Source organism: Mytilus californianus, unplaced genomic scaffold (genome assembly GCF_021869535.1).
Source record: "Mytilus californianus isolate M0D057914Y unplaced genomic scaffold, xbMytCali1.0.p SCAF_6, whole genome shotgun sequence".
Classification (NCBI taxonomy): Eukaryota; Metazoa; Mollusca; class Bivalvia; order Mytilida; family Mytilidae; genus Mytilus; species Mytilus californianus.
Window position 1 is genome coordinate 46,937,820 of NW_026262712.1, and position 72,089 is coordinate 47,009,908.

At 31.5% G+C, this 72,089-nt stretch overlaps 2 protein-coding genes across 4 annotated transcripts in view; both read right to left on the reverse strand.

The window, feature by feature from the left end:
- Window positions 1-14,964: 14,964 nt before the first annotated feature.
- On the reverse strand, window positions 14,965-51,217 carry LOC127705547 (metal cation symporter ZIP14-like). The gene is made up of 9 exons (XM_052209873.1): window positions 50,749-51,217; window positions 41,123-41,297; window positions 36,912-37,081; window positions 34,458-34,592; window positions 32,834-32,881; window positions 28,161-28,388; window positions 27,147-27,345; window positions 24,492-24,679; window positions 14,965-22,943 (listed from the first exon to the last, which is right to left on the reverse strand). Exons 1-9 carry the CDS (start codon window positions 51,022-51,024, stop codon window positions 22,788-22,790), a joined length of 1,575 nt encoding a protein of 524 aa, XP_052065833.1. The 5' UTR covers window positions 51,025-51,217; the 3' UTR covers window positions 14,965-22,787.
- Window positions 51,218-62,925: 11,708 nt separating this feature from the next.
- LOC127705548 (DNA damage-regulated autophagy modulator protein 1-like) overlaps window positions 62,926-72,089 on the reverse strand; it is a 23,922-nt gene continuing 14,758 nt past the window's right edge. For 2 of the 3 annotated variants that reach the window (XM_052209875.1, XM_052209876.1), the window contains exons 8-10: window positions 70,753-70,926; window positions 67,158-67,199; window positions 62,926-65,289 (exon numbers count right to left, since the gene is read on the reverse strand). In XM_052209875.1, coding sequence (XP_052065835.1) covers window positions 67,164-67,199; window positions 70,753-70,926 — 210 coding nt within the window. In that variant the 3' untranslated portion in view covers window positions 62,926-65,289; window positions 67,158-67,163. The remainder of the gene's footprint in view (window positions 65,290-67,157; window positions 67,200-70,752; window positions 70,927-72,089) is intronic. The other variant, XM_052209877.1, reaches the window with a different exon arrangement.

Sequence of the window (72,089 nt, forward strand, 5' to 3'; positions counted from 1 at the left end):
AAAGGAACTAAAAAAGCAGAAAAAATTAAGGTTCCGTGTGCTTGCTTTCGAAATATAAGCCATTGGAAATTTGGCGGGAAATGATTCTCTCTAGATTTTTCATACCTTTAACATTAGCACCTTTTGTCTTTCAAAAACTATGGAAAAAATAACAAGGATTTTATAAAATTTCAAAAATGGCTTTTCAAACTATATGTAATAGAATTATGAAAAGTAAAGTAGGGGTTAGCGGGCAAAATTTGTAATGTCACTACCATGGATAAAACTAGAGGATTCCGAATATCTGTGACAAAAAGTTAAAAAAAAACAAAAGTAGCGAACATCCTTAATTATTCATATGACATTAAAGTGTTTATATGGTCAAGGTGACAATATGACACAGACAGCACATACAGATTATCTAGTGTATTGAAGAATATAGACAAATCTTATATAGAACTTTCTTTCGATAGCTCGAATCAAATTTTAGAATTGCGTTTGAATACGAATATTCTCTTGTTGGGAAGTATATTGGTGCAAAAACTGGGTCGACGTAGTGCAGAGCAATGCTGAGAAGTTAATTAAAACAATGTGTTAATTTAATTTTTATACATTTCTAGCTTTATATTTTTAATCTGAACAGCAAAAAACAGAAAAATTATTTCCACTCTTAACCTGTACTATTAGTCCCAATGAAATGTTAAACTTTAGCGCAAATGAAATATGGTTTAAAGCAGCGCAATTGAAATGTTTTATGCTGATATGAGTACTTATTGGCGAATATGCAAAATGAGGCAGATGACTCTAATAGGACATAACATGTACATTTTCACTATTCGAGGACAATTGATAGCTATAGGACAAAAGAAAATACGATAAAAAGAAAAACAAGTTCACAAAACACTACGTAGAAAACTAAAAGCTGAGCAACACAAACTTAACCAAAACCGGGTTAAAATACGGAATGGGAGGGCAGTTCTTGCTCCACATGTGGCACCCGTATTGGGAATACAAGTACAAATCTGGTGATAAATCTCATCCGGTAACATCACAATTGAGAAAAAAAGATTGTGGTTACGACAATTGGATTATATCCGTGTAACACAGATTTTCCATAACGGTCAACCAATGTCTTGCGCTTTCTTGTAAGCAGCAATCCTCTATCAATACAATTATGGTAGGAAACGTAAACAGTCGTATATCGTATCAACTGAGATATTTCTCTATATGTAGTGGCTGCTGGAATGTTTATACATAGAAATGGAAAGTTCTCAAATGGGATGTAAATTCAACCCTTGTGTCTTAAAAGTTTGTTTTCAACCGACCCTCAATGTCAATTTCTAAATATAAGTGAATATATGACGCTGATTTAAATGTATCTGTGGTATTCTTATTTAAGGTTAATGTGATAGAGGCGTTCAACATGGTCACCAAACTTTGAGGTTTTCAGTGAGAAGACTTCATCTATACAGCAGAACGTTAAAAGTTAATGCTAGCTTGTTTGCATTCTTACTGGAAAGCTCCTGTATGAAATCTCCCGAATGTGAATAAAGGAACAAGTCAGTAAGAAGAGGAGCACAGTTGATTCCCATAGGATTCCAATTGTTTGTTAAAAACACATCATCCAAATGTAACAAATATGTTGTCTTACAAATATAAGGCCTTTTGATGATGTCACTTTCAGAGATTTTTTGGTTTAAATTACTGTGTTTTTTATTTTCTCTCACAAATATGATTTATCACTTCCTACAGATATTGTTTAACGTTATTATCTAAATATGATCTTTCTGTAAACTTGTCTTTTGTTTTCATATAACGACCACTATGGTGATACTACTACAAAAACAAACGTACAAGGTAAAACAATACTAAATGGGACTGTATCAAAAAATAATTAAAGTAACTGAAATCAAATGAAAAGTACACAGTTATGCTGATTAAGTAAATATTCCACCTTTAAACTGTTATTTTGTCATCGTACATCCAAGTAGTCTTATAAAGCCAATTTAAGGAAAATATAGCAAAGATTGTATAATGTTTTATGTAATTTCATCTACCGAATCTAAAATCATTCTGGTTTAAAACTGTAAACCAGAGAATTGCAGTCTAATAAACAACAATGATGAACAATCTTGAGTTCGTGTTGTTGCTTTCTTTTATGTTGTGTTTTGTCTCTTGGTCGCCTTTCTTTTGTTTTTGCCATTGCATTGTCAGTTTGTTTTCGACTTAAAACATCCCTTTGATATCTGTCTTTTAATGACTAAAAGGGTTAGTAGACTGTAATCAAGTTAAAAACCAATAACCCACCATTTTCTTTGCAATATGAGGTTACCAAGTCAGGAATATGACAGTTGTTTTCACTCGTTCAGTTGGTTGATAACGTTTAAATTTGTCAGTTTTTATGGACTTCCGCGTTTTGACTTTACTTTGGAGTTCGGTGTTTTTGTTATACGCTTTTATAATACAGTTCATGAAAGTAATAAAAACAACAGAAAAGACAAGAGGAGGTAAGCATTAGCACTTCAATAACAAAATGGTATATATGTCTTATGTCAAGACTTTGAATAACTAAGCCTAGACAAATTGAATAGATTAAATAAAGGCTAAAATCAATAACGAATTCTTTTAAGATAAAAAAAAAATGTTTGCTAACCATTTTTTTTTTTTTTTTTTAATCTTGAAATTGTGTCAAAACCAATACAACGAATCTCGAACTATTAAAGATGAAAGTAACATATTTGACCAGTGTATGATGCATGGGTCTATTTAAAATGCATGTTAGTAGTGTGTGAAGATGTTACATTAATTGAATTGTAATATTTCACTACGAAGATTTCTCATAACCAGGACCTTCGTGGACTAGACATTTTCAACCATCTTTAATAGATTCTTAAACAACCCCTTTAAAAAAAAAGAGTCAAAAGTTCATCAGTTCAGGAACATCAGAACAAAAGGTTTATTCCTCATAAATACGGCACGAAAATTACATGAGTAACAGAGCTAATGAATAAAAGGAAACATGATACAAAATCAAAACCTTCGTAACAAATAAAAAAGTCAAATAACAAAAAATACCGAACTCAAAGGAAAATTCGAAACGGAAAGTCCTTTTTCAAATGACAATATCAAAAGATCAAACACATCAAACGAATGGAAAAAAGTGTCATGTTCCTGGCTTGGTACAGGCATTTCCTTAGGTAGAAATATAGTCTTGTATATGCATTTTTAGGAAACACTTTGAAAGTATTTATGCATTGTTCAGATCTTGACATTGATGTTTTTCTCATGAATTTAACCGGGCATTATTTCAATTACTCAATTAAAAAGTGGAAGAAAAGGGATTAGCATGGTGTGTGGTTGTAATTTCCTTCTTAAAAAGGAAAAGCAGGTTCTACAATTGTTTTTTTTTTTGCACACAAAGTGGAAATCCGGGAAGTTAATTTTCATTTTAAATCACACTTGTCTCTAACAAAATGGAAAACTTACCCAAAGGGTAATATAGAATTTTAATAATAAAATAATTTTTTTTTTCAAGCAAAGGTAAACAATAAATAAAACAAAACACAAAAAGATACAACAATACGTAATATTCATAGTAATTGTTATTTACTATTTGCCTTACATTTTTGAATTCATTTAATTGTTCTTCGCCTTCAAATACTTTCCTAAGTCATAAAAAAAACATGTTATATTAACATAAAATCGTCGCAGAAAGTCACGTGTTTTAAGTTTTATAAAAGTATTTTTGTTTAGATAATTCAAAGACAATAACAATTTTGAATTATGTAGATCTTCTTACTTTGGTGCTTCCTTTTGTTGAAGATATGTTATATCAAAACTGTAAAGGAACAATGCATTTCCGACATATCACGGATTTTTCTTTCCGATGTCATTTATAAAATAAGTGGGAAGGATACTATTACTATTGAGGACTTGCAGAATGCATTCAAAATGGGTTTATCAGCCGAAACTGGGAAAACAGTTAACTTTACAGATTGTTATGGGTTGTTGAATAACACAGACAGAGAAAATTGTATTTTAGAACACGTATGTATTTTTTCTCCGTAATAATCCAAGTTCTGTGCGAATAACATACATTGTACCGTACTTCCTTTAATATTTTAAATTCTGATCAATAGAAAATGAGTGCTCCTTACTTTTAAAGAAAGTTTTCAAGATGGTAATATTTGGAACAAAATTTGAAATGAGAATTGCTATGTTATGCGTTGGATAATATTCTTATGGTTTTAATTGGTACATAGAAGTCATTAATTTAATAAAAAATGAACACAATCCTTCATGTACACATGTCACTTACACGTATAATATTCTCATGGGATGTACTACATGCTTTACAAATTCATAATAATAAAGAGATCGATCACTCATAATCCTTATTGCGCTTATTTAATAATATATATGAAACTGAACATGGAAAAGGTATATAGCTAACATGTACCAATTCTTTGCTACTCAGCTTCTTAAACCTTTTTGAAATGTTTCACGAAGTAATGAATAAGAATTTGATGATTTCTAAATGTGTTAACAATAGACATATGAAGTTAATCAACACTAGAAGATGCAATATATGACTTCATTTTTCATTTTTCATTTTAATGTTTTGTGCACTTTTGTGCAGTAATTATAGATATTTAGGGGAAATGTATAAATATTAAAGACAGGTGTTGTTTTTGCTGTCAAGTGGTAGTCGATTTACCAATCCAAATTAGAGTAATAGAATACGAGACATACTTACAAAACCTTATATTTTTTATAGAACATAATTTTATTAAGAAACAAATAGCATACATGAGAAGATTTTCCATATCATAACAGACTGTATAAAGTTGGCGAAATTTATATAAACAATTAAGTAAGACAAATAAATAAGTGAGGGCTATACATAACAAGAGTACACACACTGAAATGTCTCGCCTTCTTATTCTAATTTTTCTATACCATAATTGAATAATAATAATGAATTCAAGGTCAACTGAATATTGTCAGACAGACATGTACACCTTACAATTATTCCATACACCAAATAAGGTTGATCTATTGCTGATAGTATCTGATTAACTTACAAAACTTTAAAAACTTTAAATTAACCAATGGACCATGAAAATTGGGTCAAGGTCATATATGAAACCTGTCAGACAGACAGTACACCTTACAATCATTGATTACACCAAATATAGGGCGATGTTGCTTATAGATCCTGAGAAAAAGAACGAACTCAAAATTTTTTTATTATCCAATGAACTATGATATAAAGGTGAATGTAAGACGAAGCTTTTCAGTCTGAAATGTACACATTACAATCATTCTATACACCAAATATAGTTGACATTTTACTTATATTATCGGAGATATGGACTTGACCACGAAATACAAACCCTTGATCAGTGATCCATGAAATACGGTCGAGGTCATGTGAACCCTGTCTGACAGACATGTAGACGTAACCAGGATCCCATATACAAAAAATGATTGTATTACTTATAATAAGTGACTGTTTTATACAACAACAAAAAATACAAATTTTCAAACATAAAAATAAGGTCAAAGACAATGTACATATGACAGACGGAAAATTCGTTACATACGCCATATGCGTACAAGGTATGACTTACCCAGGTCTTCTTCCTTCTGAAATAAAACGCTTTGTACAAATAGTTTACGCCATCGTCGCCGCCACCGGATTGTAATCACTTTCTTTCGTAATTCTGCGAATTTCATCTTAGGCAAGACAAAAAACTAGACCTTGAAAATGTTTGATGATGGAAAACAAAACTTAAATCTTGATGCATATGAAAAATGTCAACAACAAACAAATCTGGTGCTTTATAATTTTTTATTACATTTAAGAATAAGGAAGACAATGGTCAATGTTAATTTATGTCATTTCACTAAATGCATGTATGAAATTTAATAATTGAACAAATTTACTGAAGGACTGAGTGAAGGATAATGATTCAAAAAGACAGAAATATTAATAGGAAATTCCGATAGTTCGTTTTAATAAACAGAGTAAACGTAAATCACGTAAGCTAACAACATGTTCATGTACATTATTATGACATTTCGAATATACATGGCCATAAGTATTCGTTGCCTACAATTTTTAGCTATATTTTTAAAAAAATTGTTTCTTTCAAAACATTATTTGGAAGGCATGTGTAGTTGTATTTTAACACACGTGTTGAAAGACGCGGAATTGTTTTAAGTATATCTGTTTATTTATTGGATCAAAATTTGTCTTCAGTTGTATTTGTTTTCTCTTGATGTGAACGTGTATAACACTTCTTTACCGTTATAATTTCGTTGAAATACAGCAAATATCCGCACGAATATGAAACTTTATATAATTGGAAAATACGATCGCTTAACAACAACTATATACCCCAAACAAATGAACTTTTGACAATTCTTTTCCTGTTGGTACGTATTATCGAATACCATCCAGAAATGAACCAACAATATTTTTTGAAAAAAATGTAGTTTTTGTATGAAATATATGTGACGAATACTTATAGCCATGCTCTGTACTAACCAACTTAGTTGTAAAAATAAACCCGAACACAAAAGACCCGTATACGAACACACACAAAAATGAAAAGGTTATGAAAGAAATCGGGAATACTTATCAAACACTCTACAAACCTGAGACGCACAGCTTTGTTCTTTGAAAATTATAAAAGATGAATATCGTACGCATTTTAGATAATACAAAAAGTAAGAGATCATTGACATTGACTGACACATGTATATCAAACGTTCATGAATTTCATATCATCAACATCTATCATTTTTGTTTTATTACAGTGCATATCCATAGAAGATATTCTAAAATTTCACACTCTACCAAAGAATAAACCACTTAGAGCACACGAAGTTTATAGTATCGCCCCGTCATTGCTGTTCAAGAACATCGGATGCCAAGCCGTTGAACAAAAAAGGGATGCAGAAGTTCAGAATTCAAGTCTATTGTCAGAAGAAGGTGACGATCTCTTGTTTTTTTTTATATATATAGATTCGTAAATACAAACACTTATTATAGATAATTCTTTGTTTGTCCTTCTTTTAATTAGTGTGCCCTTTTCCAGCATAACAGTTCTAGAGGTTTGCAATAAATGTACAGTTACTTGTTTTTAAAATGCTTTACCTTTCATTATGTAGTTAAACCGTTAATTGCAACTTTCTCCGCTTTTTTGTTCTAAATGCATCACCTGATATATTTTCAATGGTCCGATATTTCTGAAACGGTAAAAATGTCATTCGAATGTTACTCATATGCCAATTGAACTCTGTGTATTTTAAATAGTTGTTCAACATTACATTGCCTGCATTTTTAAGAAAATCAAACTCGTGAACTTTAGATTTTTGATACATGAATTCCATTAATGATCATTAATATCTTAACTTTCTTAATCTGTGTATTAATGTAATACTTTCATCATTTTAAAGTCGCCGACACAAATCGTATTTGAAGTTGATGTCTAAATGTATTTTCTGAATTTATCAAAACTCAAATATAAGTATATGTTACCAATACATATAAGACAAAACTATTCAGTGCATACAAATTCATATGCATATGATCGAGTCAATGTCTAGTTATATAGAGAACTCCAAAAATCAGTTGGATACAAAAATACAGTAGGAGGTACACAAAACACAAACGGTAACTAAAGAATCTACTAAGTACTATGTATTACCACTTCAGTAAGCGGAATAGTATATTGTGTAAGTTAAGGGTCACACCCCTGTTAATAAAGTCCGTATAGGTGTAACACCACTAATTCGGGACCGGTCAAAAAGCACATACAAGAAAGTAGTACATATTTAACACAAAATAGTTCCGATGCATTGGTGTAAAAAGCAACTCAATACTTACGAAATTACAGATGACAAAAACACAATATCAAAGCAAAACATATCCTGAGGTAATGTAATGACTTCATGATGTCAGTTAATTCTTGAGCTGTCATTGAACTCTTTTGACTGTTCTCTTTTAGTTCCCACATATTTAAATGTATTTTGATCTATTAAAAGTTTTATTATACTAGACACACAAGTTTTGTGATCATGTGTATTGGATCAAATGTTTTCATTTTTAGATTCGCCAAAATATTTGTATCTACTAAAAAATTTTTAACATGTAACCTCAAAATGGTGCAGTAAATTTGATTTGTTTATCCATTGTCTTTTCCCGTATAGCCTAAGTACAAAGACAGCAAAGCACTCGTTCATAAGATCAAAATCACTAGATCAAGTTCAATATGTGTCGATGCTGTTTCCATAGATGACGGATCTGTCGTTATGAATGATTTTGACATACTACATCAATTGAACCAAGACGAATGCATATATAATAATGGGGTAAGTGTAATGGCCTTATTTACAATAAAAATTGAAAAAAAAAGTTGTGCACATTTATTCATATGAGGACAATTTCATGCATGCTTTTTTTCTAACTCAACTTGTACAAATGATAACGATTTGTGTATGTGTAATAGACATATATACAAGGTTGGGCGGTATTTACCGCTCCTGGTATTTACCGACGGTATTTACCGGTATTTACCGCCCCGGACAATACTCCTCAATTGGTCAATACTGGCAAATACTGGTCGATTGAAATTTTCATGGTAGTTTTTACTATTTATTGAAGTAAACAAATTATAAAAGTAAGATATATTTAAACTTTTATCTTTTGGTATGTTTCAGCTGATATAAATGAATGAATTTGATATGTTTTATTCATTTTTAACACTCATACCTACTAATTTAGTCCTTATAAGTTATGATATTGCATATTTTAGATATATATAAAGAATTGACAAATTAATTATTACAACATTTTTCAATCAAGATAATTTTTATTGAAAATGCATAATTTTTACAGGTACATAAAACTACAGGTAAATGAACTTTACAGGTGTCTTATTACCTATCACCTGGCATTGCTAGGTGTGAAAGTTTAATTACTATAAAAACAACAGCCCCAAATAATTGATGACAAAACATGGTTAAAATAATAAAAGTGATATTTGAAGACTCACATAAATATAATATTTCCTGTCTATTAAATGTGAGACAAAAATCATCTTTATGCAGGAAATGGAAGGTATGAAGGACCTTTACTCTTATGGCTGAACTGTAATTTATGTTTTAAACTAGAAAATATATAATGTTGTATAAATTTTACCTTTACATAATCAATATTTACACGATTTACATACACATAGTACAACCACCTTGACCTTAAGCACCAAACTGAAACCTGAAGACCCTATTTGGAACTTCTATACAATATAAGACAACAACAAAACCAGTGCAAAATGTAATGATTGCAATGCTATAGTCAGTGCAAAAGCCACCTGATGAGTTTCCTTGCCAGGGACAAAACATTTTTATCTTATGTACTAATAAAACATTGTAAATCACTTTTTATTAAGAATTTACAATAAAAATAGAAATGAGAACATTTAAAATGACTTTAACACTTTCATTATTTCATTTTCTAAAAGTAATTGACCAATAGAGAGTGGTTTTTATAGTAATGTCCACTCAAAATTTCAATCGACCAGTATTTGCCAGTATTTGCCAGTATTTCCCGGTATTTTCCGGTATTTACCGCCGGCATGGTCAATACTACTATTGACCGCTTTTTTGCCAACCTTGCATATATATATATATATATATATACATTAAAGCCTAGGTGGTCGGGTGGTCTAGAACGTCGGATACAGTGCAGGCGATTTGGTGTCACGATATCTCAGTAGCATAAGTTCGAATCCCGGCGAGGGAAGAACAAAAAATTTGCGAAAGCAGATCTAACATTGTTGGGCTGATGTTTAGACGAGTTGTATATACAGAATGTACACAGCCATGTATCACCATCACTGCTGGTGATCCGATGGATAAATCTGTTGTAGAGTTGTCACTGGTTCAGACGTACTTATATATATATATAGATTCTTACATTGTTACCAGTGGATTATCGGATTTATCCAATCGAGAAATTATCAAATTTTAAAGTCCGACCCTCGGCGAGGACTTTTAAATTGATAATTTAACTATCGAGATTGGATAAATCCGATAATCAACCAGTAACTATATATGAATCTGTTTTTCTAATTATTATCAAATAAATTTTATTTTTCGATAAACGAAAATCCCTTTCGAGTACCTTCCACATTCCACAAAGTTGTCAATTTCATTAACACTTGTTAGCATATTTTGATTCATCCTGTGAGCTGATAAAGGTTATGACCCTTAAACTCATCCAATCATCTTCTGAGATCAATGGCAACCACACGTTGAGTAATTTTTTTATACAATGGGTCCTGAAACGGTTAAATTGGCACAGAACTAAAGAAATTGGTTACATTATTCTATATATAAATCGGCCATTAGAGATGAAGATAGAGTGAGTAAAATCTATTTCACAAAGATATAAAATACCCTTTTCAATTTGCTATACTAATAATAGTGATTATTTAAACAATAAAACATGTATCTTAAAGCTGGCATGTTGTATAAGAAGATATGATAGAAAATCTTGGTTTGTAGAAATAAAGTTAGGTCAGCTCACGAATGGGTATTTGCTATAGCCGGCGGAATTTCCTGTATTTATCGTTAGTGGACATGGTACGAAATAAAAAATTGTCAATCGAAGCTGTCTTTTTTATTTTTGTTCTTTGTGTAATTGAATGAAACCATTTGGTTCTCATGTTGACAAAATTTTTGAACTCCTACGCTGTGTATCGATTTTCGTTGAACATGTGAATTATGAAATGTATCTTAAAATTGAATTAAATGTAGCCATACTAGGATATATTGCAAGAGTGGTTTAAAGAGGTAAAAAAGATCACAAAGCCTTAAAAGCAGGCAAGACTATGCAAACATATAACACGGAAAACAAGAACTGCAACAAGTACCAATATAGGAAGCCTATATAACACTGGTATTCAGGTAGGATAAGATAACTATATGCTCTAAAGAGCCTGTGTCGCTCACCTTGGCCTAGTTCGAATTCATGACAACAATCTCTGTTTTGTTGATTTTGTAAAGCTGATTATTTAGTCTGTTTAGTTTCTATCTATCTCCTTTAGTTTTTGCTCAAAAAACATAAGAGGGTAAAAAATATCCCAACCAAAGGGCAATTACTCCTATTAAGAGTGACAGTCTGCTTACTGTATCGTCAAAATTTTACTTGTTAGTTGATAATTTTTGTGATTTAAAGTGTCTTTTTATCTATTATAATTTTTAACATATAAGGCAAAACGCAAAAAAAAAAATGGTAAAAATCGTCATTAAAAGGCAATAACTCCAATAACGAGTCATCGAATGAATTGTCTGAATTGTAGATCTTGTCTTCCTGATCATTTTTGCCAAATTAAGTTTCTATCTATCTATTATAATTTTTAAGATATAAGGCAAAAACGTAAAAACTTGTAAAAATCGACACCAAAGGGCTATAACTCCAACTGACAATTTCGACCACTGCAGTCTTATTTGTAGAACTTGTCATGCTGATCATTTTTGCAATTTAAAGTTTCTCTCTATCTGTTATAGTTTTCAAGATAGTATGCAAATATCTAAAAATGGTAAAATTTGTCATTTAAGGGTAATAACTCCTATAAGATGTCGTCTGACAGTTTTGACATAAATGACCAATTGATAGAGCTCATCATTGTGAACATTTCTGCCCTTGTCAGATTTCCCTATTTATAACGGTTTACAAAATAATAGACAAAACTTGCGTTTTACCCCTATGTTCTATTTTTAGTCGTGTCGGCTTGGTTGGCAGGCAGGGTAATCGGACACAATTTGTTAACTAGAGACCCCAATGTTGATTGTGGCCAAGTTTGGTTATATTTAACCCAGTAGTTTCAGAGGAGAAGATTTTTGTAAAAGTTAACAACGGACGACGATGGACGACGACGAACGCCCAGTGGTGAGAAAAGCTCACTTTGCCCTTTGGGCCAGGTAAGCTAAAAAGGGATTTAACACTCGTTTTGTCTTGTGCTTAAAACATTTATTGCATTTGTGTAGAAACCATTCTGCATACTGCAGTATACACTAAACTAAACCATATTTCTTACAGAATTGTGGAGTGATATCGGTAAATATAATAATTACTGTTTCTACATGGTCTTATGAATTGTACTCCTACATTCCTTTATTTGCATTTGTCTATTCCAGATACCGGAAATGAACAGGGAGGCAGCGTCAGAAGAAAATAAAAAGAACATTGGGCCTCTGCAGATCTTCTTTCTTCAGAACTTTGGAATGGGCGTTGGCTTCAGTCTTATACTTATCATGGCAGTTTATGGAGAGAATATTGAATCCTAGACATTTGGCCGGATATAAATATTTGAAAATTTTGTACAAAATGTTACAGACATTTTACAATGGTACTTAAATGAAACAGAGAAATTGTACAATAAGTTTAGTACACCACACACAATACCAATAATCATTTATTGCTGCTTCTTTTAAAGACTTGTGAAATATTAAACACTGTTTAATCTATAGGATTTTCTACCTCCAATTATATTACGCGGACAGTAGATAACCACTTCTTCGAATCTCGTAAATCAATGAGAAATGACAAAGCAAGGAAAAAAACAACAAGAGTGCACACACTGAAATGTCTCGCCTTCTATACTGACCATTGATGTTGATAGTCCTACATATAAAGTTTTACTACAAGTATCACATTAACATTTATAATCCAAGAAAATGAGGTCGAGGTAACAAAAAACTTAGCCGGAAATACATATACACCGGAAATACAATTATTCCATATACAGAATATAGATGACCTATTGCTATAGTATAAAAGAAACAGACCAAACCATGGAATTCAATATTGACCAATGAACCATGAAAATGCAGTCAAGGTCAGATGAACCCTGTCAGACAGACATGTACACCTTAAAATCATTCCATGTATCAAATATAGTTGACCTACTGCTTATAGTATCTAAGAAACAAAGTTACACAACTATTTGAGTACAAGTAATCTTGATGTACAGTTCTAGAGATGCATATCAAATGTACATCTGTAAAGATGTATATAAACTGTACAGCTGTAAAGCTATATATAAACTGTACATCTGTATAGCTGTATATAAACTATACATCTGTTAAGCTGTATATAAACTGTACATCTGTAAAACTGTATATAAACTACATTTTTTAAGATGTATATAAACTGCAACTCTGTAAAAATGTACATTAACTGCACATTTTTAAATTTGTGTATAACTTAACATATAGATTATTCCACTGCATCTTGTGTGATACGATATATATCCAACAGTTTATATACAGTTTTACAGATGTATAGTTTATATACGGCCTCACAGATGTACAGTTTATATACAGCTTTACAGCTGTACAGTTTATATACAGCTTTACAGATAAACAGTTTATATACAGTTTTACAGACGTACAGTTTATATACAGCTTTACAGATGTACATTTGATATGCATCTTTAGAAATGTACATCAAGATTACCTGTACTAAAGTAGCTGTGTAACCAGGAAAACTGAACATTGACCAATGAACCATGAAAATGAGGTGAAGGTCAGATGATACCTGCCAGACAGACATATACACCTTACAATCATTCCATACACCAAATATAGTTGACCTATTGCTTAAAGTTTAAGATAAACTGCTTCGCTGAGCGCAGCTAGATACGCCCGCAGAGGTCCAACCCTGAACAGTTGGGGCTAAAATGGACACAATATTCCAGCTTGATTCAGGTCTGAATTTGGATTGTAATTAAATATTTGACATATTATAGGTTTCTGAATAAATGTAGTCAAAGAACTTGAAATTGGTTATATGAATTGAATTTATATTCAATTAAAGATTTCTTGCTGTTGTGCAATACTTAGTAGATCTGTTGTCAGACTATAAACAAATAAAGTTCAATTAATTCTCAATGTCATATTACAAATTTATGAAAATAAAAAGGAAGCTTACATCAATAGATATAAACAATTCACCAAAGTTTCATGAGAATTGGTGACAACATTTTTGAGTTATTGTCCGAAAACTGGAAAATCACCCCTTTTTTAATGAATAAAACTCCATAATTAAGAAATGTAAAATGTAAAATTTATAAAATTCTAAAGGGAGCTTACTTCAATACATACAAACAATTCACCAAAGTTTCATAAGAATTGCTGAAAACATTTATGAGTTTTTGTCCGAAAACTGGAAAAATCCCCCTTATTTTATGAATAAAACCCTGTAACTCGGAAACGTAAAATCTAAAATTTATACAAATCGAAAGGGAGCTCATGTCAATAGATATAAACAATTCACCACAATTTCTTGCAAGTTGGTGAAAGCATTCTTGACTTATTGTCCAAAAACTCGAAACTCTCCCTTTTTTTAATAAATAAAACCCCATAACTCGGAAACGTAAAATCTAAATTTTATAAAAAACGAAAGGGAGCTCACGTCAATAGATATAAACAATTCACCAAAGTTTTATGCAAATTGGTTAAATAAAATTGAGAATGGAAATGGGGAATGTGTCAAAGAGACAACAACCTGACCATAGAGCAGACAACAGCCGAAGGCCACCAATGGGTCTTCAATGTAGCGAGAAACTCCCGCACCCGTAGGCGTCCTTCAGCTGGCCCCTAAAAAATGTATACTAGTTCAGTGACATTAAAGCATTTTTGAGTTAAATGTCCGACATGTTGACGACAGACAGACGGACAACGGTATACCATAATACGTCCCGTAAACGGGCGTATAAAAACAGACCAAAACACAAAAACTTAACTTAAGCAATGAACAATGAAAATGAGGTCAAGGTCAAATAAATCCCCTGCCAGACTGACATGTACATCGTATATTATTTCCATACACGAAATATAGTTGACCTTTTGCATACAGTATTAGAAAGTATTAGTAGAGTTTCAGTTGATAACAATTATAACACTAAATACTGTTTGGATAATATCGTGTCTTTATTACTGAGAATCATGTTAAAACGCACACATTTTTCATTCTTATCATAGTGTTATCCTAATATGATGTTAAATAAAAATTACTATGCCCTATAGCTAAGTCATGAGATCACTGTATATGACATTCTAAAAACTGAACAGTTTGTGTGTCTGACTGACATGAGTATAAATTCTGTATACTGTTACAATAAATATATTCTATAACCACTTATACATGATAAAGTAGAATGATGTATGCCTTTAGTCATTTCATAATAATAGCAATCATGTTACAGTTACAGTCAATTGATTTTTCAATATATTTCAAAATCGCCTGAAGATCTTTTAATCTTTTCATATGACTTTAAGACTGGATGTAAGGCTTGAAAACAATGCTTAAATATGTCAAGTCAAGGATCCAATTTACCAAAATATGCTGACTGTTTGCTATTTGAGCAGCTTGGAATGTTGAGTAGACTGGATCTGTGAATACTAACTTTGTACAAAGGTAGGTGAATGAGTCCTCTACTAAATAGAATAATTTAATTAAAAATATTAAAATTAAAACATTAATTAAGATAGATGCTAAACTGAACTTTGATTGACAAATAAGTAAAGAAAAATAATAGAAACCTGTTAATTGAAATTTTTTACAGCAGTTGTTATAGTTAGAATATGACCCTATAATAAGTCAGTAAAAACATGAAAGGAATTATAAAGAAGCTGCATCATTTAACTGGCAGTGATGATTGACTTCATTCATTAATTCAAATTTTTGTCATTCTCCCCTAATTCATTTATCTATATTATTTGGCATTTTCCCCAAATTTGTTATTGTAGTAAGGCTTAAATCATAATAGATGGACGACAATTAAATAAATGTTTTTTTTTCAATTTGGTTTCAACTGATTCCATTATGAACAGTCTGAATGTAATTGTGCTTGTATGAAATGAAAATAATATATTTAGGTAGGCACTAGAAATTAAGATCAATCATATTAATATTGGACATTCTTTGTATGTCTAAGAGTAGCCTTCATTGTAGTGATTATGAGATATCACTGGATATCATCCTTACCAAAAATTCCCCCTCTATGCAATCTGACTCAATTTGGGCCAACTGAGTTTTCAAATAGGATTTTTTTTTTAAATTTGTATGAAACAAGGTCCTTCATTAAATTATTTCGACACAGTGGTAGTACAATTGCATAATTTAAAGGCTTGCATGAAAACTGATGCTTTAATTAAACTTTGATTGAATGATTTGAGAAAGTGCGGATCAGAAATAACTTGAGACAAAGTTGACCTTTTTTTTTTATTAGGCTATTTTATATTCACTGATTTGACACGTATCAAAGTACCTATAAATCCTTGGCTTTCAAATCTTTGGTTTTGAATGTACCTGATGCAGGTAGATCTAGAAAAACGCCTCAGATGAACCATATTTATAACGTATGTTTTCATTTTGAGACATTGTTATAAATATTTAGTGTAAATAGAAAATATGGACATTTGTGTAATCATTTTTTTTTAATAAATAGAGTGTATTAACTGCATCAACTGCCTGAACATAAATAATTCTATCCTTTTTTTCCCCAGTTGAATAAATGTCTTCATGAAGAAATAAAAGTGACAGGAGACATATTTCACACTTTCAAAATTGATATACGATATATATAATAAATACATCAGCATGCAATGCTAATAATTTTGTACATATTATGTTCAGGAGGAGATAATTGGGAAAAAGTAGCAACAAATTTATAATTTAAAAATCGAAATGTAAGAAACAAGTGAAAACTTCCTCTTTCCATGAAAAAATTTATTTAATAATGTGTCTTTCACAACAAAAACACCTCTTCCATTATTTCATGCAAATGATCAATTTAATCAAAATTGTATCTAAATCGAAACTGCTCAAGCAGAACTTAGGTTTATCAATCATGGTATTGTCAATGTACATCCTCCTGATTATCCTGGGCATTTCTAATTTTACTGAGTTTTATTTGTTAATTTGTTGGTTAATAACACCTCTTTCAACGACCTTAGCAGCCAGGTTTTGTTGGATTAGGAAGCCAGAGTACCTGAATAGAACCATCAACTGGATAACTGACAATCATTGTTATTTTAAGATCAAAGTCAAATGTAAATTGCCAGAAACAGTGTTAAACTCATGAATTTAGAAATGAAAGGCTGACTTTTATGAGTAACAATGTTTTCAACAGCATTTGATAATTTAAGACTGAACAAACAATTTTCAATAAAATATGCTTTTAAGACAGGTACTTTTGTGGCAAGAGCACTCTTTTTATATCTATGTTCTTATTTAAGACTGAAACAATTCATACAAATATAAAAATATATGCAGCTATTGGATTTCGACTAAATGTAAAATTGAAATAACACTTACATATTTTTGTAATTAGAAACTGAAAATTATGATAGTACTTTATGATAACACACAATCATGATATCCATCTTTGCATGTTGTATAAAATTTCAGCACATCATTAAGAAAAAAAATTCAAACTAACAGTACAAATTGTACAAGAGATATTCTATGCTGAATAATTTGCATAACAAAACAGTTAAAGCAACACACAATCAATTATATAAAATAAAACAAAACAAAACAAAACAAAACACACCTCTTTTGACAGCTTAATACCATGCTAACAATAGAAGAATATGGTCTGTAATTCTACATGTAATTTCAATTCAACTGATGGATAACAATATCTGAGTAGACAGATAGGAAAAATAAAAGATAAACATATCAAAAATATTGGGAGAACATGAATGTTATTTTGAGAAATTGTTATCAAGTTATATTAGTAATATTTTTATGCAAGATCCTTAATCTAGCACTTCAACTATCAGATATTTCCAAGTCATGCATTCTTTCTTGAATGTGTTAAACACTTCACATATCCTCATGATAGAATTGAAAAGAATAGATAGATGATATAAATTTTCATTTCTGTAATTACCTAAGGTTTTACCTCCCAAAGGCGAGACAGACCTTAGAAGATTTTGATTGTGCTGCTGAGTGCTGCTCAAGATGTTATTGCAAGGAATTGGGGCTTTGGGTGGGGTCAGAGGACACTTCAATTAAAAATTTACAAACTGCAGGGTACACAAAAATGCCTTCTGAACCCCAATACAATTATTCCTGGAACAGCCCTTAGGTCCTCATTGCTTCCAAATGAATTATTTATGTGGCTTAGCAAACTTTCCTTTTGAGTGTACCCGAAAGATTATTCCAGAATTATGTGTGATGCTTACAGAAATTTGTTTCATAAATGAAAATAAGGACTTTATAAATGTCGTGCCTCCACAGCTCTTTTCTGGATTCATCAGGAACACTAAAACACAAACATAAACATCTGAAAGCCAGGGATGTAAAAATATGTTGCCACGTTAGATATATGACCAAAGGGACCTAAAAAGGATACCCAAATTAATCTGAGGTATTCTTTGACTGAAGGAGTTCGTTTCTAAAATAATAAGTGTACATTGTAAAACTAACTGATTCTGATAAGCATATGGATTTTTGCAAGAGATTAAATTATCAAAATACAAAAATTCATAAAACACCACTTAAAAAATGCTGTCAATATATAAATGCTTAAAATCAACACGACTGCTTAAAACAAAAATCATGCAACATATGTTATTCTGGTATTTCCTTCAATAATAAAAATGTTAGTAACATTTTAGAATACCTTGAATGTTTTACACCACAACAATATCAAACCATATAAACAAATTATCTTTCTACCTAAACATACTAACACAAAGGTTCAAGACATATAAATAAATATACCAGTCCTAAATTTACTAAATTTACTATTTACATGCTATTTTCTATGTTTGTTAAAGAGAATCTGAATTTATCAGAAGTTATGTTATAATTTTGCATTTACATCCTTTTTTAAACAATAACTAATTTATGGAAACAATTTCTAAATAGGACATTAAAAAAAGCAAGGAAATTTACAGGAAATAAATGTGTTCTGAAATAAAAATTGTCTTGACAGTCTACTAATTTGAAGGCAGGAGTATTTTACTGTAAAAACAGGTTCCAAAGTACTAATTATTCTGTCCATATTACAGTATATCAGTTCGAAAGATTGTTTTTGTGAATTTACTTGCTTTATTCAAGCAAGATAGAAAGAATCAATAAGATAAACCAACAATTAAATTTGACGCTATATAACACTAAAAATATATTAATATAATAATACATGTACATACAAAAATGTTAAGTCAATGAATTTCATACTTTTTACTTAAAGGAAATTTGTCCCAAGAAATATAAATCTTTCTACAGCATTATACATATTAAACACTATTTTTAAAACCAGGAATATGTTTGCTATATTACAAATATATATATTTTTAAAAAGACTAGATTAATCATAGAGACTTAATAATACATGAAAATATATATTTTGTTAAGATTGTTTTGAAGTATTTCTTGTATCTCCTTTCCTTCATGACATATAACAAATACATAGCATACTAGAACAACACTGCAGTACAGTCTTTTTCACTAGACTTGGTGCAACATTAAATACATTTGACACAACAAAACATTTTAAATCTGAATCTTGTATAAAAGAATCTTGTGATCTTGATAAATGTATTTTTAATGTGTTGATATGCAATATATTTTTGAAGTTATGATTTTGTCATGCATGAACTATTAACCTTGCACATACTGATCAGTTTATATTGATCATCATTTGATATAAAGGTAAATGTCCTGTACACAAGCTAAGGGCATTGTCCCATTAATAAACATCTGCTGAAATAACATTTGTACAAAATTCCTTTTGCACAGTACTAATACTATCAATCATATTAATAATCATGTTGTTCTCTTACAGTAATATTTTGTAAAACAATTACCCATGCAAATATATCAAGGCTCTTTTAATTGCCCAATAGTCAGACAGGTGATAATCATCAAATAGTCTTTTACAACAACCATTAAACATGAGCAACATTTTCAGATGTTTACCAAGTTATTCATTCATCTAATAGTCAAGACAAATCAATCGATGAAAAACACATTTATTGTCTTTGACATCTGGAATATTAGTTAAAATACATATGTGACTTTTAATTTATAAGACATAAAGTATAACAAGAAAAAAATGTTAAACTTAAGTTTAAAAATCAATATCTTTCCTAAACCCCAGGTTTTATTTTACAGTATTATGTAAAGTATATATATATATATAATGTAGCCCTATCCAGACACCCATTGAAGGAATCACAACGGCATGGATGGATGGATTGCTGTTTTAAGTCCAGTAGCAAATTAAATGCATATTCAGGACTAGAACATGATAATGTAATATGAATATGAACCCTGCTCTGTACTAGACCAACACAGTCACACTGAGACCGATTGAGTGCTAGTTCACAAGGTAACAGCCCACAGGATGACATGTCACCCTACAAAGACACAGTATTTTGACTCAAGGTTTACAAGTCTTTGTTATTACTTCTAAATGCATTCAAACAGATAAGGGCTTCTGGAAGTGAGTTTCAAAAAAATTCTAAATGAAATGGACCTGGTTAATGAAAAAAATGCTCAATTTTATCTTTAATCCTTCCAATATTTTTTGTTTACTGTAAATTCAGAAATTATTGCGTGCATTTATTACTGCAATTTTTGAAAAATTCACATAAATGTGAGATTAATTATTGTGATTTCAGGAAAATCTGCATACAGATATATGTATCAGATATCAGAATGCGAGTTCTTATTATTGAGATATTCACCCAATCACATTATTCACATTAATAAAACCTCGCAATAATTTCTGAATTTGCAGTATTCAAACTTTTGATTTTATCAATGCTTAGATAAATTACAACAAACATTATATAACTTTGAAGAAAATAATGATCAAAATAAATTTGTGAAAACCACGTACACTGATTGTCTTATGAGTTATGTGTGAATGTGGATGATAATAAAATTAAAATCAGTACACAAATAACTGAATTCAAAATACCTCTGTAAATAAGGTTTATGTTGTAGATATCTAAATAGCAAAAAACAATGCACTATAAAACATCTAGCATATCAAATATATAATGATCAGTGAATTTAATAAAAATATAAATAATATACACGATTGGACTGGAATTCAATCAGAAATGGCCTTTGTCAGACAATTTATTATAGCTCATCGTATTTAAAGCGTAACTTTCTAAAGCAATTTGATCTTTTAAATTGTTAGATAAATTATTTTATATCTTTCTAAAACTAGGCTAAAAGGAAGAAATTGTTTCATCTTTGAAAATGGACTTTTTGTTTGTAACACTGTAATTATTAGACAGATAAAAGTGCCATATATGAGTAGCATTCCAGAGAATATTGATAAATAATACATATAAACAATCCATATTTTTCAATATGAAAAAAACAGTTTTAAATAAACTTATTGATTTGATGCCAAAATTCCTGGTTGAAATTATTTTATAAAAAATATGACATCAGCATAACATATGTATTCTAAATAGCTGTGCCTGGGAAGCTAATGATTAATTGTGAGATCCAAACATTCTTCTATGTCATGAAAGAAAATTCAAATATCACAGGAAAGTTCTATTGATATTCTCAATATAAAAAAACTTATGGTAGAAGTATAACTTTGCATTCACTTAAAGAAAATGTGTAAGTCAACAATATTACAGGGGTTGACTTAAGCACTGGCCCTCTGGCCCAAGGCCAGTAGAATTTCGATAGGGCCAGTTAAACATAAAGATTACTGGCCCCATTGGCCATTACATCTGACTATTTTTTCACTTAGATAGTATTATTAGGGCAAATTTTATTTGAGTTGGGCCAGTAAATCTAACTGGCCCTATTGGCCATACTTTTAAATTTTGTTAAGTCGACCTCTGCAATAATCATGTATCATATATGAAAATCACCTAATGAAATATAATAATTTGGCATTAATGTATTTAAATAAAATCATTGATATAAAAATGTCATGAATTATAATATTACCTCCTTTTTAAAACTGTTTCAAACAGTTATCATGTATAAATAAAATATATTCCACATTACACTCTCAAATTTTTGCTTAGGGCTGTTCCATTAAAACATATATGATACCCAGGGAAGGCACTGTAAAAATGGGCTAACCACCTATAGAGGAATATTAGAATTTAACTTACATTTCCACTATGCAAAATCATAGATGACACCCACCCATAGTTGAGATTTGGAAGTGACTTCCCTGGGTCCCATGTATGTTTTTATAGAACAGCCCTTACAATGTTTTAATTTAAACCTTCATTTTAAATGATAATTCCCCCCTTCCATTTTATCAACAGAAAACAAACTGTGTCTTCTTCATTTTTCAAAGATAATTCCCCCTCCATTAAAGTGATAAAATCATAATATAAAAGTGTTATGAATTATAATAATCTCTCCTTTTCAAAACTGTTTCAAACAGTTATCCTGTATGATCATGATGATTAAAATAAAATATATATCCCACATTACACACTCAAAAATTTTGTCCACTTCGTGACTTATATATTTCCTTTTCAATGATCATTTTCCCCCTCCATCTTCCCAACAGAAAGCATACTGTGTCTTCTTCACTTTTAGAAGTTAATTTCCCCTCCATTAATTTAATACAATTATTAATACAAAAATGTCATAAATAATAGTAATCCCTCCTTTTTACATCTGTTTCAAACAGTTATTAACATGTATATTTAAAACAAAATATATATCCCACATTATACACTCAAACTTTTGTTTTTTGTTTAAGCTTACACCTTCATTTTTCAAAGTTAATTTCCCCTCCATAAATAGACATTATCAATATTACAGTGAATCCAAGAACTAATCCAACATTCTGTAGAATAAAGATCTGAAATGAACCTATATTCTTCTTATTTTCTTCGGACTCTGCTGCACTGTTCATTTCTGGCATCTGAAATGAAAATTGCAAATGTGTCAGATCTCTAATGCGCAGGTGTGACATTATTGACATCTAGCAAAGACTTTTTGCTTAACAGGTACTAGATGCTGCCCTTAATTTGCTGTGAGCTGAGGGTTTTTTCTCTGTATTAAAGACTACATTGTCATGAAGAACAGCAATTATAAGATTTTTCCTTGGTTAGAGTTTTGTCAAGTGCATGTAGAGATTTTGTGTCATGTCAATAAACATTGCTGTGTATCACAATACACTTTGAACCCATCAGAATGAATATGATTTGACGTGGCCTTGAAGACCCTAATTGATTAAGAAAGTTGTCTGCATATTGATTACTAAGCTGTAAACTCTTATGTTATGAGGTCGATCACTATTTGCAGCGAGATGGGTTTGACTCCAATCTCAATTGATAAGCATTGCCAGTTTTCTTGCCAAACTTTGGAGTTTTCTCTAGATACTCTAGCTTCCTCTGGCAATAACAACTTGCCCCCATGATATAACGAAGGCTGCTGATATTTGCATTAAACACCAACAAACAATCAAACAAACACGAAATGTAATGCCAGAGCAAATTGACAAAATACTTTCCTCAAAGTCATGAGTTCTTTTTCATAATTTCTTGTAATAAACTTTCATTGATTCCCTTTTCTTTCTGTTCTGTCATTTACTGAATGTAACATAGACATTGCAATTTTTTAAAGATTTAAAATCCCACATTTAAGACACTTTATAAAGCAGATATAACTTATTTGTGGTTACAGTGCAGCAACTTCTTTTTTTCTTCTAGGATTGAAAAGCACTAGTGCAAATTACAAATAGAGTCATGCAGGTGCCCATACCAGTCAACTGGTATCTTACATTAATATTGATTTGAGTACCATTAATGTAAACTATGCTCTTCACTGGAAGTCCTCATCATTTGATATTTATAATTTTGAAACTCATTTCAAAATATATGGAGAATGTGTCCATGAGACACAGATGATGTCCCCGTTTGCATATAACGTTATGAAGGTCATAACTTGAGAACGGTATAAGTGACAACACCCAAATTTGAACTTGAGCAGAGTTTTGTGGTAATAAGCATTGTGTATTAGTTTTATAACATTTGGTTGAGGCAAACTTAAGTAAGAGAACAGAAACGATATATAAAGGGCATAATTCCAGAACGGTAGAAGTGACACCTCCCAAATATAACCTTGATCTGTGTTTTGTAGCAATAACTATTGTGTACAAGTTTCATAACATTTGGTTGAGGCAAACTTAAGTTAGAGAACAGAAACTAATTTTGGGACGGATGTACAGACAGACAAGGGTAACACTTAATACCCCCGCTGCAGCAGCAGGGGCATAAAAATGATTTCATGGAACAAACCCTACTTATTTTCTAAACTCCTTTATTATATGGATTTACTCCAAACAATTCACTCTGATTCATTTTACAGGAATTTACAGACTATGAAAAATAAAGGGCAAATAAAAATGCAAATTTGGAATTATCTCCTCTTAAATTCTCCTATTTCATACACTAAAAAACTAACATACCATGTCAACCAAAGATATATACAGGAACATTCCAGCGGCTATTGCAAACACCCAGTCATGTGCTGTTGTATTCTCTCCAAGTAATATACCAACAATGAGACCAAAATAACACATGCATGCTGATAGGAAATTATACATCAGAGCCTTCTTCACAGTCATACCTGAATTCAACAGGATTGCAAAATCGCCTGAAAATAAAAATAAAAAAAATAAACTGACGATGTTTATAATTCAATAATTCTCATACAATTATAAACAATCACTTAGATGTGTGTACAATTTGAGCTGAACATTACTCATACAAAAATATAAGAAAATCAATCAATTCGAGATATTGTAAATCTGAACATCTTTATATACCACAAGTCAAAATCCCTGAGCTGTCTTCATTTTAATTTTTAATGGATGATATATAACATTTAACAATACATTAAATGTAGTAATTACCTTACTCTATAGTTTAAGTTGATATAAAGACTACTAGATAAAATAAAAAAAAATTGCACACAAGTCAGTGACAAAGTTTACTCAAACTCTATATTAAACACAGACCAATTCACCTGCTGTGTGGATATATTTAAATTTCAAAGTACTGTAAAATTGGAAGTGAATTCACGGTATATCTTAAAATTATTTACATTGTACAATTCAACATTGTAATGTTCAAAACGAAATATCAAATCATTTCTTAATACAGAAGATATATAATATGTATTAATGAGTAACAGACATGACAGACAGATGACGGACAAACAAGGAGTCTTATAAAAACTATATGGGATTCTGGCTTAATGAATAAATTTCATTACTTATTACTTCTAATAAGGATGCAGCAGATTAAATTAAAGACTAGTGTTCCAATGACCACAACAGTTGCATATATTTCAATCTTTCCAAGGGCAATAACTCCAAAATGGTGTTAGTGTTTTTTTTTAAACATTTCATTAATGCAGACACAAGATTGCTAGCAATGTTTTTTTTCATATAATTTTAATTAAATGTTTGGTTTGCACTGTTCCAAGCCCATCCTGGTATAAATCTTTCATATAAGTTTCATAATAAAATGCTTCGCTGAGCGCAGCCTGATACGACTGCAGAGGTCGAACCCTGAACAGTTGGGGCAAATTTGGACACAATATTCAAGCTTGATACTGTCTGAATTTGGATTGTGATCAAATTTTTGACATAATAAAGGTTTCTGACACAAAATAAATGTGGTCAAAGATCTTATAAATCCATTGCGCAATACTGTGCAATTGAAGATTTCTTCTTGAAACTTATCAAAAATTCGAAATTTAAAAAATTTTGAAAAAAAATATGAATCCCTTAAAAAAATTGGGAAAAAATCCCCCCCCCCCCCCCCCCCCCCCCCCCCAATTTTTTGAAACCACCCTTGGAGCAATAACCCCAAAACTCAATCCCAGCCTTTCCTTTGTAGTATGGAACCTTGTAGTACAATTTCAGAGAGATCCATACACTTACACACAAGTTGGTGTCTGGAAACTAGAAAAATGCTTGTTTTTTGCCCCTTTTTGGCCCTTAATTCCTAAACTGTTGGCACCCATAACCCCTAAAATGAATCCCAACCTTCTATTTGTGGTATTAAACATTGTGGTACAATTTCAGAGCAATCGAAATACTTATACACAAGTTATTATTCTGAAACTAGAAAAATGCTTGTTTTGGGCCCCTTTTTAGGCCCCTAATTCCTAAACGGTTGGAACCATCATCCCCAAAATCAATCCCAACCTTCCTTTTGTGGGTATTGAACCTTCTTAAAAAATTTCATAGAGATCCATTTACTTAAACTAAAGTCGACTAATTGATCTGTTCTGATTTTAGTGATTTAACAGTGGTGATACAGACCTTTGATAAAAAGTTCATAAAAATCTGGTAAAATTGTATAAGTGAGAGTGCTAACAAGACCAGATGGAGAGACTGACAGACAGACAGAGGGAAGTCTGGAATTTCTAGGTCCCCTGCAACGCTTTGTGTGGGGACAAAAAAACAGTAATAAGAAAGTCGGGAAGTTGAAAATGAAAAAAAAGTTTTACCAGTTGTCTTATGTTTACAATTGAAAAAAGAATGTAAAAAGAACTACTTTAACTAGACAATGCTTGACAAAAGTGTACACAGACTTCACATAGTCAATTTCTTTTCCTATCTTTATTGCTGTAAAGTCAAGGCTTTTAAGACAAAATTGTAGGTTCTTATCAGAGTGTTATAGCATTTATAAATAATATAGCTCAAATGTAAGTCTGCTGATATTCTACACTTTAAACAATGCACTAATAGTTAACTGAACTATCAATATAAGAGTAACTTTCAGTTCAGACTCCATATAAAATATCAAAGCATTTTGAGACCAGATTTACTGCCCTTGATTCCTCAATTGTTACCTTGATTGGCAATGATAAATAGCTGCAAGCAAAGTGCTATTAAATATTTTAATATAAAGATTATTTCCTAGCTTTATCATTAATTATTGTACCATATAAATCCATACCATATAATGGAAAGGATATGGTGTATCGATTCAACACAAGAAATCACCATGCACATGAAAAAAACAAAAGCAAAGGAACAGAGCATTTATTACTGTTCTTCATCTCAAAGTCACAATCAGGTCATACTTTTATAAATATTTTTTTTTACCTAGCTCATGAGGTAACTCTTCACAGAATACAGACACACATATACTGATCCCTGCCAATATGTTATCTGTAAATGCTGCACCTATTGTTAAACCATCTATAAAATTATGTAAACCATCTCCAAATATGATCATCCAAGCTACCGTAGCCACTTGCTTTTTCTCTTTTTTTCCCGATCTTTTGGCCTCACCATTTAGAAACTAGAAATTTAAAGTTTGAATGTTTAATAACAAATAAATATCACACTTTATCCAGTTTGTTTTCAATGCATTTTTTGCTGTATTTAAAGTTGATGTTAGGTCTTGGATACAAGTATTATTAAGAGAGCCTCTGGTATTTATTTAGTTACAAGTAAGTACATGAACATATTTTAAGCCACTGTTTTAGAAACAAAACTATTCATAATTTTTTTTACCATATGAATATGAAATAAAGATAAAATTAACTACCAATAATTTATATTCATGTGCTTTCAAAGATCCCCCAAATTTAATGTTTTTGGTACTGCTTCACTGTCTCTTGTGAAACTGTCAAAGTCTTCCTTTGATTTGTATAATTAAAAGGATAAAGGAAGGTAATGATACCAACTTTGGCCATTTTTAGTCTATAGCTTTCAGAAGCAGCTTTTCTACAATACTTATTATCCTCAAGTGTAACCATGATAACCATGAAAAAGATGACAAACAAACTTGATATTTGAAGATTCAATAATCTATTATAGTCTCACCACATACATATGATACTAACATAAAATATATCAGTTTTACAAAGAACACATTAAACAATTAAAACATTTAAAATGTATGCCCCAATTTTTAAAGATTTGTAACAGACTTTTAAGACATAATATATATATATATACAAATTTACACATCTACATAAACATGTAATATTTATATTAACAGATTAAATTGGTTTTTTTTTGTTATGATTTTTTGATAACATTTTTTTTTAAGGTTTATTTTCTGTATTTTGTAATTTTTTGTGTTTAATACTAATTCAACACTAAACGTACCCCACCATTATTGGAACTGCGTTCATCTGTATCAAGTTTATCTTCCAGTGTGTCAAAACTTCCCATGCTAGGAGTTTTATCATCTAATGGCCGAGTACTGGAAAATGACGATTCTGATTTACTCATATGGAGGTGTACTGGTAAATTATTTGTATTTTTGTATTTAGCGTTGACATTTACGGGTGTATTTTGTTTAATACTTGGATACTGGTTCTCCTCTGCATTTGGCTAAAATAATACAAAAAATATATAATTTTTTTTTTACGTAACTCAAGTTTTCCTTCCTAACAAACAAGTGCAATTACATTGTAGTCAATTAGTGATTGAATTGATTACACATTAAAAATGGAATTTTGATGAAGCCAACTTTAAGCCCTTGAACTTGATTTTTTTTTATATATCTATCAAACAAAATGCTTCAGATGTTTACAAGAAAACAGTCTATCCTATATCAGTATTATCCTCTTTTTATTGTTTAAATCACAAAACATTTTCATAATAAAATGCTCCGCAGGGCGCAGCTTGATACGACCGCAGAGGTTGAACCCTGAACAGTTAGGGCAAGTATGGACACAACATTCAAGCTTGATACAGCTTTGCATTTGGATTGTGATTAAATATTTGACACAGCATAGGTTTCTGACACAGAATGAATGTGGTCTAAGAACTTAAAAATTTTAAATTTGACATTCACCTATTATGGTCCAATATCCAAAATCTAAATACATGGTTAGATTCAGCATATCAAAGAACCCCAAGAATTCAATTTTTGATGAAATCAAACAAAGTTTAATTTTGGACCCTTTTGACCTCAATGTGGACAAAGTTGATAACGGGGCCCAAAAATCAAATATCTAAATACATGGTTAGATTCAGCATATCAAAGAACCCAATATATTCATTTTTTGTTGAAATCAAACAAAGTTTAATTTTGGACCCCGATTTGGACCAACTTGAAAACTGGGCCCATAATCAAAAATCTAAATACATGTTTAGATTCAGCATATCAAAGAACCCTAAGAATTCAATTTTTGTTAAAATCAAACTAAGTTTAATTTTGGACCCTTTGGACCTTAATGTAGACCAATTTGAAAATGGAACCAAAAATTAAGAATCTAAATACACGGTTAGATTCGGTATATCAAAGAACCCCAATAATTAAATTTTTGATGAAATCAAACAAAGTTTAATTTTGGACCCTTTGGACCTCAATGTGGACCAATTTAAAAACGGGGCCCAAAATCCAAAAACTAAATACACGGTTAGATTCAGCATATTAAAGAACCCCAAGAATTCAAGAATAAAACCCCATTGAAATTGGTCAAGAAATAAGCAATTTATACGAAGTATCTTCTTTTGCACAATACTGTGCAATTAAATATTTCTTGCTATTGCGCAATACTGTACAATTGACAATTTCTTGCTATTGCGCAATATTGTGCTATTGGATATTTCTTGCTATTGCGCAATACTGTGCAATTGAAGATTTCTTGCTATTGCGCAATACTGTGCAATTGAAGATTTCTTGCTATTGTGCAATACTGTGCAATTGAAAATTTCTTGCTATTGCACAATACTTATTATATAATAATTTACACATCCTGTTTGGTGTGCATCTCCTACCATATCATTATTATTTGCTTTTAAATATAAATCAGAAATAACCAACTGAAAATGGAAAATTTTAAAAGAAAAAAAAAAGGAAAAAAAGAAAAAAAAGGAAAAAAAAAAATCCCCCCCCCCAAATTTTTTGAACCCCCTTATGATTCATCACCCCCAAATTCAATCCCAGCCTTCCCTTTGTGGTATGGTACCTTGCAGTACAATTTCAGAGAGATCCATACACTTACACACAAGTTATTGTCCTGAAACTAGAAAAATGCTTGTTTTTTGCCCCTTTTTGGCCCCTAATTCCTAAAATATTGAGGCAATTACCCCCATCATCAATCCGAGCCTTCCCTTTGTGGTATGGTACCTTGCAGTACAATTTCAGCGAGATCCATACACTTACACACAAGTTATTGTCCTGAAACTAGAAAAATGCTTGTTTTTTGCCCCTTTTTGGCCCCTAATTCCTAAAATATTGAGGCAATTACCCCCATCATCAATCCAAGCCTTCCCTTTGTGGTATGGTACCATGCAGTACAATTTCAGAGAGATCCATACACTTGAACACAAGTTATTGTCTGGAAACTAGAAAAATGCTTATTTTTGGCCCCTTTTTTGCCCCCAATTCCTAAACATTTCGGCAATTACCCCCAAACTCAATTCCAGCTTTCCCTTTGTGATATGGAACCTTGTAGTACAATTTCAGAAAGATCCATACACTTACACACAAGTTATTGTCATGAAACTAGAAAAATGCTTGTTTTTTGGCCCTTTTTTGGCCCCTAATTCCTAAAATTTTGAGGCAATTACCCCCAAAATCAATCCCAGCATTCCTTTTGTGATATGGAACCTTGTGGTACAATGTCAGAGAGATCCATACACTAACACACAAGTTATGTCTGGAAGTTACAAAAATGCTTATTTTTGGCCCCTTTTTGGCCCCCAATTCCTTTACTGTTGGTACCATAACCCCCAAAATCAATCCCAACCTTCCTTTTGTGGTATTGAACCTTGTGGTAAAATTTCATAGAGATCCATTCACTTAAACTAAAGTTAGAGTGCGAAAACCAATGTGTCTTCGGACGACGACGACAACGACGCCGACGTCATACCAATATACAACCACAAAAATTTTTTTGCGGTCGTATAAAAATTCATTTTCCATGAAAGCAAACTTTGAGTTATCAGATGGAATGTGTGAAAATATACAAATCACTCTAACAACAGAAAAAAAACATTCAATTTGTTAAAATAGGAAGGAAGCTAATTTATTGTAGTTGCTTCTAGATTTTTGTTGTTGTTTTTTTTCCCATTAAGGTGCAATTACCAACAGCTTTGAATAATGGACAGCATATATAATCTATCACATAACAAATTTTACAAAGTGCAGCAAAATGATGTGTCTTCAATGCACGTTTTTAGTAGTCTAATTTCTCATAAAATCCCAATTGTCTAATTTTGAAAGTTTTTATAAATCTTCTACAAAAGTTGAACTTTCACATTCATACAAAGGTTAAATATTCTAAATATGTAAATCTTGGAATATTATTGTGATGTAGGCTAATATAAGTTGATTTCACAAGCTTTTATCAAAGATGACAAATTGGAATTATATATTGTCTCTGTTTGTCATGTTTAAAGACAGAAATAGAACATATATTTTAAACAACTATGTATAAATCATTTCTGCCATCTGAGTTAATAAATAGTAGGATTTACGGTTGCAACTTAGCTGATTGCTATTCATAAATTGATGATTTTATCAACTCATCTTTTCCCCAGTCAATAAAGTTTTATACTATGGTTTCTCACATCTGCAGATCTGTTACTGTGAAATGCAGAATCAATATAGAAAAAACAAATAAACCAAATCAATGGTACAAGTGCCTAAAAACTGCATGAACAAACGCAGACCACTTCAAACAGGTTTAAGATTAGAATAGATAGCAGTCTGAAGATCACCTTGAATGAGGGAGTTGTTTGACAATGTATTTGTAAACATCCATAATACTTCTTTGTCTGTAGAAACTGTGAAATGAATCAAAGATCATACCTCACCTATATCTATTATCCTATAAATGGAAACTAACACAGATATTTCAAATCTGTTTATAGAAAAGCTTTTCACTTCATGTCATTAGTAGTATGGGCAGTTCATTTTAAAGTCATAGCCATATAAGATTCTACGTACAATGTACTTTGGTATTTCAATTAACAGGGTGCTTTTAATGTTGACAATGGCAAATTAGATAACATACCATTAACTAAACTCCTGCTTTTGTTTTATACCCATCAAAAACACAGGAAACAAATTTGTTAAGAACTTTTCTCCTGCTGTAATATCTAACAATTCACTGATAAGTCCCATATAAAATAAGAAGAGAAAATCCATTAACAAAGGAATTAACAGCCTACCAAGTCACTCGCTAATATGTGATTAATACATGTAGTAACAAACACATGTTTAGGTAACTGTTTATCAAATGCTTATGTTACAAGTTAAGATTAAAGTCAGAAATCTAATTTGCTTATAGTCATTTCAACATTACTTTATTTATTCTAGTGTTTTTCAAATTTCCCAAATTTGCTAAATTTTTTGTTTGATGTATACCTGATGAAAATTATCAAGGAGCATGTCAATGAGCACTGAAATCTTAATAATAAGGCCTACTCATTGTCGAATGTAAGATTTGCATTTTAAGCCTAATTAGTTCAAGAAATTAATTCTGAATATTGCTTTTATATATATATCTAAACAAATGTGTGAATATGTGTTGCCTGCCATCTCCAAATAAAATAAGCAGAAATGGCAAGGACTATGTTATGGTATGGAAAACACATAAAATCATTCAGACCAGAAATTCAAATAGTAGTGCACAATTTCATGTCATGTGCAAGTTTGGTTGAATGCTTTTTCTAAGTTAGTGCAGCACAAACCACAGAAGTGATCACTAGGTGTTGCCCTAGCACTGTCATGTGATGCATGTGATACAAACCACAGAAGTGATCCCTAGATGTTGCCCTAGCACTGTCATGTGATGCATGTGATAATACATATAAATTACCTCATTAGGAACTCCATAATATTCATGTCCATGACTATGAGTTGGTGTCTGTATAAAAAGTTATAAAAGTGCATTTTAACTACAGCTATATCATGCATATAACAATACATGTATCATGGGTTAGCAATACAGTTTTGGAGAATTAGAAAAAGCATTAAATGTTGTCAAAATAGATGCACTATTTTCTTATTTCATAAATTATGTCATGTATGTGGGAACATGCTAACAACCAAATTGTATTCATTTCTTTTTTTTTTTTACAAATTTCTGGTCCATCTTGATAACAACAACACATAAAGTACAATACAGATTCATAAATCTATGTGTAAGGAAAAAATCAAAATATAGTTAGGTATAAAACTTCCTATGAAAGAGCAGCCAAACAATACAGGTTCACAAAATCAGACATTTAAAGGTCACCATAAATGTTCTTCATAATCTTATAGCAATACACTCAAAACTACTTTAAACATCACATCTATTAAATGAAAACCTATTGGATTGTCAGGTAACCCATTTCTTCTGCTGTGGTAATACATTTGCAGTTTGCAGTCTGAACCTCAATTAAAAGGTTATCACTCTATAATAAAGTCATTAATCAGTTCTTAGTTTGACCTTTATATACAGGGTTTATGGTCTTTGACTTGCTTCTGTTTAATTTATTTAGTTTTTATAGACTCAGGAAAATTTAGAGCTTTTAAAACTTATTTTACATATACCTGTCTATTGTTGAAGACTAAATATTGCTCTATTGATGTCTTCTGATTATTTTTGTCATTGGGTTGGTGTGACATTGATGTTTATCCCCAGATCTCCATTTATTCATATTTCCATTGAACCAACGAATATTATTATGAACATTATAGCCACCCATGCCATTACCTAAGCATTTCTGTTGTGTTGTTCTGTTGTGTTGTTTCTTTTATAAAATATATGGCAAAGAACTTACAAGTTCTAAAATTTATATGAAGTAAAATGTTCTAAACTTTGTTTGTCCAGATTCATTTATTTAGTACAAGCACTGACTGCCAATACAGTTATTACATTTAATAGGGGGGGGGGGGGGGGGATTCCAAGGAAGTATCCAAGGTAGTATATAATGTATTATCAAAATATGCAGAATGAAAATAGCAATGCAGTATATCATATTCCAGGGTTTCAATATTTTCCGTAGACTAGTAACTTCCTTTTCCCTGTTTTTCTTTTTTATAAGAATGGTCTTTTTTATATGAATGTAACTCGATCTATAGCATGGTACATTTTCAATTGAAAAATATTTTAAACTTTTTGTGAATTTTTCAATCATTGTAAATTACAAGAGATATTCTTTAAACTGAATGACAATGTGTTCCTGAAAACTTTTTAAAGCTTAAAATGTTTTATTGTATTTTAAGACTATGTGGCAGCTTTTCAAATCCCCTATTAAAAGTATAAGTGGAAGTTGTCCTTCTGGGTAAAACAAAGGTTATATATTAATACTGCATTTCTATCGACACTCATATGAACTTTTGTTAGTCAAAAAGTACATTACACCAATTCCAATTTTCTAAAGCTCTAAACAATATCTTTAAATCATGCAATGATACATTTATATATTTAACAAAATACTTGTGCAATTTATTACCTGTTTAATTTTCAGAGCTATTTTCAAAAATCTTTCAATGAGGAAAAACAAATAAACTCCAGCAATTACAGTAGCAGATTTTATTATATAGTTGTCTCTGATCTCATGGTCCTCTGTATACATAAGTCCTAATGCCTACAATGTGAAGTAACAATATGTTAGGAAACCAGTAATAATAATTATTCTTTACAAGGAGTTCCTGGTATTATAGAACTACATTTCAGTCTGTACTAAAACTGTGATCTAGCACAGGAATATACTATTCAATCTTCTTAATAAAATTTGGTAAAAATTGTCATTAAAGGGCAATAACTTCAATAAGGAGTTGACTGACAATTTCTGCTATGTTTAATTTTGTATATCTTATCTTGCAGATAATTTGTGCTATTCAAAGTTTCTGTCCATCTATTATAGTTTTCAAGATAATCGGTCAAGGGTGTAACTTGAATAAGTTATTAGAGAAAAATAACATACATGTATTATTACAAATACTTTCTCTTAATCTGTAGTAATATATGTTTGTTATCAGTTAAATGTACCATAAAAGTTTTTATTTTCTGTGGGCACTTGGGAATTCTTGAAACTTGCGCAGTAACTTAATACATAACCTTGAAAACTAATTTTCCAATTCAATTAATACATTTTTGATCAACCATGGTAAATCAATGAGACAAGGCTTTCAAGTGATAACTTAGCTGTAATAACAAGGCTTAGTTATTACAGGCATTTAACTTATTACATGAGACACTTGGGAATGACTAGGAAGCTTGCGCAGAACCTCATTACATGCTCTTATCATTATTTATTACAATAAATTAAAATACATTGTGATATATGTAGGAGAAAAGGCTTTGAAGAGATGTAAGAGAAGCTGTAATAACACCCTTTAGTTATTACAGGCATATTTTTTCTGTAATAACATGGGTGTGTTATGCATGATTGGCAAACTATGGGCTGTTATATCTTTCTAAAGTTTAATATACATAAAGACAATTATAATATCAGTAGAGCTAGTACACGATTTAACAAAATAAAGGATGTATAATGCCCCTTTGAAACATGTAACATACATTTGCTATCACAGATGTTTAATTTTTTAGCCCTCAATAACAAATGTATGTTATTTTTTTCTAATAACTTATTTAAGTTAGACCCTTGACTGATAATATGCAAAAATGAAAAAAATGTGTAAAATTCATCATTTTTTAAAATCCTTTCACTGGTTTAGAAAGAGTAACCCCAATAATGAATACAGATTTCAGCTTGTGTAACAGACAAATTAATGGAGCAGTAAACAGATGGACACAATAATCACAATATATCCCTTTGCTTCACTAAGCTGGGTTTAATAAAAAAAAATGAAAAAAGTTCATTCTGTACCCTGATGACACAACACTGACATGTCTATATATTTTAAAGGAACACATGTCAACCATATTTCTGTTATATGTTTACATCTGTTTGCATTATAACACCTGTGGCCTATAATAACCTTTAATTGCCCTTAGGCCAAGGGTAATACTGATAGGCCAAGGGTAATAATGATAGACCAAGGGTAATAATGAATTATAATTTGTTGATGCATATCATCCTTGTGGTTTGTTATGATTTGTAAAACATTTATCTATTTCATCATTTAAAAGGAAGAAAGGTTTTACTTTTGATTGCACATACATGACATACAAGGGGAAAAAATGTGATCGGTAGCTCATGAGATAACCCCCTATACTGCGGGGTTCATGTTGCTCAGTCTTTAATTTTCTATGTGATGTTTTGTAGACAGTTGTTTTTCTTTTCTTGTTTTTCATTTTAGCTTTGCATCACGGTGTGAAGCTATATTTTAGTTTCATATGATATTCACGCCATCTTGTCATGCTTGTAACTATCATGTAACAAATATTAGTTCTCATTGGTTGCCTTATGACGTAGGAAAGATTATATTGCTAGAATGAGATATAAAATTGGAAACATGTCCCAGACAGGAGAAAATCTTTAAAGTGTTTAATACAAAAAAAATAAAGTATGGGTATTCAAGATGTAATCTGATATCAGATCAATGAATTATTTTGCTTTTACAGGTATACCTTGCTACATAAAGTCGTGCCAACTTCATATTGATAAATAAATTGTCTGATTTTCTTTGACTTATGATTTTTGATTGTCCCCTTGGTCTCTTCTTTTTTTTTTACTGTTATTTCAAAATCTAACAACGTTTAATTTAAGCAAATGTTAAGCATTTGTTTTGCATTTGTCTTGTTTTTCTGTGTTACTAAAAACATCAGTTTCAATTTCTAACATTTCTTATATAACAGATCACCAGTAATTTAAACATTTGTTTTGCATATGTCTAGTATTACTAAAAACATTACTTTTAATTTCTCAAATTACAGATTTCTCGATTCTTTCACAGATTACATAACCAACAACCACCCTGAGTGTATAGTCAGTACTTACCTCAGGTATCAGGACCAAAAGTGCATTGGCAGCCAAACTCCCTACAGCTAGGCCAACCATAAAAATAAGGACTTTCTGGTAAAATGTCTTCTTCATACATGGTAAAACAACAGCTCCAGAGAGCGAGCATATATTTATAATTGTCACAAACAGGAACCCAAATCCCCAAACTGAAAAATAAAAATACAGTTTTTATTTCATTATGGTGTGTTTTTTTTTTTTTATGAATTAACAATCACCAGATGTTACCCAGACATGCCAGATAGCAGTCCCATCTGTTGGCATGTGTATCAGACATACCTGCCAACCTCTGAAACCTTCAAAGAGGGAGATCTCCCTCTCAGCTATGACAGCTGAGTGGGAGATTTTGCGCGAACAACATTTTAAAGTTAAATATATGACCTGTTTACGTATTCATCTACAAAACACCAAAGAGAGTTAATAAATATACTTTATTTCTTCAATTCATGGTCATGATGGTTATAATCTATGATCTATACACTGTGGGTTTTTTTTTTTTTATAGCCTTTTTCAATACCTCCGAGTCTAATAACTCATAACATTCCATATTTTGATTTTGTTGTGAGTCTCACACTAAGCATGCTTTTAAACATCGTACAGACCACCAGAAGAAATCGATAAGTTCATTGAACATGATGTGCAAAAAGATTCATTGCCAAGTGAACTTGGTCGTAAAAATTGAAAATCTTTCATTCAAATCATTTGCAGTTATCAATTTCTTCTTTTTAACACTGTCGCTTGGTCCAGACAAAGACCTCTATCTTGTAGGAGTTGACATAGCAGAACTGAATTTCTACTACTTATATATCATTGTATATCGAACATAAAAACTTCTGACCAAAGTTTTCAAATGATTGTCGATTGTTTTTTTATTTCTATTGAAAGTAATGAAAAAGCCAGAGATTCTATACTCCCGCGCGGGAGCGGACCAGCAAGCGGGAGATTTCCGGAATTCCATCGTTAGCACGGGAGACTCCCGCTCCAAACGGGAGGGTTGGCAGGTATGGACTATCAGAACACATGTCATCTACCATGTCTACCTGAATTGGTCTCTGGTTGATAGTTGTCTCATTGCCAACCAACAATACCACATCTTCTTATCTTTAAATGTATTCCTATACTGGTTAAAGTAGGATTGCTTCCTTCTACTTATTTTTATATTATACTTATTCTTTAACTGAACAAGTTCATTTCTAATTTTGTCTGATTTATACATTAAAATTACATGAAGTTATCTAGCATGTCTAGTAGAAACCTGTATTCAAATATTGTCATGAGGACCATGTTAATCTTACTACCGGTAATGGAAATTAGGGGAATTACACAATTGCAAAAAAGACTAATTCTATTTTGCAATAAACTGTTTCCAATAGCAACAAAAATTTAATGTCTAGGAGATTTATTATTTTAATTGATTAAATCTAAAATCAGCAAAGCTGTATTAGAAATAACTCAATTAAAAATTTAGCTACTTGGACAATGGATGAGAAATATGTGTTAACCATGTTAACCTTCGTGTCCATTTTTGTCTTTTTTTGTTATTATATTACCTCATCCACTTTTGTTTACCACGATATTCCTTTCTAATCACAGCTACAGACATATCTCAATATCATTCCAATGATTGGTGGTACTAGGAAGTGATAACCCTATGACTTATGAACCTGTCATATTGTACTACACAGAGACATTTCTCAATGAATTCTGCTGATCTTTGGTCATTAATTAACTCTTAGTACAAAAGGTACATGTATCTCCAAACAATCCTATCATTCAATGTATTTGCCTGTACTACCTTAGGAGCCTGTAGTTCAGTGGTGTACAGTGGTATCATTAATTACTGTTTGTCATTCATTGTTTTTTGTCATAAATCATGCTGTTGTATTCCTGTTTCAATTGCTTCCCTTTTTGTGATGTCATGGCCTTTTGTAGCGGACTATAAATTATGGGTTTTGTTCATTGTTGAAGGCTGTATAGTGATATATAGGTGTGTTCATAAATTTCATTTATTATCTCTATTTTGTGTATTTTTCCTTTGATCTATTTTTGTGATAATAAAATTTTCATATCATATGCATGCTACTCGCTTGAGATAGAAAATTATCACCAGAAATTAAGGTCACACGTGCTGTAGTCAATGTTAACCTCAATGATGTCACAGGCAAAATAGCAATAAACAGATTATCAATGGTCTTTCAAACTCCAGGATGTTTCTCTGACATATCTCATCTAAGGGCTGTCACCCTTTGATGAGACATCTTCGCTAGCCAAGGGTTATGATCCAGTTCCCTACTCTCCATCCTTGGCACATTAAGATAGAATTCCAGATCCAGGATGTAATGAAATGCTTCGCTGAGCGCAGCCTGATACGACCGCAGAGGTCGAACCCTGAACAGTTGGGTTAAATTTGGACACAATATTCAAGCTTGATACTGTCTGAATTTGGATTGTGATTAAATTTTTGGCATAATATAGGTTTCTGACACACACAAAAATGTGGTCAAAGATCCTACAAATCTATTGTGAAATACTATGCAATTGCAGATTTCTTCTTGAAACTTTTCAAAAATTTGAAATTTGTGAAAAATTTTGAAAAAAAAATATGAACCCTTTAAAAAAATTGGAAAAAAATCCCCTCCCAAACTTTTTAAATTCCCCCTTGGAGCAATTACCCCCAACTCAATCCCAGCCTTTCCTTTGAAGTATGGAACCTTGTAGTACAATTTCACAGAGATCCATACACTTAAACACAAGTTATTGTCTGGAAACTAGAAAAATGCTTGTTTTTGGCCCTTTTTTGGCCCCTAATTCCTGCATGTTTTGGGCAATTACCCCCAAACTCATTCCCAGCCTTCCCTTTGTGATATGAAACCTTGTGGTACAATGTCAGAGAGATCCATAAACTTACACACTTTTTGGCCCTTGATTCCTAAACTGTTGGCACCATAACTTCCAAAATGAATCCCAATATTCTACTTGTGGTATTAAACATTGTGGTACAATTTCAGAGCAATCAAGAGACTTATATACAAAGTTATTATCCTGAAACTAGAAAAATGCTTGTTTTGGGCCCCTTTTGGGCCCCTTATTCCTAAACGGTTGGGACCATCATCCCCAAAATCAATCCCAACCTTCCTTTTGTGGTATTGAACCTTCTTGAAAAATTTCATAGAGATCCATTCACTTAAACTAAAGTAATTGTCCGGAAACCAAATGTGTCTTCGGACCATGATGCAGACGACGACGACATCATATCATTATACGATCCCAAAAAAATTTTTTGCGGTCGTATAATGAATTCCATTGGTCGCAGTTGTAACTGGCTGCATCCGATCAAAAAGCACTTTTAAGATGATCATGTGTAAATGTAGACAATGTAAATAAACAATTGCCACATGCTGATTTCGCAACAAGTCTTTACCCCCAAAACATAGGACAATATTTAGTGACAATTTTAAAATTCTTAATCAACTAATTGAAGTTCCTGGGCAAGTTTCTTGCTCAAATGTTGGAATGTCAACATATATTTTCCGTTCCTGCTTCTTGAAATTTGTACACACTAGACACAACCATTTTTACACCTCCACACTGAAGAGAGTTCAAGTGCTGCCATTGGTCAAAAATGATGAAGTCAAAATGGGCGTGCCTTTTTACTACCAGTTGAAGGCACAGCATTGTAATCACAAATGTTGGCTTTATCTGCCAAGGGTAGAGAGAAGGGGACTGGATTGTAACCCTTGGCTAGCGAAGATGTTGATGAGATTGTAGCTGAGAAACACCCTCTTATTTGAAAAACCATTGATAATCTATAAGACTCTGGTTGATAGTTGTCTCATTGGCAATCATCCCACATCTCATTATTTTCACAATGTAGAACTTTGTATGACATGGTCATAAATCAAGAGTGTTTAATATCACCTTGAATCAAACAGTACCACAGTGTTTCACTCAACACTTACTAGTAAGACAGTCATGCACCTAGTGTCACACACAGTGTGTGAAACATACATTGATATTTTGGAGTAAATTACTCATGATATCCAGAATTCTCTTATCCCCATCAAGAGTGATTTTTGTCTAAACAATATGTTTAATTTACCTTTTGCTAAATGTACAAATACACATATATCATGCTTATAAAACCAATGACGACATATTTTCAAAATATTTTCAATTCTTCACTTGCTCACCTTGTCCTGATGGGGCCTCAACTTTATGACCCCCTTCTTCTTTCTTATGCACCACCCCCTGACATGACGTTTTCTGAAACAACAGAGCAGGAGCAATGTCGTTGACATCTTCTAATGTTAATGGTCTGTTTAATGGAATGGAGTGAAGTTTCAATACATCTTCTATGGAAACACACTGTAAAATATTAAATCAAATGTGTACATGTATATACATGTATATGCTGTACATTTTAGTGATACATGTATTTACATTTACATATATGTAAAAAGAAATTTTATATGAAACCAAAAGCAAGCGCGGATCCTGCCATTTAAAAAATTGGGTTCCAACCCCCGGGACACAATGAAACATTCACATAATTAAATTTTTTTTTAAATTAAAAATCAATAAAAGGGGTGTTCCAACCCCACGAACACCCACTGGATCCGCCATTGAAAAGGATATATATGTTTTATCAGTATAGTATAAAAACAATTAAACAAGAGTGCACACGCTGAAATGTCTCGCCTGTTTTACTGACTATTGATTTTATGTTGAAAGTCTTAAAAATAAATATAAAGGTTTTACTACAACTATCACATAAACTTAACATTTTTAAAGATCCATGACAATGAGGTCAAGGTCAGATAAAAACTGTCACACAGACATGTACACCTTACAATTATTCCATACACCAAATATAGCTGACCCATTGCTTATGGTAATTGAAAAACAGACCAAAAACACAAAAACTTAATGTTAACCAATGAACCATAGAAATGAGGTCAAGGTCAGATGATACTGGCTAGACAGACATGTACACCTTACAATCATTCCATACACTAATAATAGTTGATTTATTGATATTAGTATTTGAAAAACAGACCAAAACACAAAAACTTAACATTGACCAATGAACCATGAAAATGAGGTCAAGGTCAGATGACACCAGCTAGACAGACATGTACACCTTACATGTACATCATTCCATTAACCAAATATAGTTGACCTATTGCTAATTATAGTACCGGTACTTGAAAAACAGACCAAAACACAAAAACTAAACATTGACCAATGAACCATTAAAATGAGGTCAAGGTCAGATGACACCAGCTAGACAGACATGTACACCTTACAATCATTCCATACACAAATATAGTTAACCGATTGCTTGCAGTACTTGAAAAACAGACCAAAACACAAAAGATTAACAATGACCAATGAACCATGAAAATGAGGTCAAGGTCAGATGAAACCTGCCAGTCTGACATGAAACCCTTACAATCATTCCATACACCACATATAGTTGACCTGCTGCTTGTAGTATCTGAGAAACGGACTAATCACCTAACTTTAACCTTGATCACTGATCCATGAATTGAGGTCGAGGTCAGGTTAACCCTGTCTGATGGACATGTAGACGTTGCAAGGAACCCATATACCAAATATAGTTATCATATTACTCATAATAAGTGAGAAATTCACATGACTAAAAAACTGGTTTTTTTTTCAAGCAGTCACTGAACCATGAAAATGAGGTCAAGGACAATGGGCATATGACAGACTGAAACTTCGTAACATAAGGTATCTGCATACAAGGTATGAAGCATCCAGGTCTTCTACCTTCTGAAATATAAAGCTTTATACAAATAGTTTACGCCACCGTCAGATAGTAATACGTATGTCTCGCATACTGCGACTTTCGTCGCAGGCAAGATAAAAAGGTTTTAATTTCCGGAAAGAAATGTCTTAATTCTAAAGGAAAGTTCTTGGAATCAGATGGAATGGGCATAAAAACAGTAAAGTAAGTCTTAATTGTAAGCAATGATAAATTACTATAAAATCATGAAAATCACAGCGTTTAAGTTTGAATCTATAAAAAAAATTATTAATATAGATATAAGGAGATGTGGTATGATTGCCAAAAAGACAATTCCAAATATCCACCAGAGTCAATGTACATAAAATGTACATGTGCCTACATTTTGTACATCATGATACATGTTGAAAATTAAAATTGCTATGTAAACTGTAAATACTCTGTCCATACTATGATATCATGAACATGATGAATATATGGAAAAGAATATATTATAATTTCAAAAAGAAGTAACCCATTGTTGTTTCCCTGCATTGATCTGCATTCCTGGCATTTGTACAATATATATGTACCTTAAGGATTACATAACACACAGTGAACTGTCATAATTCATTATTCTCAGTTTTATCAGTTTATGATGCAGTGTAATTAGATTTTATTAACATACATGACACCTAATCAAATGTTCTGCCTGCATTGTTTAGTTGAAGCATAATTGAAGTACATGCAGTATTACCATAGATTGTTTAGACAATATTTACTAAAAATACATCCTTAATACTGACAATGACTGACTTACTATATAAAACAAGAACACGAAGAAGCATTAAATAAAATACAGTGCCTGTCAAATTTAATGAAATACACAATGAAATTGATAGGTTCTATTGCATGCATTGGCTGTTTAGTTTAAATGTCATTTCTTACTGTAATTTAGAAATCAGTTGCCCATGCCACATGGTTTTTTTAGATGGAAGAAATTCTCAAGGGAAGTAATTATAACTAAAGCCTAAGCTCAAAAACATAACCTTTAATTATCATTGTTTACTAAATTGCTTGACTGAAACGCTAATAAGTTCAAAGCGCTTCATTGGTATAAAGTAGAATTTTTATTTTTTATAAACCTAGTGTTATATAAATGCTTGTCATAAAAATTGATAGTTTACAATCAATTATCATGACAATTAAAAACAAAAAGTATCTGACATCTATTTATATAATTACAAATGTATTTGTCCTGAATAAGTTTGAAATATTTGCCACTGAACATCCCTTGTCTAACCTAACGACATTACCTTTCTAAATTATCCATACATATACGTTTTAAGTAAAATCTCTAACCCTACTATATGATTGAATATGAAGTCTGAAATTTAAAACACAGATTTTTCAGGACAAAGGATAAGATAAGATTGCAATTGGTACACATACATGTAGATACAATACAAGACATTGAAAATAAAATGTCACAAATACAACACAAATAAAATGCTCCGCAGGGCGCAGCTTGATACGACCGCAGGGGTCGAACCCTGAACAGTTGGGGCAAGTATGGACACAACATTCAAGCTTGATACAGCTCTGAATTTGGATTGTGATTAAATATTTGACACAGCATAGGTTTCTGACACAGAATGAATGTGGTCTAAGAACTTAAAAATTTTAAATTGGACATTCACCTATTATGGTCCAATATCCAAAATCTAAATACATGGTTAGATTCAGCATATCAAAGAACCCCAAGAATTCAATTTTTGATGAAATCAAACAAAGTTTAATTTTGGACCCTTTTGACCTCAATGTGAACAAAGTTGATAACGGGGCCCAAAAATCAAAAATCTAAATACATGGTTAGATTCAGCATATCAAAGAACCCCATATATTCAATTTTTGTTGAAATCAAACAAAGTTTAATTTTGGACCCCGATTTGGACCAACTTGAAAACTGGGCCCATAATCAAAAATCTAAATACATGTTTAGATTCAGCATATCAAAGAACCCTAAGAATTCAATTTTTGTTAAAATCAAACTAAGTTTAATTTTGGACCCTTTGGACCTTAATGTAGACCAATTTGAAAACGGAACCATAAATTAAGAATCTAAATACACGGTTAGATTCAGCATATCAAAAAACCCCAATAATTCAATTTTTGATGAAATCAAACAAAGTTTAATTTTGGACCCTTTGGACCTCAATGTGGACCAATTTAAAAAGGGGCCAAAAAACCCCATTGAAATTGGTCAAGAAATAAGCAATTTATACGAAGTATCTTTTTTTGCACAATACTGTGCAATTGAATATTTCTTGCTATTGCGCAATACTGTACAATTGACAATTTCTTGCTATTGCGCAATATTGTGCTATTGGATATTTCTTGCTATTGCACAATACTGTGCAATTGAAGATTTCTTGCTATTGCGCAATACTGTGCAATTGAAGATTTCTTGCTATTGTGCAATACTGTGCAGGTGAAAATTTCTTGCTATTGCACAATACTTAAATTTACACATCCTGTTTGGTGTGTATCTCCTACCATATCATTATTATTTGCTTTAAAATATAAATCAGAAATAACCAACTTAAAATGGAAAATTTTAAAAGAAAAAAAAAGGAAAAAAAAAAAAATCCCCCCCCCCCAAATTTTTTAAACCCCCTTATGATTCATCACCCCCAAACTCAATCCCAGCCTTCCCTTTGTGGTATGGTACCTTGCAGTACAATTTCAGAGAGATCCATACGCTTGAACACTAAGTTATTGTCTGGAAACTAGAAAAATGTGTTTTTTGGCCCCAAATTCCTAAACTTTTAGGGCAATTACCCCCAAACTCAAACCCAGCTATCCCTTTGTGATATGGAACCTTGTAGTACAATTTCAGAAAGATCCATACACTTACACACAAGTTATTGTCATGAAACTAGAAAAATGCTTGTTTTTTTCCCCTTTTTTTGGCCCCCAATTCCTAATATTTTGAGGCAATTACCCCCAAAATCAATCCCAGCATTCCCTGTGTGATATGGAACCTTGTGGTATAATGTCAGAGAGATCCATACACTAACACACAAGTTATTGTCTGGAAACTAGAAAAATGCTTATTTTTGGCCCCTTTTTGGCCCCTTATTCCTAAACGTTTTGGGCAATTACCCCCAAACTCAATTCCAGCTTTCCCTTTGTGATATGGAACCTTGTAGTACTATTTCAGAAAGATCCATACACTTACACACAAGTTATTGTCATGAAACTAGAAAAATGCTTGTTTTTGCCCCTTTTTTGGCCCCTAATTCCTGCATGTTTTGGGCAATTACCCCCAAAATCAATCCCAGCATTCCCTGTGTGATATGGAACCTTGTGGTACAATGTCAGAGAGATCCATACACTAACACACAAGTTATGTCTGGAAGTTACAAAAATGCTTATTTTTGGCCCCTTTTTGGCCCCTAATTCCTTAACTGTTGGTACCATAACCCCCAAAATCAATCCCAACCTTCCTTTTGTAGTATTGAACCTTATGGTAAAATTTCATAGAGATCCATTCACTTAAACTAAAGTTAGAGTGCGAAAACCAATGTGTCTTCGGACGACGCCAGACGACGACGACGCCAACGAAGACGACGACGCCAACATCATACCAATATACGACCGCAAAAATTTTATAAAATTGTATAAAAACCTTGAAACGCAAAAACAAAAACAACATGAACCCTTTTAAACAAAGGTCTGATCAACAGACAGATCTATAAACTTGCTTTAAACATATATATGTACCTTGGCCTCTCTCTCTATATATATATATATATAGAGAGAGAGAGCAAAAAGGGGGGTATAAATATGATACAATGGTCTCCTTTTGGTACATTAAAATATTCTTTTTCAGGAAATACATAATGTGTAACCAAACACTGACAAAAATAGTTTCCTTATGTGTAATAAATACTATTCAAATACAATGTAAGCCAAAAACATACTGATAAAATCTTGTTCAACACAGATTTTTCATATCCATTGAGCTTTATCAGTAAGGGAAAATATATCAATAATATCCTGTTGTAGTTTCAGTAACTATCCAGGGAGAACCATTAAATTCAATATACACTTTACAAAAATATGTTTACTATGTTTTACAAATTTATATGTGTATTTACATGTAACTCTAAATGATTTAAGATGATTTTTTTACTCTTTTATATCTTATAATTGAAATAACTTGCTCCTCCTCAGTAAGACCCAATACATGAACACACATAATTTCTTATTGGTGTATGTGATAAGTGAGTCAGGGTTAAAAGTCCTGAATCTATTGACTACTTATAGTATTAAATTCACTGTCCTATGGTCAATAAAATTATACATTTGAATATACTGTAAAGGAAAAGGGGGTAGTGTATTATTTATTGCTACAAAATCCCCACAAACAATTGACAAAAGCAAAGGCACAGAGCTTTTAATGCTGTTCTACATCTTAAAGACATAGTAAGGCTTTCTTAACAAAAGTTCACAACAGGATCGATTCAATCAAAGAAAGCCCCTAGAATAAGTTTGAGCAGAACTCTTTGCTAGGTGTCAAATATTTTCAATAGCACAGATTAGAGGAAATCATAAGAAATGTTATATAACATACAAAAATGTCAAATGTAAGTTATAACAAGCACAGAAATCTAACAAAATATTGTCATAATTTTCCCGTTACATGTACATGTAGCTTGTTGGGCAAATTATGACACCAGCGCCACGACAATTGCAAAATAACAGAAACAAAACAGACATTAAATCAACAAGGGGACACTGTGATTAAGATTGTTACAGATTTGCCCGAAATAAGAGAATGAGGGACGGTGGAAAATTATGTACATGTAGATTGTACTGTCCAGACCTGATTTTTTGTAAGGTTTCTTTAACAAATTTATGTCTATACAGAAAAATTATAAAATGGCTCTCCTGAGTCCTGACTATTTTTTTTAAACCATGTTGCAGCTTCATTGTAATTAAAGATGATCAATAACTCCAATTCAATCAATTTGTGAAAATGTGTTCACTAAAGAAATGAAATGTAAACAGTGGAAAGTAAAATTCAAATATAGACAGATAAACAAACAAAAATATGAAAACAGTCACTGCAACCTTGTAACTTGTTTCCTGTTTATTCCTTTGGTATATATTTTGATGTGAAAGTACACAAATACCATGAATACTAGGGTTAATAATGTACTAAATGTATGCCTCCATACATGTACCTTGTATTTAAAGTTTCATATGCATATGCATGTATATATATATTATTTTATATATATTTAATTAATTTATATATATCAAGCTTAATTTTCAGTTAAATTAATGAGAAGAAGCTAATCTCAATGACAGGACTAAGGTACAGCATGTACATTGTACATACATTGTATCATGCAGTTCTCCCCATAGAAATTGAAAGGGATAGGGTGCCAGTTGATAGGCCACTTTAGAGTTTTTTGTCTATGTTTTAGTTTGCTCTATCTTCCTTTTTTTGGTTTTTAATAGTGGAACAAACACATTTATCTATTAGTAACAGATCCTATTAAAATCAAAATATTTGTTATGAAACTTTTGACAATGTCTAACCAATTTTCTGTAGTTTGACATTTTTCTTTTAAGTATATACATTGATATATATAATTGTCAGATCTGGAAAAATTTACATATCCAAGAACCCCAAGTATATGATTAATTAACATAAATTTAAAATGTGAAGATGATACTAGTACATTCACATTCAATTCTTGTAGTATTTACAGTAAAAATGGTACCCTTTATGTTATTTATATATATCATGTATATATATCTTCACATAATTATAAAATTTCACCATTTTTTAAACATTGTGAATTCTTTAAATCTTACAAAATAATATAGCTTGTGATTGTCAATGATCGTTATGCACTAGTAGGCCTGGGATGATTATATATATGTTAAAGGGAACAATGTTCTTGGTCAGTTGATAATCATATTATCTACAGGGAAACAGTACTTAGTAGTTCAAGGTTAGGTTATTTCATACAATGATCAAGATGCAGATGGTTAGGTGTATACTTATTCGCTGACTACATGTACATGTACTTGTAACAAACTATTGCCATTGTGATAAACTACAAAATGTACCCTTGTTTTACTTTGACTGTCAGATATCCATGCAACTACATGTACATTGTATATGCATGACAAAGTTCTTAATAGATTAATTAGCCAATTAAAAAACACAACTGAAACAGTTGAATCCTTTTACCAATAATTAGTAAACTACATGTACATGTACATGTATTGGCAATGTTTGTCATCAATGAATTCATGGTCAGTCATTAGTGCCTGAATTATACAGTCTGCAACAAAATCTTTTCCAACTACTAGTCCGAAGACAATTATTCAGACATTTTCCTTATGTGTCTAAACACAGTTTTGCAAAATTTACTAGTCAGAATAAAATTTTACTAGTCTGGGGCATCGGACTAATGCCTAACGGTGCAGGCTGTGAATATGTCTTATTTACAGTTAAGTTAACATGGTTAAGAAGAATATGATGGTGTCTCTTTAAAAGTGAGCTTTTTTTTTGTAATTTCTTCAAAATTGCCCACTTGCAAAATTTGTTTTCCTTGTCTCATATTTTAAGCTGCAACACTTTCAGTAGACATTGATACAAATGTCGGAGTGTCCTCGTTAGTACGCATGTGGATTTTGATAAGCAATGAAGTTGAAGATGTTTAAGTACATGTACGAGTAAAAAGTTGGATGTACATTTATTTATGTACATCAAAACTACTCCAACAGTTCAGGGCCTAAGATTTAAGTACATGTATTTAAAGAGGGTGGTAAAGGGTCATTTTTTGTGCAAAGTTTTTGCATATATTTATTTCACGTTCAATTTTCATGCTTGAAGCTCATTATTCACCATTTATGGTCATTTTAAACAAAGGAATAAAGTTAACATAATTTCCCTCATAAACCAATGTTTTCTAGAATTGATAGTTAAATAATAAGTCTGTCAAAAGAACCATGAAAATTTCAAATGACCAGTATTTGACACATGAGGAGTATTGACTGGGGCGGTATTTATTGATTTTACTTCAATTGTCCTTGCATATCAACCCCTTTTCCACCCTCTTAAACATCACTTTCAATGAATATATGTACAATGTATACCCAGATTGCAAAATCCAATGCAAGACGTTTGGACCATACATGTACTGCCAGTTCCACCACAGTTGTTTCGGCCATACTTACATGTACATGTACAAAGTAATTTAGTCCATGGTTTTTCTTGTTACAATGTACATGTGTTATAAAGGGAAGAAAATATAATTGTTTTTAAAAAGAAACGCTAAGAAACAAATGGCAAAATATTATTAATCATACATTTATATTATTGATAAAAATGTTTATCAGTTAATGAATGCTGTAAGAATATTTGTAAAATGGTGATTATAAATAAAAAAAAATGAAGACTTTTTAATAAGGAACATGAGGAACAAGAAAAGATAGTTATTTAAAAAGTAAAAAAGACAGTTGTGCTTATCAGTCAGAGCTCAGACATCCGTACATGTACATGTACATTTGTACATGTAAAGAAAATAAGTCTGTTTTTTGTTTCTGACTTATCATGCTTATCAAGAAAAATCAAGTATTTGTGTTTAAAATTTTGGAGAAAAAAAACTCACATAATGTGTTTTCATGGTGTTTTATGAAGCATAAATTGACTTTAACAAGTCTGTCATTTTCTGACTTACATGTAGACATTTAATGACAAAATGACTTTTTGTTAATCATCTTTTTTCGAAACAAACTTCCGTTAAAAAAAAACAGTCAATGCATAAATGTGTATGTAATCATGGTAATCGACTATGGCAAAACTGGTACTGTGGCCGAAATTATTTGCGGTTGAACTGGTTGTATGGCCAAAATGTCTTGAAAGTGCAAAATCACTATTACAAAATCTTCACTGCTTTACCTACATGTACAATTCTTTTTTGTTTCAGAAATGGTGTAAAATCGTTTTCAAACAGCTAATATAAATTTTCAACTTACATGTTTTAAAACACAGTCTTTTCTCTCGTCATTGTTCGTCAAACTTGAACATGATGTAAAATTGTTGGTGTTACTAGTGGTTGATTGTAAACTTGTGTTGTGGTTAAAAAAGGTTTGTAATTTATTTAAAGTGACCGTTTCCTTCCCACTTATATTGTACATAAAGTCTTCCAAAAATATCCGTGATGAGTTTGAAATACATTGTCCATTTAAACTTATAATTTTGAATAATATCAACGTAAATAGTAAATAACACAAGGTGAGAGAGTTCGTCATCACGTAATATTAATTTCCGATTATCCAATTAGATGTAAATAAGAAACTTCGTCTACAATGTCTTCAATCAGATTAATGTTATCTGACTAGAATTTAACCTTCTTTCCGTTGTTTTATATTAGTGTTAAGCTTCTTCGTTTTATTTTTTCAGAAGCGTGTCCTTCTCGCAATCAACGTCAACAACAAACTTGAAACCAAGCACTGAGTTCGAGAAAGTAAGCGCATGCCTAACCTAGAATTGAATTATATATGAAAATGTTTCTGCAAGAAAATTCCGGAATGAGGCTCCGTAGGGGTACTAATTTTCAGCCAAAAGTACCTGACTGAAATGTTATTCATGTTTATTTTCATTTATTTTAATTTCATATATTAATTATGAGAGCAACCATATTTTTTTTTCGGAAAAAGAGGGTGAGGAAAAGACGGGAGAGATTTATAAAGGCTCCGTAAAGTTTAAACCATAATTTATTATGATAGACATTTAATAATTAGCAGTTTTTAAAAGCAATATTAATGACATGGGTAAGAGCAGTTTCTGATCCTTTTGTTACAATAATGAAAGCATGGCCAAAGGAACTTGCACATTACCTTTATTTTACAAGTAATTCTCTTTACCATGTACAGACCAGTAATTGTACAACTAATTCTCTCAGTTTACCATGTACAGGTCTACACGTAATTGTACAACTAATTCTCTTTACCATGTACAGACCAGTAATAGGCGGCGGTATTTTACCTTATTTGACTGGTGTTAAAGTTATGTTTGAAAATGAAAAGGTTTTAGGAATACTACAGAATCCAAATAAAGAAGACATTCGTAGCGGCTTCCTCCTGTCAAACATAAGGGTGGTGATATATTTCTTGTACAGTCAAAACATCCAGATGATTGGAAATTCTACCATTATACCTGGATCAATGAAAGTAAATTTGTTACTTTAAACTAAGATTGCCTGGTTTTGACACAAAAACTGGTCGAAAGCGACCTCGATCTACATCAGATTTTAAACGTATAGCTTATTGGTTAGACAGTAACCCAAATTTGGTTCTCATTCACTATTTAGGAAACGAAGATTTATATCAACCAATGCCACATGGAAATAGTAAACATGATACGGAATTTGTTCGTACTATGCCACCAGTTATTGATACCATTAATTCAGAGAAAAAGGGGATAATCCGCATAAGGTTTATAAAAAAATGATTTGTACAAACGATGTAGAAGGATCGCACCAAGCCGTAGCAAATCCCCGAAATACTAATTAAGCAGGTAAAAAATATTTTAAGTAAAGAGAGACAAGAAAAAGCCTTATCAAAAGATGACATCTACAATTTAGTACTTTTGGCGCATCAGTTAAATGGGTTTGTTTCTGAAGTTTTAATCTATCCAGATCTTTTAGCTGTTGTCGCACTCCCCGAAATCATAAACGCATTTAAAGATATAATTGAGCTAAAATCTGAAGACCCAGTTTACTTAGTTTATGACACAACTTTTAATCTTGGCGATTGTTATGTATCACCGATAGTTTTCAAACATGTCATATTTGATGAAACGCCACTTGTACCTTTAGCATTTTTGATCCATGAACGTAAACACGCTAAATGGCATGAAGTTTTGTTTAAATTTTTGAAAGACAAGAATAGAATAGATAAAAAAAAACAAATTCCTTTTTTCATTGACCAAGAACCCGGTTTAAAAAGGGCTATTCAAGATACTTTAAGATCATAGATGACCTTTCGTAAATTAATTGGATTTTGTAAGAAAATATAATAGAAAGAAGCAAACAATACGTGAGGGAAATGTTCAAGATGATTAAAGCCACTATTGTGTTTACAGGTCAACAGTAAGAAGTCAAGGTCTTGTCAAACGTGCTTAGCAGCCACCCTTATTTAATACAAAAGAACCTAGTAACCATATATGTTTTGATTCAGGACTGTATGGATTATTACATAGGCCATGCAGGGCCAGGGGTGAATGTTATCACACTAGTCCTCAGTAACCATTCATTTATAGTGCAAAAGTGCCTAGCAACCATTTATTTATATTGGAAAGTTGCCATCCAACCATTTATTCATATTAGAAAAGTGCCAAGCAACAATATATTTTCGATTTCATTGAGACAAAAATCAGAAAACAATTGATATCAAACATGCAGTTTTCTTTACATTAGTAATCCCTTATAAGAACACACATTGTATGTACCGAATTGTTGAATAACACTGACTTGATTGTACACATGCATAATCCAGAATAGTTAATTATATGGAGAGTTTAATTTCAAGGTTTAAAAAATAAGGGTTTGATTACAAATACAAATACAAAAATGGTATGATTGCCAATGAGACAACTCACCACTAGAGACCAAAGGTTCTCTGAATCTACAAAAACAAGGCAAAACGAACAAAATTGCTTAGAGAACGACCAATTTATTTCTTTGGTTAGAGTTGGGCTTTTGAGTAAGAGGTTTTGTGTAGACAGAATGATTAACCTTTTCACCCGTTATAAGGCTGGACTATACATAGTTCATTTTTTTCGTCGAAAAAATATTTTTCGTTCTGTACACACCTATTTCTTTTTTCAAATCGTATGTGCACCTAAATGTACAGAAAATTCATTTTCAGCATATCTTGGGCAATGATATTCAGTTCTAGATACCATCACATTCATTGCATTCAGCATCCCCATCACAAAATCTTCCCTAGCTAATAGAACTTCTCTGAATCCGCTCAATTGTTACTTTTGTTTTCTGTGGATAATATAAAAAAAAACTTCTTCTTAAAACCAAATTCATTGTGTGTTCTGCAAAATTTACTTTTTTCATGTATATTCAACCTTGGTGTTCACATTTTCTCCCTATATATCTATTATAGTTTTTAAGCTAATTGAAAAATCTCAAAATTTAGCTCAAATAATTCGTTTCGGGCAATAACTGATAAATAAAGTTGATTCACAATTTCAGCAATGTTAACCCATTGGTAAATCTTATCTTTCAGATCATTTAAGCTGTATATTGCCTCTCTTTACCTATTAAAATTTTCACAGAACGACAAAATAAATAATGACAATTTCAGTAATGTCAACGTATTTTAACTCTTTTCTCGTTGATCTGTTTTTCTGAAAGTATATCTCTGTCTATTATAGTTCCTAAAATAAAACCCAAAACGCAGAAAGGGAGAACAATCATTAAAAAGTGAAGTTTTTAAAACAATAGTATAGAACCCAACGATGTCACTGCAAAATGTAGTTTCTAAAACAAAAGCATAACTAGTTTTTTACAATGCCATTATAAAATGTCGTCTTTAAAACAATATCTTAACTCAGTCAATTCTATGCCTTTACAAAGTGAAGTTTTTTTTTGTGTGTACAGTTTATTTATTTATTTATTTATTTAATGGCAATTTGTCGCACCTGGGACTTACATGAATAATACAGTCTCTTGATCTCATGTTGTCTTTTCCCTCATTTTTTTTTAAACATCAAAGACTACTAGCTAATTTATTAAAATGCTTATTGTATTTCGATACTATGCGAATAAAAGTCTTTAATGTGTTCATCAAAAGAAACAATTTGTTTCATGTGTATAACAGGAGTGATTTATATTGTACATTGTGCAAATGAGTATTTGTTTTACTTAGAAATATAATATTCATACTACAACGATAAAATATTAATATAATTTGCACTACAAGGGACATATATATGTACTGTATTTTTTTGTGTGATTTATATCTTTTATTTCAAATCACCTGGATACATAAACACTATAAGCAGTCCAAGGCAGCTGACAGGGATCCCTGCTTTTTTTTTTTACATATCCCATTTGCTACTAGCCGATGTGCACTTTTAGAGAAACACAATCTGTGACGAGTAAAGGACTTTTACAAAAAAAGTAATACAATTATGTAGTATGTAATATAAATATATGTATAAAATATAAACTATAAAATTAACTTATATCAATAATGGCGATTGTTGGTATATGAAGGTGTATAAATAATACACTAGTTCAAAGTGTGCCTTTTGTATTAAAATGATAACTATAATTATAATACCGAGGCACACGTTCATTTATAAAAGGTATATATATATCTACAAAATGAGCAAAGAATAGGCAAATTCGACTATTAATAGTAATTACCATATTTGAGATAAACGGTCAAGTTTGTCTATTCCGAATAAGATTTTAATGGCCCCGCAACAAACATAGTTTTACCCTAATCCGTCATTCTATCATTCCGCAACGAACAGTTATACTGACCTTTTTTCTAAATGCCTTCACATATTGAGCTGATTTTTAGTATGCGAGTCTACTACGATGAGTTACAGATCGAGTTGTATGCTTGGTTTTGCTCCGCTGATTTTTACCGAAATAACAGGCTTTGGATTTTGAAAATTAGTGAAAATAACAGTTATACCGACTTTTTTCTAAACGCCTTCACATATTGAGCTGAATTTTAGTATGTGAGTCTACTGTGATGAGTTACAGATCACGTTTACGTGTGGTTCCGCTCTGCTGATTTTTGCTGAAATTACGGGCTTTGAACTTCCGACCTTTCCAAATACTAAATTTTCCCGAAAACACTATACATATACTCAATATTAATTCTATTTAGATCTTTGCAGGTACATATAAAATATTCAATACCAAATTTTTTGTCAAAGTATTTTAGCCAGTATTTGGCAATTGCATTCCAACTTTGTGTTAGACTTTCTAAAATTCTATAAACTAATAAATTTTATATGTTTACTTTTTATGAAATTTTCCAAAAATGATCATTTTCATTTTTGGACAGAAGATTGTTTATGTCCAAAATACAGTATCCAGAGCAAAATTTTGAAAATATTTAATTTCATTTTCCATATTTTACTGATAAATGGACTTAATTTTGTTACAGTTAAGAAGTAGATACAGTCTGGTGTTAAAGTTTGTTACACATCAATTACTTTGTCAAACCTTCATAGAATTTTATGAAACTTTGGCGGAAGCTTTTTAATGATTAAGAGATAATTTAAGAAGCAAAGTTTTGAAAAATTATTTTCATTTTCAGTATTTTACTGACAGATGTTTTTTACAGTTAACATTTACAGACAGTCTGGGATTAAATTTTTTGTCATGATAAATTTGTAAACCTTCATAGGTTGTTATGAAACTTTGACAGAAGCTAATCTTCAAGACCAAGAAATAGCATCTAGAGAAAACGTTTGATGTTTTTTTTAATTCTGTATTTTACTGATAAATGAACTCAATTTTTGTTAATTCATCAATGTCAATTTGTCGTTCTATATTTTGTCTATCATCGTCCGTCCGCTTCCTGTCAATACATCTGATAAGTTTTCTGCGCTATTTTCGTCCCAACCCTCAATGTTAAACAACTCTGAGTAAAATTTAACCCGCTCTGATAGTATTGAATCAATGGCATTTGTATATTTGCCGTCCGAGCATTTTATACGATTCCATAATATGTTTTTAGCTTTCTGTTTTTCTAATTTAAAGAAATATTGTTATCTTAAATGAGAGCAAAAACTTCCATAGTGAGTCGATTCTGATTAATATGATTATTAATCTAAATATCTTAAATCTTATAAGAATAAGGAGATGATGTATGATTGCCAATGAGACAACTATCCACCAAAGATTTAATGAAGTGGATGTACGCAATTATAGGCAACCGTACGGCCTTCAACAATGAGAAAAACCCTTGCCGTATAGTTGGCTATAAAAGGCCCCGACATGAAAAATATGAAACAATTCAATTGAGAAAACTAACGGCTTAATTCATAACAAAACAATTTACGTGACAGACATGAACCAACGACAACCACTGAACTACAGGCTTCTGACTTGGGACAAGCACATAGAGAATGTGGCGGATTAAAAATGTTTGTGAGCGTACAAAACTCCACCTAACCTGGGATAGTGGTGTAACAGTACAACATAAGAACAAACTATAAAAATCAGTAGAAAAGGCTTATCTCATCAGATCGGTACAAAGCAGAAGAACACCAAACAAAAACACAGACCGGACGTGGCAGGGTATTTATACATCCCTCATCCCTAACAACAAAAAAGACACTTAAGTACAGATCTGAGAGTACTCGCAGTTACTGACAGCTATTTCAAAGCCGATAACAACTAATTAAAAAATAATGTATCTAAGACTAAAATATCAATCAGTACACATCCAACATCCAATGGATTTAGTGTAAAGACGTCTCTAGCAATCAGAGAAAAACATGACCTTGTGCAATGCCAAAATGTAGGTATCTGCCTATTCTTACTTGTTATAGTTAGTTACTCGTTTACTAAAACAATTTTTTAATAATTGACTTTGAATGGCAATATGTGCCGATTGTCAATTGACTTATTCATGTTATTTGTAGATCTTATTTTGTTGAACATTGTTGCTTATTACAATTTACTCTATCTAATATTGCTTTCGTTAAAACACTTAAGTCGGAGAAAATTGTCGCTGAAGGGCAATAACTCGACAAAGCAGTAGACAAACTGATTTTGATCATGTAGACATGTCTGAAGATCTCATATATCTGATTGACTTTGTATAAAGTTTGAATTCTCTCTGTGTCTTATAGTTTTTTAACATTTTGTGTTTGCTGATTGTTTTAGCTGCGTACAGGTTTTCGTTATCGATCATATGTTTTAGCAAAACACAAAAGATACAATCATCATTAGAAGGGGGAAGTTGACTGAAGATTCATGTCAGATTTAACTTTCTTGTAGATCTTGTCCGGCTAATTATTTTTGTTTTATACATTTTTTCTCGATTTATTGCAGTTTCAAGAACTTATATATACTAAATTACTTTCTATTCGAGGCCCCGAGGATGCTGTATGATTCACCTGGTGTTTGCGTAAAGTTGATACAATAAAATTAGATAAACATTTCAAGCAAAAACACAAAATTAAATTTTTATTAAACAGTGTCCTTTATTCTATATTATAGTGTGTTTATTTCCCTTCTGATGTTTTTTTTTAATCTACACATCATAAGAATGATAAGTTTTGGTTCCAATTTGCCCAGTAATTTCAGAGAACCAGACTTTTGCACAAGTTTACAGACGAAGATGGTGGATGGCAAGAGATGCCAACAAACTGGGTAAAAGTCGTCGTTTAAAGTCATTTGAAGTTATTTTGTGATTTTCTATTTAAAATAGTTTTCAAGTAAAATAAATAAAATTTGCTTAAAGCTGACATTTAATGTCTGTTCTGAAAATTTTAAGAGAGATCAACACCTACCGACCATAATATTCCGATAAAATAAGCCAAGAACTATCGTTTTAATTTCAGTCTTCCATTTTTACTTGTACCAGTCATAAATTTTATTAGATGACAACATAATATTGGGCTATGCATTATTACTGTTAAGTTTATTAACATCTGATTATGCAGTTTCAAAGGGAAACATTTTAGACGGACAATGTGCAAAATAATGACAATGACGAACGCCCAGTGTTTGTATAACCTCATAAAGCTGTTAAGAGCCAGGTGAGTTTAAAGGAAAGATCTTTGAATCGTGACCAGAAAAATTTTATCTTCAGGATTACAAAAATTGATGGTTGCTAGGCATTTCCCACGATATGAGAATGGCTACTAAAGACTATTGTGACGATATTGACCACTTACCCCCTTGTTGTAAACCTATATATATATGCTTGGGAAAAAGCCTTAGTACTTATTTCGAATGATTTAAAGTTTTATGAACACTAAATACACACAAAAAAATATCTATGATGTTTTAAGTCAGAACAGGAGACAACGTGGCTGATTTACTGAAATACACAAGAGTAAAATCACGTCAGTAACTTATTTCTAATTGAAAGAACGAATTTCATTTTAGTTTCAAAATTTCGGAATTTTGTCAAATAGGATCAAAATATTGAAGATTTCTAAGCATTTTCCAACTATATGAGGATAGCTACTTAAGTCTTTGGTAACGATATTGATCTCTCACCTTTCAATTAGGATCTATATAACAGTTCATATTGGTCTGAACCCAAATATGTATGGTTGCTAGGTACTTTTATATCAAGTAAGGGTCGTTGCTAAGAACTTTAACCTTGACCTCTTGCATTTTATCCTTGTATCCAAATAAAAGCAATATATAATCGTTCTGAACATTTTTTCTATTCAAGGTATGGGCATATTTGTAACCATTTCTGACAAAATCTAATAAAAAAAGACTCAAGGTCAAAGGTCAAGGTCATCAATAACCCTTTACCTTTAGATCAAAATTAAGGTCATTGAATGCGCAATATTTTTCAATTGATTATCATCCTTTATTTGTCATAGTTTATGAATTATTTTAATAACAAGGTCAAAAATATTTTTAAAAAATAACAAAAATTTCACTTTTTGGTTCCCTTAGCAACCACCATAGCAACCTGAATCCCAAACCTCTAGCCATAAATTATTACTAGGCAACAGTGTTAGTTTATATTGATAACTTCAATGTAAATGGCTCTGGATGCAAAAGTGTGTAATAAGTTCATGCAAAATGCTTATAATTTACCTTTTAATACAATCGTATTACAATTTTACTAAAAAAAAGATCAAAGCTGTTATCTTAGATTATGTTAGTCAAATGTTTAGTAATTTGGTCAAGTAAGTTTGCATGAGAGAGGAAGAGTATCAAATTTATACCCAGGCTTTCAACCCTTATTGCCGATTGTGACATTTTGTATGAGTGTGGATTCGTATGGTGGGAGATCCATGATACATAACAGGATACGCGTACTCTATCGACGAATCTAGTCTTGCTCTTTTTAAAGTAGTTTAATTGATTCATTCAGTTTTAGTTCTTACCTAGCGTGATTTGTTGGTTTTAGTAAATGAATTTATGAGTTTTGAACATTGGCGAACCACTTGCACTATTCTGTAATAATTTGTTAATAATGAACGATGACATCATAAACAAGCTATTATATAGTATTCTTACTTAATTAAGAAGAAAAGTGGAAATTGTATTATTTGATAAAATGGGCACCTAACCCAAAATGTCCTGGACATGTTCCCAATTTCCTATACAAAATTTCGAATCTTGAAAATTTAATGGCCTTAGGTTCAATTCATTTCAATGAAACTACCGAAATGAAAGTATTTTTAGAAGTATATAATTATACTCTTAGCTTGTGGTCAGCAAGGATTTGTATAGTAAGTTACTATACAAATCCTTGTGTTCAGTAACCAAAACGCATAGAAGTATATATACTCTGAGCTTGTGTTCAGTAATTAAACGCATATTTTTCTATGGTATCTTTTATCATTTTTTATTTGTACTTGTGATTTTATGTACTTTTAGTGATTTTCCTTCACCGATGTTTAATGTGTATTCATATATGTATCTTTTGTAAGTCCATTTATCTAGATTAATAGGGACAGGTTTGAAATAAACAAAAAAAAATGTTAGTTTATCCCCACCATATGTTAATGTAAAAGATCATTAAATGTGCCTGTTTCAAACAGTCTGTGACTTGCATTACTACGCCAAGCTACTGCTTGACTATCTACTATATAAATTTTGACCTTGATCTTCATCTTTGAAAATAAATAGGCTTCCACTTCGTGCTGTCACCAACCTCATACTAATAATTATTTAAAGAAGGTGTTAGGTATATATCAAAGAGAAAGTAACACGACGCCACAAATAACAAAAACATCTAGAAGTAAACATAGTCTACAAAGATAGACAGACGTCTATTCAATATATGCCAAGCAAAATCTATGAACAACTTTCCATTTCTATGTAGCAACATTCCAGCAGCGCCTGCATACGGAGTATATATCTCCCAGTTGATACGATATTCCAGGGCTTAAATTTCCTATCATGATATCCTTGATAGAGGGTTGCTGCTCACAAGGAAGCTTTTTAAACCAAGAGTTTAATAGGGACAGGTTTGAAATAAACAAAAAAAAATGTTAGTTTATCCCCACCATATGTTAATGTAAAAGATCATTAAATGTGCCTGTTTCAAACAGTCTGTGACTTGCATTACTACGCCAAGCTACTGCTTGACTATCTACTATATAAATTTTGACCTTGATCTTCATCTTTGAAAATAAATAGGCTTCCACTTCGTGCTGTCACCAACCTCATACTAATAATTATTTAAAGAAGGTGTTAGGTATATATCAAAGAGAAAGTAACACGACGCCACAAATAACAAAAACATCTAGAAGTAAACATAGTCTACAAAGATAGACAGACGTCTATTCAATATATGCCAAGCAAAATCTATGAACAACTTTCCATTTCTATGTAGCAACATTCCAGCAGCGCCTGCATACGGAGTATATATCTCCCAGTTGATACGATATTCCAGGGCTTAAATTTCCTATCATGATATCCTTGATAGAGGGTTGCTGCTCACAAGGAAGCTTTTTAAACCAAGAGTTCCAAGAGGTGAAGTTGAAATCACCCCTTCGTAAATTTTACGGACGCCACCACGAGTTGGTTGACCGTTATGGGATATCCGTTTGATGACAGATGACAACGGATATGTTCCAATTGTCGTAACTACAATCCCGTCCCCTTTTCCCCGATTGTGACCTACCGAATTGGACTTATTACCGGGTGTGTACTAACATGAGCAACACGACGGGTGTCACATGTGGAGCAGGATCTGCTTTCTCTTCTAGAGCACCTGAGATACCCACAGTGTTTAGTGGTGTTCGTGTTGCTCAGTCTTCGGTTTTCTATTTGTTTTGAGTACTGTTGTTTTTCTGTTTTGTCTTTTTCTTTTTTAGCCATGGCATTGTCAGTTTGTTTTCGACTTGTGAGTTCGAATGTCCCTTTGTTATCCTTCGCCTCTCTTTTAACAGAGAATGCCATATTTCTTCCAACCTCTTTCAATAACAAATATAAATCATAAAGATTTGACTAAAGACGACCAGGGACAAGGTTCATGACTAAGAACAATGGCTTTGATTATTGCGTCGAATTTTTTTTTCATAAACCGCATATATGTTCTCTGTCCGATCAGTTCTTGCTAATGTGTCCATTCGTTCAAACATCAAGATAATTTGAGAAGTCGTGAAATAAACGCCTTACAAAGCGTTCTTGGTTTCTTCACTGTTATACCCGAGATGTAAAAGCAATGTCATTTTCACGCACAGAGTGTTTGAAGGGTTTGTAGGACCACACTTAGACTTGCATCTGGTAAGAACCATGTTACACTCGAGCATGCTAAAGTGAATACAAAGACTTCTTACAAAAGCATAGACAATTTAAGATGTTCTATCTCGAGTTTCCAAAATTAATGTTTGTGCTGAGGGTGTGCAAAAAATTCCCTTAAATTCGTAATAATTTTCACTGAGTAATGGACTTTCAATGATCCTTGGAATTATGCAAGATTGTTTCTTATTACACTCTTAGTCACTAAAATAAATGGGGCTATAAAAACCTAGGTCTTTAGAATAATTCAATATTTCATCAACAGTGAAAAGTTACAGAAAATGAACATATCAATGACATTTCTTGTCAAGACAAAAGTACTGACTACTGGGCTGGTAATAGTTACCCTCGAGGACGGAACATAAACCAACAGGCACCTAGACAGACTTAATTAATTCTCAAGACGGTTGATGCATGCATAGTAAAAGACGTTTACACTGTCGACGAACCTGGAGTTCATGCGATTCCCTGTTTTTGTTTGTTACCATGATTTATCTCTTTCTGATCAATTTACGAGATTTGAAGATCGGTAAATCGGCAAACTAATGTCGCCTTAATTTAACAAGATCTTTAGTGCTAGCAGATCTTTTTGTTTATCGCCCAAACTACTATTTTGTGTAACTAAATCAATAACAACAAACGTTCACATCTATAAACATAGGGCGATATACCCCTCATATAGCCCGTTTACATAAATGTAGTGTATAGTAGCCGGTAAGAATTTTAACACAAATTTAATATCACTATACAAACAATTAAAACATGTAAACATAGCAAACCACATGTATCAACAATTACATGTCTTATATATCCACATGTATCAACAATTACATGTCTAAAATATCACATTTTACAGTCTTATCAATTTTATAAACAAAGCATTACATGAACCAAAAATAATTGTATCAATTATACATTTACTTATACTTTCAATATACTTGCCTTTACAACCGTTTTGAAATATTTAAATCATTGCTAATCAATGTTTCATATTTTTGACCTGAAAAAGTACTGATCGTTCGTACCAAAATTGTGATATTTAGTCGTTCATTTATTCTGTGATGTGTAACCGATTGTTGATGCTAGACAGAAGGGCTAAAACAAGAAATAAACGCATAACTGAGGACTAGTTTAGTGGTTTGCTCTTAAAATGAAAGTAAGGTGAGCCTAATAGTTTATGCTCTCGCGTTTTCATGGACGTGTTCAAGGTAAAAAAAAAATGTTATTTGTTGTAAACTCAATATTTTTTCAGAAAATATCGAAATATATCTAAAAACTTATATTTCTAAATACGTCAAAAGTGTAATCGATATTAAACTCCAATATAAATGCAAACATAGAAAACTTTTTCCACAATTCTTTTTTTGTCATTCTTACAAAGTTCCATAGCTACTATGTGTTCTACGTGACCATTTATTCTAAAGCCATAAAGAATGTATATGAAACAAGAGAAGTTATATGCCAATCTTCTATGTTCATAATAATGAAACATCGTCTTGTATTGTTTCTATATATGCATTCTTTTTTATTAAAGGAACGTTAAAAATTATTTAGAAAAAACATGCCACAGAATCTGGATAATTATACTTGCATGTGTAAAAAATGCACTTATCAGGAGCCATCATTTTATTCAGATCGACATTATAACATACCTTATATGTTCAAATCGACACAAGACATAACGATAAATTTATACGAAGACAAATCAAAGTTGTCTTTCTTATAATACAAATCGGTTAATTTTGCTCAATTACAAATGTGGGTTATAAAGAATTGTCTATCAAGACATAAGAATTAAATAACTTTACATATTAAACGTTTATAAATGATTGGTTTATTATATGATCAGAAATGACAAAACATCGAACTTGTATATAATCAGTTATATTTGAAATACAAACATTTGAACTTTACTAAAAACGTATTGTAATAAAACCCTAACAATTATACTTCATATATTGTATGTGATACCCGTGATAAACAGCTGTGCATGGTGCGAGATATAAAATAATATGTTCAACAAAATATAGCAACATAATCAAATTAAAAAAAACCAATTCATTCAAAGGTGAATCAGAAAAAAGGTTTCGCATATAAATTATTATAAAGTAGGGAATAAGTGCATATTGGTATTAATTTGTATATTTGTATTTCACTAGCACAAAAATAAAGCACCAACACAGTCAGTTCTTGGAGGTCTAGTAAACACGACTGGTTTGAAAATGCTGACTTGGTAAATAACTTGTATAAAAGATCAATTAATCCGCAAAACCTGACGTTATTAGCAAGTACAATCGTTAGGGATTCCCATCATCCAGTGATTTCTCAAAGCAAACACTTTACACAGTATTATAACCTGTTTCCTTTTTTATAACTTCTTTATCAAGAGCTCCTGTATATAAATGGAACTAATAGGTAGTCGTCCTTCATAGACATATTTTTCTGTACATTTAAGTATACTGGATATACATGTTGAACACTGTAACATCCAAACATCTATCGATCTAACAGTATTTATAAAGTCTTATATAATATAACAAATATCAAAATCAATTGTAACACTGTAAAAAAATAATCTTACTCCTGGTAAAAAGAGTAAATGCAAAGTACATTGGGACCAATGTTATATTACCAACAAAGTTTTGGCAGAACACATGTTTCTTCTAAACCATTGACTCACCTTATAGTTACAAATCAGTTGTATTACAATATATTTTAAACATTTACTAACAGGCACTCTATTTTCAATTGATGAAAATTATATTTGAATAGAAAAATATATATAAAAATATAAACACACCGCATGGTTAATTTAAGTAAAAAATGTAACATACAAAAACATCAAAAAAAAAACTATAACACGTCATGAAAAAACTAAAAAGTAAAATGTTCTGTTGTAAAAAAATTAAAACAATTGCATTTAAAAGGCTTAATATACATTGCTAGCAAACCATACGTCAAAACATCCATAAGATGTACAACACTCGAACGCAAAGTCACTATTATCGATAGTCTTAGTAATCACAATTATCATTATACTTTTGTCATGATAATTAACTGCTGAATTCCATCATACAACCTGAAAAGAAAGCAAATAATAAAATTATCATTAAAAGTAAATACAATAAATCACTTTTACCATCCTGTTTTTGTAATTAAATGTTAAATTAAAGGTAAATCATCGGAAGGGGGGGGGGGCTTCAATATTTAATTGATAGCGGGTGCCGCTGGGGTTCAGGGATTTCCTATATTGGTTGGGTTTCGTGAGTGGTGTGTTGGAAAAGTGGAATACCAAAATGTCAAAAGAAGGAAAATGTGTGGATAAAAACACAGCAGGGAACACCAAGAAAGTTGCTGGGCTTTTCATATAACAAGTAATGGGAACTTTATTGACCTTATCATATGTTTCTGATAGTTGTCTCCACCTATTCACGTATTTTCAAGCTGGGAAATGTGACCTATTCCAGCGGCACGTCCTATCAACCTGTATAAAGGGATTGCCCCCCTCCCCACCCCACCCCCACCCGGGCCCCCGAGGCTAAATCCAGATTGGGACACACGAAATTAATACAGCGTTTTTTATTTATTTTGTAATGGAATATATGGGTCAGAGATGACTACGGATATACCATTTGCCATGGTTAAAACCTCTACCTCTACCTCCTAACCTCATTAATTCTAAACATTCTGTTTCACACCTGATAAAATCAAGGTACCTAAACAATCAATTGCCATTTTCGTTTTAAATACGGTAAAATCAGACTAAATTTGTTGTCTTACTTTGCTTACTTCCCCTACAGTTTGGCAATTGGAACCAAACAATGCAATTTCACAATAGTACATTCGGATATCCATAGCTTTTAAGACGCAAATCATATAACTTTTTACATGAGTTCATGCAACTTTAGGATATTCACTGGAGAAATTCAATATAGCCTCATTTTTATTATTAAGGCATTTTTAATGAGAATGTGCAATACATAACATTTTGGAAAATTAGAGATAGGTATTTGTGATTTTTATTTGTAGGTAGACAAAAATCTTTTATAAAAAAGACTTTCAGCGGGAAAAGATGTCACTACCATTTTTATGTGAAATTGATGAGAAGAAACGAATGTTCAACTGTGTGATTAATCATTTATAGTAATAGTACACAGATTTTAAACATAAGACGAGAACATAAGATATATATTGATAAACATATAGAGAAATATAGGGTCGTTAGACAAACTTTTACAATGTTGCACCACGGGAAAGTCAGAACGCTTACAACCTATTAAATATTGGACATCTCCATGTGTTTTCAATTTGTCTAAGTCATGTTTTGTCTAATAGGCTTTAGACATTTTGATTCTACGTGTAACACATATCCAGTGTTTGTTATTGTCTTTTATTCTTAAATTATTAAATAAATTTTACCATATGTTGATTTTCTTATTTGGTAGTAGTAACGGTTTGCAATTAAATTTTCTGTAAAATTTTAGGCTCTACTAAGCTAATTCAGTTCTGGTGAATGATCAGCGTTCAAGGACATATAGAGACAACATTATTTTTATGTGTAATCCGTTTGTTTTGTTAACTTACAAACTCTCCTTAAATAACTGTTCTTATATTTTATAAAACATGTAAAATGCAATATACAAGTATTCAAAGACATGTGTTCTTACACCATGATAAAATTATAAGGACATACGGCATGTAAACAGCGTTTGTTATGTACGTGTATCCTCTATTCATGCATTTCATCCCTCATGCAACATTATATATTTTCCCAAAAACATCTATACATGTTTAAAATAGAATGTGGAGACATGTTTATGATGTGTATTGGTAATTAACATATTCAATTATACGATCAAAAAAGGTAATCGAAAATCAGATAGTATTGCGATCAAGTAATGCAAGAAAAAGTAAGCGTACATGCTGATCTGATTAAGAAAACATTACCTCATGCTAAGCGTTCGAAGGGTCCGTTAATGATTCTTGTAGCTGAAATTAAACGAATGATGCATCTAAACAACTGACATGCATTTTACTTTCATACAAAGTAATGTTAATTATTTAGTAGAGGATGAAGAAACATATATAAACAAATACATTTAGTAAGAAGTTAGATAAACTTATCTGTAGTTAATTTGTACCAGAGTCTACACAAGTGCAATCGACATGCTATTTTGAAAAGTATTTCACTCTAATTATTACAAAACAATACACCAATCTAGGAAATTTTTTTACGCAAACTTATACAAGTCTAAGAACTATTTGGTTCTTTTTTTACTGTGATTAACGATTACCCCAAAAATGGTGCAGCTCTTACCTAGTTTAAAATTGTTTTATAGGGAAACAATGTTGTCGCACAAAGATGCAAAAGATCAATAAAATATCAATATTCCATTTAATTTATTCGGTTTCAATTTCGAACATTTAAACTAATGCCGTTGCGCAAAAATGCAAACAAAAATATTGTTGCGCAAAAATGCAGAACATCAGTAAACTAAAATATAAATATTGAAGTTCCTTCCATAGTTTTAAAAATTATTACAGAAAATAAAGTTGTTATGCAAAATGTAAAACATTACTAAAACTACATTTTGTAACCAACCATGCAACTATATTGATATATTTTACGTTTATTTTTTCTAACCAGATTATTTCCCGATGGAATTCATGCTTGCTAAAGGAATTTATGGGGCAAGTGTTATACAAAACGACGACCGCAGTAAAATATATAATAATCACATTTCAACTACCAATATAAAAACATTAAAACACACAAACAAATTCAACATTAATGAATTGAAATCACACGAATATTCCGATCCAAAAGGCCTATCTGTCACATAAACATGTTTAAAGAGATACAGATACCTCATCCAAGTGAGGTAAAATCATCAACTTGTAAACAGTGAGATCACTTAATCACAAGAACAGTAGAAGCTATAAATATATATGATATATGGTATATATGATCATGTAAACTTCTGGAGATGATGCTAATATCTATCAGAGAAGTAAAATATTTCACAATTAAGAAAACCAAGGAAACAAGCATTCTGAGAGTATTGCATGGCAATACATAGTCCCCTACTGGGTAAAAATTCATTTTACTGGACAAACGCTAACTTGTTCTATAACTTGTCATGGTGTAAACAAAAAGTAAATATCATGTCAATATCTTCAAGCATGACTAAAAACAGTGTTGAAAACTGATTATGAGTGAAAAAAAAAATTAGATATGATTAATAGTTCTCTAAAATTAGATATGATGCAATACAGTGTAATCTATTTTCAAATTATAATCAAATATAATTAATAGTTCCAAATACTTTTTCTTTCATTTGTCACAAACTAATATAGATTTGTAACTCATCTATAAAATGTCAACAACTTTTATCTACACAATGTAATGTATTGAAATATGTACATTAATAAAAATAGATTATTAACTTATTAAAGGATTTCTCTTCATAACTTTTTTTTATATCTATAGCATTCAGAAAATTAGTTTATACTAAATAACAAATAAACCTGCCAAAAAATTCTTCAAATAATTTAACAAAGAATGTCTTTTAAAAAATGAATTATCTCCCTTTGTACAGAAATATGGTTTACATAGTACTCTAACATTAGATATGGTCCAGAGTTATGGTCCATAACTCTAGACTAAATCATCAGACCGTAACAAAATTCGAACTTGATCTATAACTTGTCGTGATAAAACTATATACCAAATATCAAATCAATATATTCAAGAACGAAGAAAAAAAATGTGGAAAGCTGATTTGCCGGACTGACGGATGGACAGACAGACAGATGGACAGACGGACAGATGGACGGAGTGCAAACCTAAAGTCCCCTTCGACTTCGTGGGTAGGGGACTAATTACAATTTCTCTTTTGTTAATACATTTTGTACTTAAATCACATAATTCATGTAAAAATCTATTGAATGAGTATTTGCTGTATTTCAATTTTTAGGAGTTAAGATGCGAACAAACGTTAATCTTAGGGCTTTTATCATGTTTACTTTCATGTTGAATAAAATACATGATTCGACCAAACATTTTCTTTTGAAATGTCTGTACAATGTAAATAAGAAAACAACTATACTTGAATCAGAACGTAAAGAAAACAAAAGTGAATATATATGCATTTGATCTCGGGAGTATCTTTTGAAAAGATTTTCCACAAACTGAGATCCAATATGTAATATAAGGTCCCATTCATAAAGTAGCCGGTATATGGACATCAATTTTTTTTATAAATATACCTATAAGTAACGTTAGTTGATTTGTTGTTCTTTATTGACAACCTTCTTCGATTTTGCTTTACAAACTTCATATTCTATACAAGTTTTTTTTCATACTAAAGGAATAATTAATTAGAGATAAATGTAGGAAATAGCGGTTTATGTATTTACGGTTTAATATATATTGAATGAAATTGAAAAAAATCGTACTTGATCTGAATTTTGTGGTAAAATGTAATTTGTACAATAAGTGCTTGTACAAATTACAATTTGTACAAAATTTGACAAAAATTCACTTATAACTTGTACAATAATTTATAGCATGGATTTTGTTATAAAAAAGCATTGATACACACTAAAGAATTTTTATTCAATGACCACACAATAAACCTTATTTACAAAATATAAAAATAGTTCTGTATCATTTGTTTGAGCTTGTGAGTGAATGATAGCATCGGGAATTGCACAACATATTTTTTGCTTTGTACTTTTACAAAAGAAGTGCTGCACCTCCACCCCCAACCCCCCACCCACTCACCCCCTCATTTTGCATTTACATGAACCAGTTTTTGGAAGCTTTTAACTGCTTTACGTAGCGAAAGTTGAAGCTTAGAAAAGCCCAGAAACCGTTACTTCGAATAAAGATGCGTCTTTAACAACTTCAATTTGATTTCTCCACAAATATCCTGTTAAAAATCCTACAGCTGTTCCTATATTCTCCAGATTCAATAATTACACCTAAGATATTTCGAGGATCAGTTGGGGCACGATCAAACTGAGGAATTGGTATAATGACATTATCTCCCACAGCAAGTTCTGATAATTTCCATTTAGTTTTCTTGGTTAGATATTCGGCTTGGATGTGTTGGCCAGACAGTGCATGCTTCCTGTTACATATGATTGGTGTTTCAACCTAAGTGTCATCCTGATTGTCACTCGAGCGAATTCCTATTATATTATCAGAATTGTCATTGGGGCCAATTTCTATTATACCATCAGAATTGTCACTGGGGCCAATTTCTGTTATACTATTAGAATTAACTGGCATGGATGAATCAATTACATTTTCTCTCTCCATCTGGGTATTTTTGTATTTTGTAAATAAAGTTTATTGTGTGGTCATTGAATAAAAATACAAAGTCAAAATACAAATTATAATTTGTACAATTATAATTTGTACAATATGATAACTTGTACACAACACTGAAAACACTTCTGATTCTATTATCAAGACCGAACGGAGATAAGTTTAATAGCATGCCATGATAAAACATTCAAACAGTGCATTAATTACCTGTCCATTTTCCTGATCTCGGTACCTATTATGGTCTTCCTTTAACTGAACGTCTATTGTTATTACACGTAATTCTCTAAAACAGCTCACAAAGGTTATGACAAAGGCCATGATTGACAGTGCTAGTAGCCATTCGGTTATTGTTGACAGCAAGAAAACGCCTCTTAGTTTGTCCTGGAAATAATTGAAAGAAAGATATATCCCCCAATTCTCAAAAATCATGTTTATTTGACTACAACGCATGTTACAGAAACACAATACTAAATACTAGTAGTAGGGTATCGAAGATTGATGTAAATATGTGTCTGTCACCAATATAATTTTCTTCAGATGACAAAAACACTCTGTTATAACCAAAGGCACTGGTCACGCACTTTAAAAGTGTGGCAGAATTCAGCTGTTTTAATTTTGTGATATATTCATGTACATTATATATTCAGATTTTAGTGAGGAGAAAAGAAAACAGGTCTTAAAATACTTGTTACTCCTGAGCAATTTGTACAACTGTTCATATTGTAATCAATTCTACGTATCCACAATAGGTTACAAACAACATTTTATTTGATACCGTAATATTTGGTACTGTTTTACTTAGACGTATGATTAAGTCATAAGCAATGCGATATTATACAATTAAGTGTTTTTTCTGAACTATTGGTCGTACTTCTATTTATTATTTTAAGGTCACTACATACGGAAAAGCTATTGGCGAATTATAGTACGGGAAGACAATAATGCAATAGCATTGCATTTCTGCGGATTTTGATAAGATAAAGAATTTCCTTTTTACAATAGTCTATATGCACACGTGTTTTATAGTAAAACTTAACAATTCAAATCAAGTCGATGACAATACTGCGAAATCTATAAATCACATAAGCAAATATGAAATTTACCAACAAATACATTTACCGATTAAAAATAAAGAAAATGTATGTATCACAGCATAAATATAATCAACAGAATTTCGGAAGGACTAAGTATGCTACCGATTGCGTCCCGCGAGAAAAAATGTCGTGATTTAATCATATGTGCATATTCTATATAAAATTTGTAACCGCATAGTATCGTGGCGTGCACAAAGTTGAAGGCAACTGTAAAAGGAGCTTTTAAAAGTAGTTTTATACAACCGTGTTTAAAATATCTTTTAAATAGGAAGTTTTTTTTATGATAAAATGATGAATGCTAGCCATTAAAATCCACATTACTAATAAGGTTATCAAAATTAAATCTATAAAGTATGAAACGAACATAGAGAAAACGGCAAAAATATGTGAAACTTGTAATATTAAATAAGCATAAAATAGAGTTTTTGACCTTAAATTTATAAAAATTCA

What these genes read in the sequence shown, in the direction of transcription:
- LOC127705547 (XM_052209873.1), bottom strand. Translation starts at nt 51,024, where the DNA reads ATGACGAACTCTCTCACCTTGTGTTATTTACTATTTACGTTGATATTA. An exon ending in AAGACTGTGTTTTAAAACAT is followed by an intron (nt 41,298 to 50,748) that starts GTAAGTTGAAAA and finishes AATATTTTACAG; the next exon opens with TGTGTTTCCATAGAAGATGT. An exon ending in AGAGTTACCTCATGAGCTAG is followed by an intron (nt 24,680 to 27,146) that starts GTAAAAAAAAAT and finishes TTTTATTTTCAG; the next exon opens with GCGATTTTGCAATCCTGTTG.